The sequence below is a fragment of the Erigeron canadensis genome, chromosome 8 (assembly GCF_010389155.1).
Source record: "Erigeron canadensis isolate Cc75 chromosome 8, C_canadensis_v1, whole genome shotgun sequence".
Classification (NCBI taxonomy): domain Eukaryota; kingdom Viridiplantae; phylum Streptophyta; class Magnoliopsida; order Asterales; family Asteraceae; genus Erigeron; species Erigeron canadensis.
Genome location: NC_057768.1, coordinates 25,087,058 through 25,148,005, shown reverse-complemented (window position 1 = coordinate 25,148,005; position 60,948 = coordinate 25,087,058). Strand labels below are relative to the sequence as shown.

The following is a 60,948-nucleotide window of genomic DNA, read 5'->3' as shown; positions in this document are numbered from 1 at the left end:
AAACCCAACCATTGAAGTCACTTGATATACTATAGATCGTATATAACATTCAAAGTTGATTTCAACGTTAACATCAAAAGCTAACTAGATTATCGTACCGCGTATTACGCGGGTGAACATGTATTATCAATACAATGTTACTATATAATGAAAAACATACATTAAAACTTATATATACTACATGTTGAAAATAAATTAATATTATAATTATGACAACTCTTTTATTGATTATACGTACCCGCACGTTGCGGCGGTAATGGAGGTGTCGGGGTGGTGATGTAATGGCGGCGGCGGCAGTGGCGGTGATGGGGTGATCTACATGACAGGCTCCGCCTTCGAATTTGAAAATTCGTCAAAAGTATATCGAATGACCACTCTAATGGAAGAGCATGAAATTTTAAGAACACCCATATAGTTTTTATTATTTATCGATGTACGGTTTTTGAGAAAATTTTTTTTGAATAAATTAGAAGAATAAAATGATTTATAAAAGAAAAAAAAAAATATATTGGTTGAGATTTGAGTAAAAAGTAAAAGTATTAGATCATCTCATCACTGTGAAAATTGCATTGTTCGATCGCATATAGTGGGCTGGGCCCACTAAGATTCTTTCAAACACTCCCGACTTGTTTGGTTACCCGACTGATCGTTGGCTCTTTAATTTAATAATTAATAATATATTTCATATGTTCATGTTGCCAACTTGCCATATATACATTTTCATTATTATAATTATTTTCATTATTATTGTTATTACTTATTAATATTACCTGACCCGTAGTTATTAGTTTATTACTTATCCGTTGATATATTTATAAATCTTTATAAAAATTATCACACCTTCCATTTTTAAAAATAGTCACACAATAATTACATACAAAATTACTAAATTACCCTTAATAAACACCCATTATGAAAAGAGTTTTATAAAACACCAAATTTGCCCTTAATGAATTAAAGTACACCTTACACCTATATTTTAATAATTAATACCTTAAGCCTTTATCTTTTAAAAAAATTTCACTATCACAATTACGTCAACCTACACCCTTGGCATCGCCACCACCACCATTAGTACCATCACTGACACCACTAGACCCCCTTCCCTATCACCGTCGCAGCATTGCGCGAGTTCCATGCTCGTAGTTAATAGTGAAGATGACATTTTATAATTGTGACGGTAGTAGTTATTTCTTTGCTTTTATTTTGTATGACTAAGGGCCTGTTTGTTTTTTTAACCATTAAGTAACTAAATTGATAAAGTGACTGAATGGATAAATAATATCGTTATGAATTAAGTCAATAAAGTTATTTTTTTTTTATTAAGTCAAGAAACAAACACTTTGATTAAGTTATGACTTATTTATTAAGACATTTAACAAACACAACCTAAGACTATATACAGCCGTATATATGTTCTTCTTAAGATCATATTTGAAGTAAAAGAAATATTAACTATAAAAGATATTTTAATTAGTTTTAAATAAAAGAGTTATTATAAGATTTTTTTTTATTTATTAAAAGAGTAGTTTGGTAGCCGTTCAAAAAAAAAAAAGTTGTTTGGTTGGGTTGTTAATGGGAATGTGAAAGTTAGATATAGTTAATTTAGATAAATATAAGAGAGAGAAATTAGTTTTTTAATGAATAGTACCGGTGGGTTGGATTGTGAATGGTGATGGTCTTATAGTTATTTTAAGTAAATATAGAATAGATAAGAGAGACATTTTAGGGAAATACTTAAAATCAATATTGAAAATTTAAGTTCAATGTTAAAAATTTAAAAGAAATCTACTTTATATTATAGTATAGATAAAAGATAAACAACCATTAACTAAAGATTCAACCAATAATGTAGAATGTAATTTAGTATTTACTAATTTACAATTTATTATACTTAATAATTAGTATATTAATCTAAATGTGGTAGATGATTTAAGTAAAACAATCCAAAGGTTAAAATTCAACTTTGCTTTTCATTCAAAGGTTATGGTTTTTTCAAAAATGATTTTAGGATGCTCTTTCATTATTACTGGAAGATAAGTCATTATAAAATATACGTTAATATTTCTATAAAAATGGCCTAAATTGTCATTTACCCTAATAAAGTCTTACCATTTATTTACTTTCATAATGTTCTTAATATTTAGGCTTATCCCATTTTCAACATAATGTTGTTTTGTATAAAAAAGTGAAAATCAAACGAAAGCGTACCACTCATACGCTTTTATAGTAATCATCAAGTTGGTAGGACTAAAACTTGCATTAATGCGACTCAAATCAGTGCATTAGATTCTCATCCAAATTTCAATGTTCTAAAAATCAAATATATGATTGTAGTGACTAGTGAGTGGTGAGTGAGGAAATTGTTGTCATCAAAATATTAGAATGAGGGTGAGTGGGAGTGGATGAGGTGACATTAGGTAATTGGTTGAGAGAGAGGGATGAAAATATTATATAGGGTGGGATTCCAACACTCTTAATCGTGCGTGTTACGTCAACAATAACATTTTAGGGTAGTACTCATTATATTGTGCCTCCCATATCATTTATAACGAGATACGTTATCCGGGCGTTGCCCCCGGGAGACATTATATTTATTGTATTCCGTACTATGTAAAAATTATTACATGCTTTTAGAAATATTATACGGAGTATAGCTCAAAACCTGAGTTGATATTGATTTTTTAATAAGTAAGCAATTGTAAATTAGAAAAAAACGACAGTGTAACTTTATAACAGATTAATATATTATATAGATTCCAAAAGATAATAAGTATGAAAGTAGAATATTTAAAATAAAAAAACAAATTAATAATACAAACATAATTAAAGCTAATTTCCTAAATCATTGAAAATAGAAAGTGAAACAAAAATAATTCATAATAATAAAACATCAACCAAAATAACATTGAAACTAATAAGTATTGCAAACAAAATTTTCGGAGATGGTTAAGTGTATATGTTCTAAACATACACCATACTTTTGTGTGTATATATACTATGTAATAGTTCACTTCTAATAAGATTAGATAATCTTAAAAATGTTACAAACTTAAAAATAATAATATACAATTAAAATAAGTGATCTTTTGTAAACAAATTGGAAGCAATTTAAAAGATCAAAACATAATTTGTAATTAAGAATATAAGATGGGTCCAAAAGAAAATGAAGTGGCCCATTAAGAAAATGAAAACGGGCCCAAAGAAATAAATTGGCCCGTTACTATTATTTACACGTATTTCCGTACCTTTCTTTTTAATATATATATTATTAAGTGATCTTTTGTAAACAAATTGGAAGCAATTTAAAAGATCAAAACATAATTTGTAATTAAGAACATAAGATGGGTCCAAAAGAAAATGAAGTGACCCATTAAGAAAATGAAAACGGGCCCAAAGAAATAAATTGGCCCGTTACTATTATTTACACGCATTTCCGTACCTTTCTTTTTAATATATATATTAATACCAATTTAAGCTTTAACACGTGACTAAGTAGATCCTTGCAGTTTGCATACACAACTTTACGAATTGAGATCCTCTAAAGTTAAAGTGATCTTACTACTAAAGTTAGGAATTTTGATCATTCTATTAAAACTAAGGGTCAAGATTCAAAGATGATTTTAAAATTTCCACTCTTGATTTTAATTCAAGATGTCTCAAACTTTATTAATAAAGTTGAAAACAACTTTAAATGATCCTCATCCTAATTTTACCACGTACAAGTAATTGTGCAAAAGAAACAAAACGAATTGCATTATGACAAAAACAAACTCAAAAGTTTCCTTCTCTAACACGCCCCTCCCCCGATATATATATATATATATATATATATATAGACACACACACACATAGGACCCTTAATCCCACCATACTCGCTTGACACATAGGGGGTATTTGGCCTAGCTTTTTTTTTTGCAAGACTTTTAGTTTTTTTGCTTATTTTGAATAATAAAAGCCTTTTTAGTGTTTGGTTTGACTCATGAGCTTATGACTTTGGGGCTTATAAAAGTCATTTAGTCATCACCAGTTTTTTTTATCACTACAAAGTTAATCTCTTTTATGCCCCTCTTCCCACCTACCATTTGTTTCTCCAATTCGTCTTTTCCCTTCTTTTCTCAACAGGTAAATTTTTATTTATTTTATATAGAAATCCTCCAATTTCTTTTTTGAATTAAATATCAACAAACAAATCATGTTTTAAAATATCCATAAAAAAGTATTACTTTATTTGTATAATCAATCTTTTCACTAAACAAACGAATTATTATTATTATTATTATTATTATTATTATATATTTAAGTTTGTTATTGCATATATGAATTTTATTGCTTTTTATGTATATGAATTTTGTTGCTATATCTATCTATATGTATATATACTTAATGATTTGTTGTGCTTCATAGTAATCTTGGTTGGTTGATAATAAATATGTAGGTATAAGGAATCATAAATACTTTTAAGCTTTAAAAGGTAGATCAATGTTTCTGCAATCTTTTTATTGTAAGACAACAATGCCATAACTTGTATTAGAAATTAGAAAGCTTGAAAGGGTAATAACAATCTTAAATGTTTAGGCAACCACTATTTCAGATAACATAGGTCTATTGTTTGTATTTAAATAGACATTATTTTTGAATCATTCCACCATAACTTGGCTAATAGTTGCTTCTTATAATTTCAATTCACATGATAATAATGTTGTTGTAACGAAAACTAAGAAAAAAAAAAATCAAGACCACTATGGAGTGATACTACTCATATGACATTTCTTGAGTTATACTTGAATGAGATTGTGATTGGGAACAACCCAACTGGTTACTTCAACAAAATTGGGAAAAAGAACTCGGGAAAAACACATGAAAGAGCATATTGGGCTTACTATAGATCAAAAGCAAATTAATTGGGAAAGTATGAAGACACAATGGAAGTTATATGATCGTTCAATGAGAATTACATTTGGAATTAGTTGGGATCCTGTGAGAAAGACTATTGATGCATCGACTGACTAGTGGGATGAAAAAATAAAGGTAATATTTGATTTTTTACTTTACATCCGTACATGTTTGTTTTTCGATATCTTTTTAACTTACAAATTATACTCCCTCCGTCCCATATTAAGTGTCCTAGTTTGACTTTTTAAGTCTTTTTCTTTCAATTTGACCGTAAATATCTTTGTTTGTATTATATAACATTTAATATAACATATATGAATCGATTGAATTTTGAACGTACTTTTCATTGATATTTCATTAACTAATATATAACACAAACAAATATATTTACAGTCAAAGTCGGAAGAAAAAGACTTGACCAGTCAAAATAGGACAATTAAAATTGGACGGAGGGAGTATATATTTATTTGTATAGGGAGATAGGGACCTTGCTAAACTAAGGGGGCAAAAACTTAAAAATATATAAGATTTTTTACGAGCCTTTATTTCGAGATTGTGTTGCAATTGGAGGTAACACCAAGACTCCCTTTGAGTTTCAGAACACGGGCGATAAAGATGAAGGCCTCGTTCAGGGGAAAGGTGATAGTAACGAGATTAATGATGATATAAATGTCTCTAGTGATGGTCAAGAACATATCTTCCCCGAAAGTAGTTTTAAAGGTACAAAAGAAACAAGACGGATTGCATTATGACAAAAAAAAGAAACTTAAAATCTTCCCCCTCTAACCCCCCACCAAACCCGCCTCATTACAAGATACATATATAAATAAATATAAGGATATATATATATATATATATATATATATATGACCCATTAATCCCATCATACTAGCTTGACACATAATCTAGCATAATAAGGACCTAGCCTAGTTACACTTTAAAACCCCTATAACCTCCATATATGTATATATATGCCCCATATATATATATATATGTTAGTTATTGTAAAATAACTATTATTGTAAAACAACTAAGATAACATTACAACCTTTGGATCAAGTAGATCAAAGATTTTGATTAATTAATTCTTTTTAAATTAAAATATTAATGATTAAGGATATATTTGTCATTTACTTCTATTTTCTCTTTCCTTTCTTCCTGAACTTTTGACTTTCTTTAACTTTTATTTTTTGAAATTAACCCATGTAGACATGTAGTTGCAGATCAAATCATATCAGCATACACAAAATTTATTTTTCTCTATACATAAACTAGTTACATCAAATACAAGAAAGTTAATACAGTACAAAAAGTGAATAATTAGTGAGCTACTGACACTGATGAAGCATAACCGTAAAATAACAACACTTTTGATGCACAACCATTCACAGCCATGAATAAACAAAACTAGTCATCTATGATTAAGGAAAGTAGTGATGCACAACCGTAAAATAACAAAATCGTTGATGCACAACCTTTTATTAACCATTGATGCACAACACAACATTTTGATAACAATTGATGCACAACCTATCATCAGTAGAGAATGAGAGATTTCGGAAGTGAAAGAGGGTGGCGTGTGGCGGTAGCTTGCGGCTTGCAGGAGCAGTGATGTGTTGTGTCCGGAAAAGAAAGGCGGCAGTAGATGGTGGATAGAAAGGGAAAAAAAAGGTGGGTGGGGTTGGGTTATCGACAGGGAGTGGCGGTGGGTTTGGTATGTTGGATTATTTAGGGTTGGAATGTTGGATTGTTTTGGATGATAATTGTTTTAATATGGGCTGACTAAATATATGCACGATGTGTTATTGTGTTTACAAAATTATAGGAGTCAAATATGAAATTTATATAATGCCCAAAGTATCCTTCAAATTATAATTTATTTTTAAAAAATCTCATGCCACATGTCATTTATATATGGTGTCTTATATATATATACATATTGTCTTTCATCACTTTAGATCAAACAAAAACATACTTCACCCTTGTTTATCTCCATTCAAAACCGATTTTGGGACAAGTAAAAGAGGAAACAACGAACAATCAAGATTCTCAACAAATCACCTCGCTCCCAGCTAGCTAGGACTCCACTTCTTGCTTTCTTTTCTACACTTTGGGTCGTTTGGTACTAACTTAAAAGAGCTCGAATGGCAGGCAACGCCAAAAGCCTCATAACAAAATTTTTCAATTTCGTCTTTATTTCCAATAAACTCGGACGTAGGCCCAAAACTCTCACTCGATTTCCATCGGGCAACAATACTAGTACTTTCTGTCAATATACTCATAATAATGATTTATAATTATTGTTTGTCATTATTATGGGTATATAAACTGAAAGTAATAGTATTGTTGCCCGATGGTATCCGAGTTTATTGGAAACGGAAACGGAATTGAAAAATCTAGTTATGAGGCTTTTAGTAATGCCTGCCATTCGAGCTCATTCAAATTAGTGGCTAAACAACCAAAAGTGTAGAAAAGAAAATAAAAAGTAGAGTCCTAGTTAGCTGGGAGTGAGGTGATTTGTTGAAGAATCTTGTCTGTTCGTTGTTTCCTCTGTTACTTGACCCAAGATCGGTTTTGAATTGAGAGAAACAAGGTTGAAGTGTGTTCTTGTTTGATCTAAAATGATGAAAGACATATATATACACACACAAATATATGGAGGTTATATGTAGGGGTGTATAAAGTCTGATATCCGAAATTTCGGATAGTGGATTTCAATATCCGAACATATATCTGAAATTGGATATCCAAACTATCCGAAATATCCGAATTAAAAATATATATATATATATTTGGATATTTCAGATATTAACTATAAGTTTTTCGGATAATATCGCATATTTTCGGATAGTTTCAGATATTTTTGGATATAAAATAATAAAATTTTGAAATTTTTTTGAAAATTAAGGTTTCCAGATATTTCGGATATCCGAACTATCCAAAATTTTCAAAAATTAATATCCGAATCCGAAATTTCGAATATATGACTTTTCGGATAAAATCAGATCGGTTTTCGGATAACGAGTTCGGATACGGATAGTTTTGAACACCCCTAGTTATATGGGTTTTCATGTGTAGCTAGGCTAGGTCCTTAATAGGCTCTAGACTATGTGTCAAGCTAGTATGGTGGAATTAATGGGTCCTATATATATCTTTTATTTATTTATATATGTATCTTGTAATGAGGCTGGTTTGGTGAGGGTTAGAGAGGGAAGCTTTTGAGTTTTTTTTTTTTTTTTTTTTTTTTGTCACAATGCAATCTGTGTTGTTTCTTTTGCACAATTACTTGTACATTTTAAAGTAGTGGTAAAATTTGGATGAGGATTATCTAAAGTTGTTTTCAACTTTATTAGTAATTGGTGGCATCTTGACTCTTGAATTAATATCAATGGTCAAGATTCAAAGATCTTTGAATTTTGAACCTTGATTTTAATTCAATGGTCAAAATCATTAACTTTATTAGTAAAGTTAGCTTTAACTTTAGAAGATCTCAATCCGTAAAATTATATATGCAAGAACAAGGATCTACTTAGTCAAGTGTTAAAGCCTAAATTGTAGATAATAGCGAGATAGAAATTTGATATATTAATACTTGTTTAATTTATTTTTTTAACAATCATTAAGTATTCGACATTAGGGACACCTTACCTTACAATGATGAACCGTTGCACATATTCTAATCTACGAGATGTAGAGCATGAGTCGTTACAGGCTTAAACGTGATTCAATGAAAAACCCACAGACTTGTCATTACATAAAGTTTAACCTAAGACTTGTAGGTAAAATATTTTTCATTTATAAATATTGTTTAATAATTAATAATTTTTTGTAGCACCGAGATAGAATTGTAAAGGGACTTTTTTTTTCTTTTAAGAGTACCCTCAATGGTCACTTCCGATACTACCCAATACATGCCACATCAGCGCCACATCTAAAAAACCCTTTTCCAATATATTTTCCCTAATTCACACTCAATACCCAATATATTCAATACATTCCAACATATTTATTTTATAACTTTTAATTTAATAAAAACACAAATATAATTTATAAAATATAATATTATATAAAATCTTAAAAACATCATAACCATTATTTTATATATATATATGATAAAAGTATATATATATATACTTTTATCATATGACATAACCATTCTTTTTTTAGGTGAAATGTTACCCCTGTTAAACTAGCGTAACCATTCTTTAACATCTTTTATTTATGTTTGTGAAGTTACGATAGTATAAAAATTCAACATGACATTAAATCTATCTGTTTACCGACGTATTATACGAGATAATAATCTAGTTCTTATTATAGAAAAGGTAAATTAGGAAAGGTATACTTCCACCCTACCTTACCCGATAAGGATAAAAAAATAAATAAGTACTTTTAATGTGATTTTTAACGAGTTATGAGTCTTAACATTGTTTTTAACTGTTAAGACAATATTTATAATGGTAAAAAAAAAAAAAAAAAGGAAAACTTTTAACGGAGTAAGAACCCATGGGCCATGACCATGAAAAAAAAAAGAGTTGACAAGAAAATAAGAGAGAAATAATAACTAGGAAAATCGAGTATACAGTTGACTGCAAAATTCATAGATAGAATCACACATATATATCATATAAATGATTGATATATTACAAAATGATGAAGATATATACACCTAATTTATAGACCTTAAAATAGGCCTAATCTGTATATTATATTAAACTTGTTTTTCACTAATTCTCTTTCATTATCTTTATCTTTGATCTTGCTACATGATTTGCTAAATGATTTTGTTGGTGCATTTCCGGGTGACAACATCATTATAGAAGTTTGTCTTGAGTCTATTGAATATGTACTTGTAATAAACGTTATTTTATTTCATATAATAAAGTCAACCTCGAGTTGGTCAAGGTGTTGACTTGGTCGAGCTTGACCTACACGAGCTCGAATTGGTCAAACTTGTGTTGACTTGGTCGAGCTCGACCTACACGAGACGTCGGCCCGACCCGGTCCATGTTTAAGCCTATATATATAGATATAAGGTTTAGGTTTCAGGAAGAGAGAGGGAGAGAGAGTTTTAGTTGCAACTTGAGAATCTTCTAGTCATTGTATTTTCATGTTTAGGGACTTGGTATATACTTGTAATTGCATTTACCGAAGTAATATACAGTTCCAGTTTATTCATATTCGTGTTCGTATTGTTAATTGCTAGTGTATAAGATTTTCCACACTTATACATTAGATACTTAATCTCGTTAGATCTGGTGACAAAGGGACTTTCAAATTTGATCTCTTTTTAGGTCTATCTTTACTCTTTAGTCGTACAAAATAGACATAATAACATTTTCCATTACAAAAATATTTCCCTGATTTTTAAGGTAACTTTATAAAAAAATGGCGCGGTTAACTGCGTTCAATCTAAGCCCATAATAATATTTGGGGTTAATAGTAGAAAAAGAAAAAGTAGGTGGTCAAGATGAAAAAAAGGGAAAGTTAGTTCTGAAACATGTTTCATGTCTTCTTCTTTTTCTTCCTTTCTGATTCTTAAAGTTAAAAGTTAATTACCACATACAATCTTTATTACTACTGTATTATATTATTACTGTCGTCAGTGTATTTATAACAAATTCCATTCCCCTCTAAAACAATTCTTCAAGGAGCTAAATTCAATCCAACCCTAGGTAAAAAAAATCTGTCCAATTTAACTCTCTATTTTTCTTTTCTATAGAAACTATTTACTATTATTATTATTTACTACTGTGTATATATATATATATACATCTATTCTGTAATATCCATATTGTGTTTAGTTATTAAGCCTGTTCAAATATTTATCATAATTTTTATTTTATTTATAAAGTTGCCCTGAAAGTTGTAAATATCCAAGTTTTGTCTTGTTAAAAAGATTGAAAATTTATTTAGTGTTTTATGCTTACTTTGATGATGTTCAGGATGACACTAAGACTGAACTGGTAGTTGTTATATTATAGACGACAATGGAAAAAAGAGAGTCGATTTTTCGAGCTATTTTGTATGGTAATTGATCATTTATCTAAAAACAAATTTTGATTGTATATGTGAAATAAATACATGCTTTGACGTCTTAAAAAAAACTAGTGTGCATTGTGCAGGGATTGGTTTACAGCCGGTTTTTAACAGTCATATTGATTAAATGGTACTTCTTGTACAAACTCGTCTTCTTATCTTATCATATATATTATATATATATATATATATAATATATAGTAGCAACTGGTAACTATAAGGAATGCAAGTTAACCGTCTGCCCAGTCCCCAAATAAGAGTTCACGTATTACTCCTAACCAAAATTAGTACTTTATTAAAAAACTCAAAAAAGCATATGATAAAATGGTAAAGGGTAGAACTTTCATTTTTTTTTAGTAAAAAGTTAGCTGTAAATTTTGCATTTTTCTTAACCCATGTGTTGTTGTGTACTGACATTATTCTGAATCAGTGGGTAGAATTTGCTATAATATGGATTTTTGCATAGAAAGAACTTATTTTTGCTTATGTGACGTGGATTATATTTAAAAGTCCCTGTTAGTTTTAGTTTCTAGTTTCGTTATAGTTCAAATATCGTAGTACCTAAAAAAATTAATTGGAGTGTTTTATTTCTAGCAGATTGGCATGTATCTTCTAGGTTACATAGTACTAATTCTGAGTTCTGCTAAGACACGTAACTTATGTTAATAAAAAAGTTGAGAACTTGAGATGATTGAATAAATTTTCTTTGCAGTGCAAGCTGAGACTTCTTTCTGGATGATTATGCAGGTCAAGAACTATAATTTGTATACGGGTTGTAATTTGGTAGATTTAGTTTGTTAGATTTGAGCTGCATTTTACTATGTCTGCAACGAAAATCATAGCTATATGCCAGTCAGGTGGCGAGTTTCAAACCGATAGTGATGGTTCCATGTCGTATCATGGTGGAGAGGCATATGCTGTTGATCTTGATACCGACACGAAAGTTATTGATTTTAAACAAGACTTGGCAGACACGTTTGGATATAGCGTTGATAACATGTTGATCAAGTATTTTCTCCCTGGAAACCGAAAGACACCTATCATGATATCAAAAGACAAAGACCTTAAACGCATGATTAACTTCTTTTCTAATGCCGATCAAGTCGATGTCTTTGTCGTGCCTCAAGATGGCTGTCAGGGACTCATAAATGTCTCAAACGCGCCTGCTAGTAGGTAAGTCAACTGCCCCTTTGCTAGTTGGTTTCGTTCTTTATTTCTTTCTGCAATTTTGACTTCAAAACTTGTGTGTGTGTGTTTTGTTTTACTTTTAATGTGAAGTCAATCTGATATATGACATTCTCAAGTTCATATGTTGTGTTCAATGGGTGTCTGGATTTGTCATATGAAATTGATTATCTGAGTCTTAGTGTTTAGATAAAGTGAGTTTTGATTATGGGATTATATATACGGGTCAAAAACTTAGTTTTGGATAAATAGTATAATTAGTTTGATACCAACTGAAATTCTGCTATAGAACATGTCATTCTAGAAAGACCTTTTTTTCTACATTTCTCATATATATAATTGTGTTACATATAAATATATAATTGGGGTCAATTTGGATAGTTTTTTACATAAAAAGTTTATTAGAAATTTTTAATAGCTGAATTAACAAGTTATTATATTCCAAGCTCATATATACCTTACTGCCTTATGGTTAATTGTCTAAAATAACAGCTTACTTTTCAGTTTTCATATTGTTATTTTCTTTTACCATCTTAACTTTTGATGTCTCATGAAACAATTAATATTTTTATAATATGTCCCTTCTAACCAATGTAACCTGTCTACCACAGAAGATAATAAAATCGTGTTTACCTAGATATGACTGGCGTAGTTTAGCTTTGGAGGATGATATGACACAAGTTGGGTTCTCTAATGACTTGGGTTTCGATTGTTGAACACTATGCAATTGAGGCCATAGAGAATATTTGTATCACTCCCACAAACTTACAAGCTAAATCATATCCCGTCATATCTAGGTCAACAAGATTCTACTTCTTTTGTAGGTATCCAGGTTACACAATGGTTAAATAGTGATTAACTTTAAAAGTTTGGTGGTTTCCTAAGACATAGAAGGTAAACGGATAAGAAAAAAAAAGGGACTTGGTAAATAGTACCTTGTTGTTTTGGATGATTTCCATACCTTATTAAATATGAAAGAATGCTCGCTTATCATTTTAAGTACTGTACTACTTACTTCTATAATGGGATTAACATTCAAATAGTTAATCATCTGATTAGCCTCACTTTTAACAGCAGATATACACCAAAATACTATTTCTTTTGCAGTCTGGTGTATTACAACTTATAATTTTGCTCTGTGAGTACATAGCACACAATTAGTTTTAAATTACATTTCTAAATGCAGGTCGAATTGTGATTGCTTCTTATATTCTCCTGCACTCTAATTGTAGGTCAAGCAGGACAACAGTCTCTGATGCAATTGTTCATGTATCTAGCCCAACTGAAACAAGCCAAATAGATAACCACCTGGATGCAGATGAAACTAACGCCTTGGTTATAGATAAGCCGGTGTCACCCTTGCAATGTATACTTGATTCAAATTGGGAAAAACTACATAATAAAGCTGCAACACAGTGGCAGAATGCAATCACTGGTGTGGAGCAAAGATTTTCTAGTTTTGCTGATTTTCGTGAAGCTCTCCATAGATTTTCAATTGCTCATGCTTTCCGTTACAAATATAAAAAAAGCGATGATCACCGTGTTAGTGTTAAGTGCAAAGCAGAAGGGTGCCCGTGGCGGATATATGTTTCCAGATTACCCACTACCCACTTAATCCGCATCAAAAAAATGATCCCTGAGCATACATGTAATGGAATGGCTGCAAAGGCTGGTTATCGTGCTACAAAAGGATGGGTAGGAAATATTATAAAAGAAAAGTTAAAGAATTCTTCAAACTACCGACCAAAGGATATTGTTGCTGACATACAGCGGGAATATGGTGTTCAACTAAATTATTCACAAGCATGGCGTGCAAAAGGAATTGCTAAGGAGCAACTTCAAGGCTCATACAAAGAATCTTACTCCTTGCTCCCTTTATTCTGTAACAAAATAATGGAAACGAATCCTGGTAGTTTAGCTACATTTGCTACAAAAGAGGATTCAAGTTTCCATCGTGTTTTTGTCTCGTTTCATGCCTCTATATCTGGTTTTTTAAATGGATGTCGGCCTTTGATATTTTTGGATGATATTCCTTTAGATTCAAAGTACCAAGGGACTTTATTAATGGCCACTGCTGCTGATGGGGATGATGGTGTATTTCCATTGGCTTTTGCTGTTGTTGATGATGAAACCGATGATAATTGGCATTGGTTCTTATCCCAATTGAAAATTGCCGCTCCAATATCCCAACCGATTACAATCATTGCTAATTTTAATAACGGCCTAAAAGATGCCATAGTCAACGTATTTGGTGGAGACTGCTTTCATGCTTATTGTTTAAGATATGTCGCTGAGAAACTAAATAATGATTTGAAGGGGCGGTTCTCACATGAAGCCAGGCGCCTCATGGTCCAAGACCTCTATTCCGCTGCATCTGCACCAAAGGTTGAAGTTTTCGAGCGATATACTCTAGATATAAAAGCTATTTCACCCGAAGCATATGATTTTGTACTTGGCAGTGAGCCACAACACTGGGCGAATGTGTTCTTTGATGGAATGAGATATAATCATATGACATCTAATTTTGGACAGTTGTTTTATGATTGGGTAGAAGAAGCAGTTGAGTTGCCAATCACTCACATGATTGATGTCTTGCGAGGGAAATTAATGGAGTTGATTTATACACGAAGGGTTGATTCTAACAAATGGACTACAACACTGACACCTTCTATGGAAGAAAAGCTTAAGAATGAGGCTTCAAAAGCTCAATCATTTCAAGTGATGCCATCACATACTAGTGTGTTTGAGGTTCGTGGTGAATCTGTGGAGAAGGTTGACATTAGTCAATGGGATTGTAGCTGCAGAGGGTGGCAGCTGGCTGGACTGCCATGCTGTCATGCTATTTCTGTTATTGAGTGCATTGGTAGAAGTGTATATGACTATTGCTCTAGATATTTCATGGCTGAGAGCTACCGAAAAACATATGCAGATTCAATTTACCCGATACCTAATGTTGAGGGTCCGTTAGATGGTGAGGAATTATTGGTAAGTATTACACCTCCTCCTGTTAAACGCACTCCAGGAAAACCAGGTAGGCGGGCAAAGTTGAAGCAGGCTGGGTCGTTGGAGCTAATAAGAAGACAAATGCAGTGTAGTAAATGCAAGGGTTTGGGTCACAACAAAAAGACGTGCAAGTATGTTTTCTTTATGCATTTCTTTATTAGTATTGTATGTTTGCAATGCTATTTAATTTGTCTAGCTAGCTTTGGCCCAGTCTCTGTTTTGGGTAACAAACTTTTTTTAGGGTAGAACAAGCATCGGCAAAACGGATTTTTGATTCAAGGTAATTGATGGGGAACAAATTAACCAAGAAGGCGATTCACATGTAAAACTTTGGGAACATGGAAAACGGGTCTAATAATTGTGCTAGCTTACACTTTATAGCTAAATATAGTTTTTGTTATTGGATTCTCCGTTTTTATATTTCAAATAACTCTTGAATTTCACATTAAAAACTGGAAATTATGGCTTACTTATACAGTCTAGGCCACACTAAAAGCCATAATTTGTTTTGTTTGAAGAAAAAAAATCCGGTTATGACATTTTTTTCTACATTTAAGATTATTTGCTAGAAGCGTTATTGCTTCCATCTTTTGTAACATGCGAGGCTTGCAAAGCCCTCCTGTGTTAGTAGTTACAGACCAGTAGTCTGAAAGTAAGTCAACATGGTCAAAAGTTACCAACATTAGTACAACAGAAGTTGCACCAAAGCTGGTTACTTTATTTGATACAATTAGCCATATATTTTAAAGTTACAGTAATTGAAGTTAAATATAATGATACATTAACAAAAAGATATGACTTCTAAATAGATTGTGTTGTGTTGGACAGAGTGTTAGAGAATGCAGACGCATGAAGCATTATGAACTCCGGAAGCGCTGTGAGTTCAGGTGGATGCATTATATGGCTCTGTACATTCTTTTTAATTCTTGACTGAATATTGCTTTTTGTTCCTAAATTAATTTGAAAACTTTCTTTCGATGGCAGTTGGTTTCTTGTTAGGTTAATGACTGTCATGATTACACCGAAACAAACAATAGCTGGTTAGTCATTGTATATGTTCTGCAATTTTTGCTTCACATCTACTAGAAGTTGGAAAAAGTCAAATCTTTGTTACATTATGAGATCTCAATACTGTAGTCAAAATTTTCGGGATTCCTTAGGGCGTGAAAGCATTCCATCAGGCTTCCCGCTGAAGGATGTGTTCAAGTCGCTTCTTTTCTGCTTTCATCTGAGGCCAATAAAATCGAGCGCCAAGCAATGCCAAGCAATGCCATTGTTCGGTGCTGACTGGGATGTCCTGCCCAAGGGGCAAGTCCAGATTCCAGTTAAATTCAAATTTGTTGGTTCATCTAATTACATCCAATTGCACTCAGTGATGTTTGTGCCATGTTAAGAACTCTTCTGGATGTAGTGTTTTAAGTCGTGAGAGCATAGAGGGAGTGAGATGACACTGAATGAAGCCTATACACAACTTTTAGTCATTGTTTGGTTCAACTAGTGAAAAAGTGTGATTTGAAGATGATTTATAGAATTTCATGTGCCATTGTAGATCGAATCATTGTTGTCAAGGTGTCTTTTCTTTGGGAAAATTATAATATTAGCACACAGCAGCACAATTATTCACATGTTTGTTTCTGGTCAGAATTGAACAGACATCTTAAATGTTGATCATACCAGATACTGCTACACCAAAGACCTTTTTGTTTTTCTTGATTTCATAGATTGAGTTGGTTTCGATGGTTTTTGGTGGCTGTTCTTGGGTGTGCAATCAGTGCCGGAGCTACATGGAGGCCTAGGGTGGCCGAATCGTGGCAAAGCCGCAATGACCATAAAACTCTATATTGCTAATACTATGTTTATGTATTAGTGTAGTTTAAAGCTAATTGGACGTAACAAACATTTAGATACCCTTGCGTTCCCACATCTTAATTTAAAGTAACCGGTCTATTTTATTCACTTGTTATATCTTTGTAAACTGTTCGGGGTTATGTTAGTGTGTTAGGATGTGAAGCTTTATTTAGGTTATATTTGGATCGAGTTATTGGAAACTTTCAAAATAAAAATACACACAATTAAAACCGAACCATTAAACCAGTTCTTAGACGGTTTTGCCCAATACTTGGATCCAAATCCAATTAATCCAATACAAATAGGCCATATATAAAAACAATTAGATGAATAATGAACACCATTATACATATGTTTACATAGATTTGTTTTCATGTTTTAGGAAAAGTTTTATTCATTTCATATGAGAAATTGATGACTTGTATAAAATGTTGGGTTGCTACATTGTTCTTTTTAAACCTATGACACTTTAAACTTAAGATTGAACTAAAATCAGGATGTAGAATCAAAAGAAAACTAGGTTGGCTTAGGTATCAAGTCAACCAAACCCATCGTTAGATTAGATTGCTAACACGACATGGTCCAATGAACGAGGAACAGCAAGCCGTGGCACTTCATTTCTTCAAACGTGTCAACTCACAAACACCCTTTTTTGACACGTGTATCTTCCACCGCCAACTTCCCATTTTTCATTTATCTTTGTTCATATGCTTCACATTATGTATATATATCCTCTTCTCACGTCTTAAAAATACAATGCAAGTAAAACTGCCATCCATCCTAATTTGCACATTATTGAAACCGAAAAACAAACGAAAAAAACTCAACTTTTGTATTTATACTACTCGCAAATTAACAATCATGGGTTTTAGATTTAGTAAAAGTGCGGTAGTAACCATAGTGGTTATGATGTTGGTGCTTTCGGTCATTCGTGCGACTGTGACGAATGAAAACATCAAGTACGAAGATGCGAAAACGAAAGCGAAAAACATGGAAAACGAGGCCTATGAGGCCGCTAAAGACGCTAAAGAATCCGCAGAGTCTTGGACGGGTTGGGCCAGAGAAAAAATAACGGAAGGTTTAGGACTTCGGACCGAAGATGCCAAAGATGCTGGTCGTCGGGCCACTGATGCAACCCTTGACTCCGCCAAGTCCACCAAAGACAAGATTACTGGTTAGTTCGTTTTTTCGTATTTTAGGCCTCATGGTATAGAGTTTTATATTTTTTTGGTTGCGGTTTGTGAAACAAAATTAGAGGAATTCATGTGTCACAAGTTGTACGGATTAGACATATTTTTCCGTATATGTGTCACGACATTTTTCTATTAATCTAGAAATGTTACTGATTAGTATGAATATTTTGTAAATTTTTTCTGTTTTTACTCTAAAATAAAAAATGTATCTTCTGTTTTTACTCTAAAATAAAAAATGTATCTAAGGATGTATCTATCTAGCAAATTAACTATTTCAAAATATATGGTTAAGGTAATAAAGTCTCGTGTGATATGTTACATAACCAGCAACAGGAGAATATGCCGCAGACAAAGCAGGGCAAATGAAACAAAATGCGGGTCAGAAAACCGAGGAATTGAAAGACAAAGCATCGGAGACGGCAGAATCCGTAAAACACAAAGCAGGGCAACTGAAGCAAAATGCGGGTCAGAAAGCCGAGGAGTTGAAAGACAAAGCATCCGAGGCAGCAGAATCCGCAAAAGATACGGGCTACAAGGGTGTGCGAAAAGCGGAGCAAGGTACATACAAAGCGGCCCAAAAAACGAAAGACGCCACAGAGGATGTGAAAGACAGGGCAGGTAATGTGAAGGATGCGACTTTAGAGAAGGCACGGAGTGTAAAAGACGCTGCGGAGCACGTGATGGATGCGGCATACGAGACCGCAAAGGACGGTACGGGATATATTAAGGACTCTGCTTACAAGACCGCGGAAAGTGCGAAAGAAGGGGCTGGATATGTGAAAGATAAAGCGAAAGACAGTGCAGGGTACGTTAAGGATACGTCTTACGAAAAAGCGCAAGGCGCAAAAGAAGGGGCAGGGCATATGACCGAGACGGCTAAGGAGAAGACGAGACAGGCTGCCGAAGGTGCGAAAGAGGGGGCCGGGTATGTGACCGAGACGGCAAAGGAGAAGGCGAGACGGGCCGCTGAGAAGGCGAAAGAGGGAAGTGAGGATACGTTGGAGTGGGCTAAAGAGAAAGCGAAACAAGGGTTCGAAAAGGCGAAGAATGTGATGGGGAGCAAGTATGAAGAAGTAGCTGAACCGCAAAGGCAGAAAGCTAAGGATTTTAAAGATAATGTGATTCTAGGTAGTGGTTCCTATGATGAGGAGCTTTAAAAATGTGTAAAGAACATGTAAAAAGGACTAATGGTTGGGTTTTTGTATGTTGTATTTTGTTTATGTATAAGTTGTTAGTAAGAACTTTGTTATGTATTAAACAATCGGTTACATCACATATAATGGTATGGGCCTTTTCTTGACAAGTTAGAAAGTGTCTTGTATCTAAGCTTCAAACTGAAAGCATCCAGGTGATAATTTCATTAATCATTACCATGCTTTTAGTAAGTTAATGGATATGGGAAGATGAAATATTATGTATATGTTTCATGTTCGTTTCATTGTTTGTATGCAACGAAAACAAAATGCTGCAATTGAATGCAAAATATTTGACATATATATTGGAAACTCTGGAATCCAATTTTGCAATGTAATTTTGATAGTGCGAACACTCTGAATTTGGTCTTTATCGGCATCTTAACCAAATAATAATTGAACAAAAGGTATTTACATATGATCAAGTAAATAAAATTGATGATATTCAATACTACAGTACTAATCGTTATTACCTTATTATTGACGGAAACAAAAGAGTTAACATGACTGAAATAAAAGAGTTAACATGAATATGCATTTTTGGTTCTTGTGTATTACATCATTTGCAAGTTTAACAGCCCGTTTATTTTTCTTCGTTAGTGAGCCCATGTGCCACATACGTGATGGCCAATAGTATCATTTTTGCAAAGTAACTAAATTTTTTTTTGTTTCTTTGTTGATATATTTACCATCATCATCAAAAACAACATATTTATCTCCTTTAAAATTAACAACAGTTTTAAAATTATTTTATAAAATACAACTATGATATAAATTTGAAAAAAAAAAGTACATATCCATCTACAAAATCCAGCAAGAATATCGGCCAGGGAAGCTCCAGTGAAAAAAGTCCGGCTAAGAAAACTGACCACAAAGCCAATAATAAGATTCGGCTACAAACTCAATAAAAAGGTTCTTTGGGTATCAAGAATGGGTTGTGGAAGATTCAAACGTGGCGGTAGTGGTGGACCTCAAGGGTGACCACAGATCTCAAGGGTGGTGGCGGTGGTGGATACGAAGGGAGACGGTGGTGGTGACGGCTGATATGAAGGGCGTCGGCGAAGACATCGGTGGATCTGAAGGATCACTCACGATAGAGCGCTTGATTGAAGATTAATAATAATTTGGATTTTGACAGATTGAAGTAAGAAATTGAAGTGATCAATTGATGGGGAAGGAGGAGATTGATTATTCATATACTTAGAAATGAAGGGAGATTTAATAGATTAAATAATGGATTGAAGTAAGAAATTGAAGTGATCAATTGACGAGGAAGGAGGAGATAGATTATCAATATACAGTCTGTCAGGAATGAAGGTTGATTTAACAGATTAAATAATGTATTTTTATTTTTGTGTAATTTTATATTTGATATAAAACTGAGTTTTTTTTTAAGAAGTGATATTAAACTAAGGTCGCGTTTGGTTCACAGAATGTGATGGAATTGGAATTGAAATCCATTCCTTAGTGTGTTTGGTTGGTTAAAGATGGAGGAATCACATTCCGTTGGAATGTTAACATTCCATCATTTGATGGAATCTCCGCTCCTTGGGGATTTCATTCCGTCCCTCACTTGAATCTTTAAAAAATCAAAAACATTCCTTCAGATTCCATTCTTTCAGATTCCAATTCCTTTAAAAGATTACATTCCTTCCAAAAACATTATGTGAACCAAACGCGCCCTAAGTATTAATAGAGTTAGTTTGCAAGAATGGTCCTTGTTTGTATTAAAAGACACTGTTGGTCATCATGTGCGTGGCACATGGGCTCACTATCCGGAAAAAATAAATGGCCCTTTAGTATTGCACCAAGGTTGCAACTAGTGTGATACCACAGGGACCACGAACACCCCCTTGCACACATCTGTATAAAACTTGCAAATGATGTAATACCATAGAGATCAAAAATGCAATTCGTTCTTACCTTATTATTTATTGATTGAAATAAAAGAGTTAACATGAATATTCATCTATATATCTTAACATCCTTGTTTAAATACTAATTAACACTCTAATCTAACAAGAAGTTAAGCATGCATTAAAACACTTGTAGTCGACTCATTATTGAAGTGTGAGCTTTAAGACTGTTTAACTTTTTGCATTAGAGTAAATGCTTTTTGTATATGTATAATGAAGAGTTAAATGGAAATGGAAAATAAAAGTCATTTATATAAATGTCAGGGAAGGAGAATCATGAAAGAAAGGGAAGGTGAATCATGATATAAAGTGGTTAGAGTTTGTCATGGTAAGGCCACATATTGTTTTTAGATAAAGACGATTATGACAATCAAGGTTACATCAATTGGCTGAAGTTTATCCTTGATTTTATTTTAGGTCATAGGTTTGACTCTCTCTCTAGAGTGACATATTCTGAAGGGTTTTTTTTTTAAATCACCTGTAACGACTTATGGTTTACATCTCGTAATTTAGAGTACGTGCTGGGTTTTGCCATTATACGATATATCCTCTTATTTCGAATATTGACTGACTGCTAAAAAAAATTAAGACTAATATATACCTTTTAGTCATATAGGTTTTAACTATATATATACAAGGGGAAGGGAATATGAGGCTGTTAGGATCTAAGTTGGGTGAAAAACCTTTCACATACCTGTCATTAAACCATAAAAATCATGGGAGACCAAACATTTATTCAAAATTTTAAAATATTGGTATGTTAAAGATTTTTCATCTAAGTTGGGTGCATAACCACCACATACTCACTTTTCTTTATATATAAACTTCATTTTATCAAAAATCTGATAAAATCAATATAAATCATCATTCTGAAAAAGTCAAAGATCAGTAAAAGTTTGTTTATTTTGTTTAAGAAATATACGAGATATTGCATGAACTTCATTTATTTCTTTTATAGGGTATTTAATTTTTAAAAACTCAGTGTTATTACAGTTCTCTTATGAGAGTTTTCGGTCTGAAGAAACCCAAAGTCTTTAAGGACAAAATTTACTTCTATTAATCGTCGTGTTGTTTGACGGATTAATAAGAGGTCTTTTTTTCCTCCTGGTCACCTGAAAATTCAATGACAACCTACCCAAAGAAGGTGCCAATAAATACGACGAACAAGCTCCACCATTCGAACGTTAAAAAAAAAAGATATTTATGGCCTGTTTGGTTGTAGAAAATGTTTTCTAGTTTTCATTTCTAATTTTATAGAAAATGAAAGAGGTTTTTACTTTCTAGAAAACTTAGAAAATTTAAAAACATGTTTGAGATGTGAGAGAATTGGGGGGGGGGGGGGGGGATGGAAAATGGAAAAGAACAAAAAGAGGTTTTTAAGTTTTTTATTAAAATGTGTGGAAAACATTTTTTTTTTTTTTAAGAAAACTTTCTTAGAAAATTATGATTAAAACACGTTTTCTGTTTTTCATTTTTGTTTTCACGTTTTCTTGAAAAACAATGGTGTTTTCAACAACTAAATGCTCTTTTATATATATATACTAGGTCTTTTTTCCAGCGCGATGCGCGACTTTTTAAGAATATAATGGAATTAAGTGTTAAAAGCTTATAGTGTTAGGCCCCGTTCTCCTTTTTTTTTTTAGAATTAATAATTAAGAAATTAATGCATTCAGTTAAATTTTATGTTCTTTTGTTGACTTAATAAACAAAAATAACCGTTAATTACTTACTTTTTAGTTTTTATTTAATACATTCGGACATTATTTATACATTCAGTCACTTAATATAGTTAACATTTAATAACTAAAAAAGAACGGGCCTATTGGCGCCTTTGATTAAAGAATGTTCTCCGCCTTTTTCCTCCACCTACCGGGCAGATAGAAGTCGGACTAAAACCCGGAATTTAGGTATTTGAGATCCCTGAAGTTTCCATCTGTGTAGAAGAAATATAAACTTCTTTTGAAAAACTTCTTTTGATGAATACAATTGTTTGCAAAAGGAATGACCAAGGTAGCTCTGGTCCATGTGAAGAATCTGCTGCCAAGAAATTTTGTTATCAACTCCAATTCAATTCTTTTATATTCGGTGATGATAGTATTAATTCAAGTTTAATAATAACTTATATGTTAGACATAAATGATGTACAAATAACCTGTTAGTAACGCCAGCAATATGAATACAAAATATCATCAGAAACAACTTCTGTGCGTAAAAATAACACTTACATTCACAATGCAGAAAACAAATCAAACCAAATTGATGAATAATAGATATATGATTAGTATGTAAAAACTAATAATCAATAGTTACAGAATTGTTCATAACACAAATAAAACTAATGAAAAGTATTAATCGAAAAATAAAAAATAAAACCTCATGTAAGATCAATAATACCTGACATCTAATTAGAAGGAAGCCAAAATAGAAGGACAGATAAAGATTAAACAAACCTGAAAATATAAATCAATAAAATAGCATAATTAATAAGTTCTGATTCATGTTCAACCTTAATTGTGCATTAGTATGTATGTGTCGAGCGACAAAGAGAAAAGAGTAGGTTAAGGTTTTATGGAAGAACATAAATACGGGGAGAAAATATAATCGGGTCTTGGATTTTTGGATCCGGGCGTTTTAACTATTATTTTTATTTACTAATAATGATAATTTATATGGAGATGCCACATAGGATTATATCCTACGTGACCATATTATAAGATAGGTTTGAGTTTTTAGAATCCTTAAAATCGTTCGGATTCCTACTGATTCCTACTGTTTTAATATATATATATATATATATATATAGGGGAGCCATCCAATAAGAACCAAATTGAAATAAGAACAAGTGAGAACCAATCATGAATGGCCACATCATTAGCATTTTAAGAGGAGAATATTGGAATTTACAATTGACAGTTTTTTTCTAATAATAAAACGGTTATAGAACAAGCTTTTTATTCTATCAAAATTAATTTAATCAAACTTTCCGTACAGTGCATGTTGCTAAAAGATATTTACATATTCATTGTGAAGAAATTGACTTGATACTTCATACTTTATATATGTCAGATGAAGAATAGCGACAATCAATAAGGTAGTAAATTTTTTGTTTTTGTTTTTGGATGCACAAATACAACATCAATTAATTTAGGATGCACAATTATATCAGATGGAGAATAGCGGCAAACAAAAAACTAGTAATTTTATTTTTGTTTACATTAACTGATTTAGGATGCATAATTATATCTAAGGATGCATAATCGAATATTAATTTGGATGCAAATGTCGGAAACATGATGCACACGTAGACTAACCAACCATTAATTTTGAAAACTTCCACATAAAATGAAACTGCCATGTACGTGTGTTATGTTTAAGTATTTTCTTTTTCTTTTTGGATTTTTTAATTACCATATTGTCCTTAAACATTACATGCAAATAGACAATTTTGCCATTAATTAAAAGTCTTCTTACAAAAATGCCACTCATCATCTTAGACGTTCATTTTTTTATCTGAAGGATCAAAATTGTTCTCACCGTTCTTATTTTAAATCTGTTCTCACTGGAAAGTTACCCTATATATATATATATATATATGAGAAAAGTGAGTATGGGGCTGTTTTTCACCCAACTTGGGTGAAAAACCCCTCACATACCAATATTTTAATATTTTAAATAAATGCTTGGCCCCCCATGATTTTTATGGTTTAAAAAAAAGTATGTGAGGGGTTTTTCACCCAACTTAGATGTCTAACAGCCTCATATTCCCTTCCCCCTATATATATATATATATATATGTTTATTTAAGATATTTTTAGAAATATCGATCTCTCATATTGCACATACCGGTGGGTGGCGATATCATAGACTTTTTTAATACAAAACGTCCCCACTGCATGATATCAAGACTAACCAAAATATATATGTCGATAACTTTGGCTGCTAGCTAAGTCGAGGATACACGTACAATTTATATACTTATTTTTTATTAATTAAAAGTATAAAGTGTCATCAATATATCGACAACTTATAACACACTTCCTTATTTATACTACTCGCTAACATTATCTAGCGATAAATAACTATAGCGATTGATCATGGGTTTTAATTTTCATAAAATTGCAGTTCTAACCATGGTGGTTATGACGTTGGTATTGTTCTCGGTTATTTATGCAACCGTGACCGACGAAAACATTAAGCAGGACGATACAAATATTGATTCCGCTAAGTCCACCAAAGACAAGATTACTGGTTAGATTTTTATTTCGTATCTTAATTAAGCCTTCTAGTGGCATAAAGTTTTATGATGTTTTTGTTGCACATCAAGTTCAAGTTGACGGTTATGTAACATTTAGAAATGTTGCTGACTATATATGATTATTTGTAAATTCTTTCTAAGATAAAGATATATGGCGCAAAAATCTTGAATTTTTATTGACTCCGGTGTCACGGGAACGGCTGCACATTAGATGTTTGAATTTTATTAGCAATGTTTTGAAGTAACGTACGTATTTATGAATTTTTTAACAACTTAATTGGTTGTCCAAGACATTTAGAATTAATCTATCTAGCAAATTGGAATAATGAACTGTGAAAAATCAAGCTACTTGATCCTCTTCTTGCACTTTTTGAGAGTGAATTTGGAGATGCAGATTTGGTGTAAGAAGGAATATTGATCAAGCATTGTGAATGAATTTTTTGAAGACTGGTTTGTTAGTGGGTCTTACTGGACGCAATTTTTTTTAAATATGTTTTTAGGTTGGAAGCAGATTTAGTGTAGATGATGATCTTTTAAAGTTCCACTAAAGTTATTAATCAAAATCAGAGGTTGAGATTCTAAACTGATTTATAAATCATAAACCTTAATTTTAATTCAAGGGTTAAAATCTCTTTCAGTTTTACTATTCAACCTGAGAAATTAAATCTCAATCCATTTGGTGCATGCTGATTGCTATAGTTATATAGAATTAGAAGATGTCCAAATGTCTTGATGTTATTGTAAATATTTTGATCATTAATATAGTTCACATTTTAAGGTAAAAAAAAAAATTATCTAGCAAATTAACAAGTATTTCAAAAGTTGATGATTCAAACGAATTAGTAAAGTATCGTCGGTGATGTTATATTAATAGGAACTGGAGAATATGTCGCAGATAAAGCATCCATGGGAGCTGAATCCGCAAAAGATACGTCATACGAGAGTGCAAAAATGGCCAAAAACGGTGTAGAGTACGTGATGGATGCGGCACACGAAGCTTCAAAGGACAGTGTGGGATATGTTCAGGACTCTGCTTACAAGACTGCGGAAAGTGCAAAAGGAGGGGCAGAATATGTGAAAGACAAAGCGAATGACGGTGCAGGGTATGTTAAGGATGCGACTTATGGAAAAACGCAACTAGGTGCAAAAAAAGAGGGGGCTGCGGAGAAGGGGAAAGAGGGAGGTGATGAGGATACATTGGAGTGGGCTAAAGAGAAAGCGAAACAAGGGTACGAGAAGGCGAAGAATGTGATTCTAGGTAGTGGTTCGTATAATGAAGAACTTTAAAAAACGGTATAGAATGAGCAAAGGACAAATGCGTGGTATTGTATGTTGTATTTTTTTTCTATGGGATTTAGATCCTCTAAGATAATTAATGTTGACTTTACTAATAAAGTTGATCTTCTCATTGAATTAAAATCATAGGTCAAAATTCAAATATGATTTTTGATCAATCTTGGCCCCGATTTTAATTCAAGGTCAAAAAGCCTTCAACTTTACTAGTAAGTTTAAACCAATGTTATAGAATCTTCATCTATGTCTATATAAGTATATACGAGAGTATATTGTTTGTAAGAACTTTGTAATGCATCGGCCACATCACATGTTATGTCATGGGCCTTTTTTCTGAGAGTTGGGAAATGGATTCATCGTGCATTATGTAAATATGGGTAAGTAAAATAAGTGATGATTTTCAATGCTATTCGCTATTTTACTGAATAAAAGAGTTTACAAGAGTATATATTGGTGAATAATCAAGTAAGAAGTGATCTAAGTACTATATATTGGTTAATGATCAGATAGTTATTTATGTTCAGATGGTTTATAACGTACTACTATCAAGGTATTTTAGTTGTCAAGCGTCTTCATGTTTTCAAAGTGGTTTCAATTTTTTAGGTAAACATTTTTGAGGTAACTATGGAAAAGAGTATTGAAACGATAAAAACATTACACACTCGAGTCAAAAACTTGTTCTTCTTGTATAACTTAGTTGTTTAGAAAACAAAAGAAACATAAATACATTTTTCGTTGGACGATATATGATAATATGAAGACTATAAAACCATTCACACAATGTTCAGTTTGCCACAAAAAAAAATGAATAAGAAAGGGACGTCATGAATAATGAATACAAAAATTGACTTGTTAACTTTAATGAGACACAATGTTCATCAGTTTGGCTATAAAGAAGAACAAAGAGATGTCATGAAATATTGAATAAAAAAAATATAAAAGTTACCTACACTTCCAGATACTTAACTATGTATAAATTTGAATATTAACTTTTTAAAAAATCTATTTTTACATCTCTCTCATTTCTCTACTTGCAAATACACTTTGTATTTTGTAATATTAAACGTTCCCTCGATGTCGACAGTGGCCATATGTCGATGCTTTGACTGCTAGATAATTAAGTTGAGGATGCTTCCCATACAGATATTTTAGTCTATAATTACTTTCATTAATTAAAGTATATATATAAAGTGTCATCAATATATCGACATCCTACACAGTACTTATGTGACCGAAAAACAAGTCACTTTTTTTTTATACTACTCGCTAACATTAATATCTAGCAATTGATCGATCATGGGTTTTAGATTTAGTAAAAGTGCGGTTGTAACCATGGTGGTTATGATGTTGGTGTTTTCGGTCATTCATGTGACTGGGACGAACGAAGGTTTAGGACTTCGGGCTGAAGAAGCCAAAGATGCTGCTCATCGGGCCACTGATGCCACTGTTGATTCCGCTAAATCCACTAAAGACAAGATAACTGGTTAGTTCGCTTTTTCATATATTAGGCCAACTACTAGTACTATACAGTTTTTTATGATGTTTTGGTTATGGTTCGAGTTTGAACTCGTAGTTTAACCAAATCTTGTTACGGGCCGCTTGGCCGGTCTTAGAATAAGTGATAGATTGGCACATCAAGTGTCGTTTTTTTTTTTAAAAAAAAATGTTTTTTGAAAACGAAATGATATATATGAAAAAGTTTGCGGCTAAAAGATTTGTTTTTGTTAGCACATCAAGGTGAAAGGGTATGAAACAAATATAGTGAAATCTACGTGATACACGATGTATGAATTAGCCATATTTTTAAGGGAAAATATCACCAGCCATTTTCTTTTATTTAGAAGTGTTTAATGTTTATATGAAAAAGTTTGCGGCTAAATTGTTTCTGTATTCTAAATTAACAATTGGCACAAACAACGATATCATGGAAACTACACTAGACAAACAACGATATAATTTTGAATTTTATTAGAAATTGTTTACGATATGGCGCAAAGGGCAAAAGACGGTGCAGATCATGTGATGGATGCAGCGTACGAGACCTCAAAGAACACTGCGGGATATGTTAATGACTCTGCTAACAAGACTGCGGAAAGTGCAAAAGACGGAGCAGGATATGTGAAAGACAAAGCCAAAGACGGTGCAGGGTATGTTAAAGATGTGACTTATGGAAAAACGCAACTAGGTGCGAAAGAGGGAGGTGAGGATACATTGGAGTGGGCTAAAGAGAAAGCGAAACAAGGGTTTGAAAAGGTGAAAAATGTGATGGGGATTAAGTATGAAGAGGAGGCTGAACCGCAGAAGCAGCAGGGTTCGTTTGATGAGGAGCTCTAAAAAGGTGTAAAGCATGTGCGGTTTTATGTATGTTGTATTTTGTTTCTATATGAGTACTTTTTTTTTTGTTAAAACTTTGTTGTGTATGAAACGATCGGTAACGTCACAATGTCATTGTCTCATGTGATCATGGGCCTTTTTTGAGAGTTTGGAAATGGGTTCAGTGTGCGATCACAATAGGCCCAATAGAGATGGGTGTGTGTATTTCGAAGCCCATGGGCTGGCCAAATGTTGTATAACTAATAAATCTACAATGGAGATTGGAGATAGCTTGGACAATGTGATCTGTTCTCCATCCTTGAAAAAAAAAAAACCTACTTGAAAGGTAGATAGGTGTGACCTGTGAGATGGGTATAATTTATATGCAAAATGTTATAGATATTTTTAGACATATCTTTCATTTTCTACTTGCAAATATGAGTGGGACGGAGACTGGATTTGGATGACCTTCTATCACAAGACGATATAGCACAAGCGGCAAAAGTCGGTGCAGAGTATGTGATGGATGTAGCATACCTACAAACCTCAAAGGACAGAGCGGGATATGTTAAGGACTCTGGTTACAAGACTTTGGAAAGTGTAAAAGACGGGGCAAGGTATGTTAAGGACAAAGCAAAGGGTACGTTCACTGCTAGCTCAACCTGTATGAACACCATTCATAAAATAAAACTTTATTGATAAACTATTCAAATTACAACAAGAAAGTACATAATACAAGAACCTAAATTACATTAAACAAAAATAAAAACATCAAGAAACAGGGCACTATGGTTGAGGATATAGTTAAACCAAGGCCCCTTAAAACTGATTTCCGGTCACCCAAGTAAACTCGTTAGTTTCCTAAGGTACAACAGCCTAAGCAGTTTGTACTGTCGGAGTAATCATAACACCCAAAATTATACCTTGAATAAGAGAATGGAGGGAGGATAAAGAAAGAAAAGAATTATGTTGATGATCGAGAATTCTAAATGTGTGTGTTCATGGAGTTTGGTTTTTCATATTGCAAGTGTTGTTGTGGTTGTTGCTGCATGAAACTTCTATGTAATATAATCTGTTTGTGTTAAACTAAGAGCAACAGCCACTAAAACGCCACACTATGCCCCATCGCCCACGACCCAACCCCGGTCCCAGGCGCAAGCGCGTCGGGTGCTTTGCACCCTTCTTGTCAACTTGGGTGTAGCCCCTTATAAGGAATTATTATTCCTCCAACACTCATTTTTATAAAACAAACTTAATGTTTATATACTACTTGGACAAACCCACATTATTAAACATTAAATAATACACATTTTAAACCTTTCAATATTAGATAGCTATTCATTTTGATCAATTTATGTTTAATTAAAGTGTATATTTTAACATATGAAATACATTTAACATAAATTTTCCAACACAACCTTCTTAAATTTTGATGGCTTTTTTTAATTGTCTAACATAAACCCTCCTTTTTTTGGGCCAAAGAAAGGCAAATTAATTATAAATAGTTTTATAAAGTGGAATTAAAAATTTTCTACTTTCTGTATATATAAACGTTTAAAATCTTTAAAATAAAAAAGTCTCCCTTCTTGAATGCGGTATTTTGTTTCTATATACGTTGCTTCTTGTGGTTACGTTGTTTTATGTATCAAAGGATCAGCACAGATTCACATGATCACATATTCACATCATGGGCCTTTTTCTGAGAGTTTGGAAATGTGTTCAGCGTGTGTTTAAAGCAGGCCCAATATAGATATACTTTCGATGTCCATGGGATGTGTCCAGCAAAGGTCAATCCATTATTCTATTTTCTTTTGTTTTCTTTTTTTAGGGTGGATTTTCTTTGTGTGGATATCAAGAAAGGAAGACATACATGATACATCTAAGCTCTAAATTATTACATATTACGTGGCGTTGTTCGGCAGATCGATGTGCAACCCAAGGCGAATCGATGCAAGGTGTGCTCAAGGGCTTCCAATTATATACACCAAGGGTGGATCCGTAAACTGTTATATATTTAACTAACTGATTATCAAGGTCGAACTTTTTTAAAAAAATTAGTGACTTGTGAAACTTTTATAACAAGTTGAAATTTTTCATAACTTTAATTATCAACCAAGTTTGGTTAGTAGTCAGTCACGTTAAGGGTAACAACAATATATATGTTGAATTTTGGGTTGAGATGGCAACTCTGTTGTACTATATGCTACGTCCTAACGTTCATTGTATAGAAAATAGAATTAGGCAATTATTAAACGAATGACCCGGTTGACCCAATCCAGCAGGTTGAACTGCACCATGACAATCGAAAGTGGGTCAGTTTGGTAACAGCTCCAAAGGAATGAAGAGCCCATTTACAAGACCCACCTTCAAGTAGTTGCAAGAAATTATCAATTTCTGCATTTTATTCAAGGAATAACTAATCTTATATACGAGTATCATATAAAAAATTATAAATGAAGTTTAATTCTAGTCTGCTAACTATTTTAATTTTTAAAGATACAAATTAAATAATCCACCATTTACTTTTGGAAGCTAGCTATATATCTAAGTTAAATACTACTAAAAATGTATAGGTTACTCGTATTACTTTTTATTCTTTCTCTTGTAGCAACGAGCTACTAAGTAGTCACTGTGTTGAAGCTTCAAACTTAGGGCTCGCGACGACTTCGAGCAAACCCAACCCATTTGAGGTGATTGCTACTGCTTTCGATGCCAAAGACACAACAGTCGGTACTGCTAGGAACTCCTTTTTGACACCGGGATAGGGTGGCTCAAAGCGAGTTCTATCATTATTATTATTTTACACGTAAAAGTTATTTTCTTTTACTTGATTAAGTAACGCAGTGATTTATATTTCCCTAATATTGTGCAACGTGGTTTTTAGTTTAATAAATGTGCCATAAAGTGGATGTAATTAATTATCATATTCGTCACTTTCGTACTTTTTTCTTTCATAGTATGTCTTATCAGTGAAAAAAAAATAGCAATTGATCGATGTTTGGACTTGTAATTATATTAAAATGACTTGTAAAAAATTGAAGAAATAATATCTAGCTACTAGTAGTTCTTTTACCAAACAATAATTTTCCGCTCATTTTTTAGACTAATTAATTTCTTTAGCATTACCAAATATTCCTCACTAGTAGTTCTTTTCATTTCTTTATAATTCAATTTTTTGGTTCATTTCACTTAGAGTTTAAAACTTGTTCCTCTCGTACGTATAACTTGAACTCTTGAACTATTATATTAAATATTATCCACGTCTACGTTTCTATATCTGTTCAATTTGTTTACATAACAAAAGAATCATGAAGATATAAACTTCTCATTGGACGATACATGAAGCCTCTATAAAACCATTTAAATAATATTTGATTTGGCTAAATAAGCTAGAGAAGCAAATGTCATAAAATGACTTTTGAATACGAAATTGACTTGTTAACTTCAATAGGACGGAATGTCCAGTTTGGCGTAAGAGAAGAAGAAAGAGATGTCATAAAATGACCTGAATGAGGAAGCTAGCTAGGTAGGAAAACGTTGGAGACTTGGAGATGTATTTTGTCCTCGCTCGTCTAGAATTAATATTTTCAAGAGTAATGTTATATAGACTTCAAATTTATGAGATTAAAATATAAGGAATATATACACCTAACCTCAAAAGGGTGTGACATATGTGTTTCTATAAAAACTGAAAGACCGGAACTAAATTCATTTCACAATAATTTGGCTTTATAGATTATTCTCATAAATATAGACCTAAATATAATTAACTCATTTTTTATATATGAACTTCACTATTTATTTTAACTTTATATGCATCCTCAATCTTGGCATGTGTATTTTTTAAACTTATTTAATGTTTAAGAGATGGTACATTTTATCCACTTGCAAATACCAGTGGGGATCCTGGATATGATGACCTTGTGTTACAAAACGTCCCATTGACATCAACAGTAACCAGATGTCGATGCTTTGGAAACATATAGCATGACTTTGTATTACAAAACGACGTCGCCTCGATATCAACAGTGACCAAATGACGTCGATGCATATTTGGCTGCTAGCTACGTACAAGAAAAATGGTTTTTTGCCACAAACTTTTTTGCAACGGAAAATTTTTGTTGCAAAAAACACACTAAATGACAAAAAACTTTTACTTTTTGACTTTTTTAGTCAAATTTCTTTTTTGCAACGAAAATTCGTTGCAAAAAAGAAAATAAAAAAATATTTTTTATTTTCTTTTATTGAAATCTTTTTTGCAACAAAAAGGTTTCGTTGCAAAATTTTTCCAGAATTTTTTTTTGCGTTTTTTATTCCCGTCAACGTGAAATAATTTTCCCGCCATCTTTTTTGCAACGAATTTTCGTTGCAGACAAAAAATTTCGGCTTCATCCTTTTCCCTCTAAATAATTCGTTTTCTCGCTAATCTTTTTTGCACGAATTTTCGTTGCATAACAAAAAATTTGTTTTTCACATTTTCCCTCTATAAATTCTGTATTCCCATTAACTTTTTTGCAACGAAATTTCGTTGCAAATTTTTTTTTTCTTTATACATTTTTATATTGTAAATTATAATTAAATTTAGAATTTATATAAAAAAGTTATTAACTTGTAACACTTTAATTAAATGATAGATTGAAAAATAAAATTATGATAATCATATACACAAATGAATGATTATAAACGAGTTATGTACAACGAATGATTATACGAACGCTATAAACGAAGATTCTCGTAGTTTTGAAAAACATATATCGGGCCCATTAGTCTCAATGCTTTATGTTTGACCCAATAAACCAAATACATGAGTTATATACAAAATGAATGATTAAGCAGTGTATTGGGCTTATTAGGCCCAATAATTAGAATAGATGGATGTCATAAACGAAACTTTTCGAATTTAGAAAAGACAGATATCTAGTCATACATGCATACATATACACACATACACACTTATATTTGACCCAATAGATCAAATACATGAGTTATATACAAAACGAATGATTAAAAAGTGTATCGAGCTTATTGGGCTGAATGATTAGACGAACACCATATACGAAACTTCTCGAAGTTACGAAAGACAGATATCCAATCATACATGCATACATACACACACATACACACTTATATACGAGCCAATAGATCAAATACACGAGTCATATACAACGAATGGTTAAGAAGTGTATCGGGCCTATTAGGCCCAATGATTATACGAACACCATAAGCGAAGCTTCTCAAAGTTACGAAAGACATATATCGGCACCATTAGGCTCAATGCTTTATCTTTGACCCAATAAACCAAATAGATCAGTTATATGCACCATGAATGATTAAACAACGTATTGGACTTATAATTAGGCCCAATGATTAGACTAAACGGATACCATACACGAAACTTCTCGAAGTTAGGAAAGACATATATCCAATGATACATGCATACATATACACACATACACACTTATATTTGACCCAATAGATTAAATACATGAGTTATATACAAAACGAATGATTAAAAAGTGTATCGAACTTATTTGGCTCAATGATTAGACGAACACCATACATGAAACTTCTCGAAGCTACGAATATCCAATCATACATGCATACATATACACACTTATATACGAGCCAATAGATCAAATACACGAGTTATATAAAACGAATAGTTAAGAAGTGTATTAGGCCTATAGGCCCAATGATTATACGAACACCATAAGCGAAGCTTCTCAAAGTTACGAAAGACATATATCGGCACCATGGCTCAATGCTTTATGTTTGACCCAATAAACCAAATAGATCAGTTATATACAACATGAATGATTAAACAACATATTGGACTTATAATTAGGCCCAATGATTAGACTAAACGGATACCATACACGAAACTTCTCGAAGTTAGGAAAGACATATATCCAATGATACATGCATACATATACACACATACACACTTATATTTGACCTAATAGATCAAATACATGAGTTATATACAAAACGAATAATTAAGAGGTGTATCGGGCTCAATGGTTAGACGAACACCATAAACGAAACTTTTCGAAGTTACGAAAGACAGATATCCATTCATACATAAATACATGAGAAACAATTTCTTCAACCCGTTAACGACTGATCTTATAAAGTATATATTCAATATGTATCTCGTGCGATCGTACGAATATTTAAACGAGTACAATAAATATATAAATATGTATGCATATAATAAAATAAATAATAATATATTAAAATCAAAATAATAATATATTAAAATAAATATATAATAAAATTAATAATAATGGTGTATATAATAATATAATAAAATTAATCAATAATATTCGTTGCAAAAAATATTTTGCGACTAAATTTCGTTGCAAAAAATAAAATAAAATAAAATAAATAATAGTTGTATAAAAAATAAAAATAATTATTATTATTCGTTGCAAAAAACAATTTGCAACGAATTTTCGTTGCAAAAGAAAAAAGGAAAAATATATCGGGAGATCTAGATCTATTCTTTTCATTCCCACTCAAAGCCTAAAAAAAACGCACACACATCTCGGTCGGATTCTCTCGCTGGAAAAGGGTAGGTAACCACTATTCAAATCTTTTCTCTACTTTTCAACCATCTTTATGGTGAATCTATGTAATGTTGTTATGGATTATGGTTTTGTAGCGTTTTGAAGACCACCGAACCCTCGCCGCTGCCTGAACCGCCGTTGCTGCCGTCCGCTCCTGCCATCACATCCTCTTTCTTCTCTTTTTGCTGTCGGGACCACCCCTTTGGCGGAACCGCCGTTGCTGCGGGTTTTTTTCTTTTCTTTTCTTTTCTCTTCCTTTTTCTTCTCCTTTTTCGTTTTCTTTCTTTTCCCCTCTTTCTTCTCTTTTTGCTTCTGGTTAACCTCTTTTTTTTTTTGTTGACAGATTCTCTGCCGCCGTCCACCACCACTTCTGCCGCCGTCCACCCACTAATTCTGCCGGCATCCACCACCACAATGATTACTTGGTAGCTAGTTCTTTTGTAAATATAATATTTAAGGTTTATTTTGGAACTGTCATCTACTTCAGATTTATATCTATATGTGACGTATGTATGTTTTGCGTGATAGATTGTTGTTTGCTGTGGGCGTTCGCGATTTCTTTCTTCTTTCTCTCTATCTTAGTTTTCTCTCTTTCTATATCGGTAAGTTTTCTTTGTTCGTCTTTAATGTAATGTATGTATATATGCAATATATGTCTGTAATGTAATCCTCGTTTTGGTTTTGCAATATATTTGTTCGTCTTTGTTCGTCTTTATACCATAGGTCACCCGTCTGAAATTAAATTAATAGAATTTAATTTCAGACAGTCCCCGTTTTGGGATTGCTTTTTGAATGTTTTGTCTCATTTAGGATATGGACGTGTCTAACTGATTTACTATTTAAGAAATATTCGACAAGCATTTTTCCTTTGCTCTTACAAATATGTGTTTAATACCCATATTTGGGGAGCTAAGGGGAAATGCTGTCGAATTTTTCTTAAATAGTAAATCAGTTATACTCGTTCATATATGAGACAAAACATTCAAAAAGTGGGTTAGGATGCCACCTTGCTACAAACCGGTGCCTATATATCCATTCGTATTTCCTTAGTATTGATTGTATGTAATGTATGCTAAATAGAATTTGTTGAGTTAAATTCCACTGTTTTAATGTGATGATAATATTGTTTGTAGACTCAGTTAGGACGATCGATAAGAGTTGGACAACTTTAACCAATAAGTTTTCTAAAGAGTATTTAATTGGTCTTAAGAGATTCATGGAAAGGTGTAAGAATCATATGAATAGGGAAAATAAAGCTCGATGTCCGTGTAATCGTTGTAATAATGGTCATTGGTTTCCTCTTAGAACAATTGAAAGCCACATACATAATTATGGTTTTTCCACACGTTACGAAATGTGGAAGTATCACGGTGAATTAGTTGTTAAGTCACCAGTAGTTCCAGTCATACCTCAAACGACAGACTCCATGCATGATTTCATCGCCGATGTTCGTCAGGAGAATGTTCGTCAGGAGAATGTCCCCCAAGAGGACAACTCTAACGATGAGCCAATGGACACAACAGATGCACCTAGTTCTTCACATGCGCCTAATGTTGCAAATGATGAACTTGCCAAACTACTAAAACTTGCCGAGACCGACCTACACCCTGGTTATGAAGGGATGAACGCGTTAGATTTCTTGGCGCAACTGAGTCATGTGAAGGCAATCAATAAATGGACCGATACGTCACTCGATCAATTGCTAGAATTGCTTAAAGGTGCATTTCCGCTTGCTAGACTCCCACCTTCAACCTATGAAACCAAGAAGATAATGAAAAGGTTGGGCTAGGATACGAATCGATTCATGTTTGTAAGAACGATTGTTGTTTATTTTGGGGGAAAGATAACCAAGATCTGCAACATTGTCCCGAATGTAAAGCAAGTAGATGGAAGGATGCAAACACTAAGGGGAAGAAAGTTGCCAACAAGGTTATGCGTTACTTTCCATTAATTCCCAGACTAAAGCATATTTATAGCTCAAGATACACTGCAAAAGATATGACATGGCATGCCACAGGGCGTTGCACGGAAGATGGTAAGCTACGTCACCCAGTGGATGGTACATCATGGAAAGACTTCGATTCAATGTATCCTGCTTTTGCTGCTGAACCTCGAAATGTTAGATTAGGGTTAGCAGCCGACGGTTTCAATCCATTTGGCAACATGAGTACTTCTTATAGCATGTGGCCAGTCATATTGACAACATACAATACGCCGCCTTGGTTATGTATGAAAGAGACTTCATTCATGTTGACATTGTTGATTCCCGGTCCTAAATCACCTAGGACAAATATTGATGTGTTTTTGAGGCCATTGGTTGATGAATTGAAAACTCTTTGGTCGGATGGAGTCGTAACAAAAGACGTTGTCACTAACAGTTTCTTCACAATGCGTGCAATGCTTTTATGGACCATCAATGATTTCCCTGCTCGTAGTAGTTTGTCTGGTTGGAGTGGCCAAGGTTACATGGCATGCCCAACATGTAATAAAGACACTCCATCTGAACCTGTCATTGGAAAAATTGCATATGTTGGTCATAGGATATATTTAGACAAGAATCATAAATGGAGGAAGGACAAGTCATTTAATGGTAAGTGGGAGACTAAAGATCCTCCTGGAAGAATAACCAATGATCAACTATGGGAACAACTTAGTAATTTGCCTCCCCGTATTCCTGGTAAACATGTTGGTAAGAAGAGAAAACGTGACCCAAAGGTTGAATTTAATTGGTCCAAACGCTCTATTTTCTTCGAGCTTGAATATTGGTCTTCTGTTCAACTAAAACATAATTTGGATGTCATGCATATCGAAAAAAATGTCTGCGAGAGTTTGTTGAATACGATGATGATGCACAAGGATAAATCCAAAGACACCGATAAGGCTAGAAGGGTGTTACAAAAACGGAACATTCGGCCTGAGTTATCGCTTGTAGATAACGGTCGTGGTAAACTCTCAAAGCCTCATCCCAAGTTTTCTTTCACAAATGCCGACAGAAGTCTTTTTTGTCAATTCATTAAGGGAGTAAAACTACCTAATGGTTTTGGCTCAAACTTTAAGCATAAGGTAACTGATAATGATACCCAAATAACGGGGATGAAGTCTCATGATCATCATAAATGATGCAGCGATTGCTTCCGATTGGTGCACGTGCGTACTTGGATAAAAACATTTCAACACCAATAATTGAGTTGTGCCAATTTTTTAAGCAACTTTGTGCTCGGAACTTGATGTCGTCCGACATGGAAGATGCAAAGGATAAGTTGATTAAAATCTTGTGTGCTCTCGAGCAAATATTTCCTCCGTCATTTTTTGACATAATGATTCATTTGGTTATGCATTTGCCCGAGGAAGCCATTCAAGGTGGTCCTATTTACATGAGGTGGATGTATCCATTTGAAAGATACATGAAAAAGCTAAAGAATTATGTCAGAAATAAGGCTAGGCCTGAGGGTTCTATCGCGGAGGGGTATGTTGCAGAGGAAGCCGTAACTTTTGTTTCAAGGTATCTTAAAGGTGTACCGACAAGGTTTAATCGACCAGACAGAAACCAGGATGCCCCAATTCCAACACGAGAGTTTTATGTCTTTCAATCACTATGCACACCGATCAGCAAGGGGGTTGATAGAAAGTTAGATCATGAGCTTTGGACAAATCTTAATTGGTATATCCTTAACAATAGCTCCGAGATCGAAGGATACAAGGAGTAAGTATTTTTCCATTTCGGGTTGTCATTTTATAAGTTTATCTTTTCAATGATTATATCTAATGCAAGTAACATTATATATAGTGAATTTACCACTCAAATGCTGCCTGGGACTGACTTGCAAACAAATTTTCCTAACTGGTTTAAACAAAAGGTAAATTCATTTTTATGTAAAACGACTATGTAAACTAATAATATCATAATATCATAACCATTTTAATTTTCTCTTATTTCATATAGATCAACCGTCAACGAGCATATGATGAATCTAGTGTAAGTAATGAGTTACTTGCTTTGGCCAATGGACCACGACATGCAAACTCTTACACCGCTTATATAGTTAACGGTGTGAGATTTGTGGTTCTTAGCCGAGATTCACATCGTACAACTCAATATAGCGGCGTCTCAAAAACTGGGCCCGACGACACAAAGTATTACGGTCAGTTGGAAGATATTCTGGAGCTAGGTTATCTTGATTGTTACAAGGTTGTCTTATTTCGATGTAAATGGTTCAAAACTAATAACATCAAACTTTGTGTCACTAAGAATAACATAACCAGTATTTCTACTCAAACCGAATGGTTTACAAATGACCAATACATACTTGCAACCCAAGCAGAGCAAGTCTTTTATCTTGACGAACCCTCTAAAGGGGGACAAAGAGGTCAATCAAACAACTATTGGAAGGTCGTCCAAGAGGTGAATCATCGGAAGATTTGGGACCGAGATATTGTCATGGAAAATAACGATAATGATTTAATACATGGCAACACTTCGTCTGATTTTTCATTGTCTGCTGACTTGGAGAATTTGTCTTATGGCGGTTTAAGTATAGAAAAACCAACGGAAGTTGATGAAATGGATAACGAGGCATGCGAAGAAGATACAGAAGATAGTGAAGACAACGATGAAGAGAACGTGATGGATACTAGTGATGATGATGATGATGACGATTTACTCGAACCTAACAATGAAAGTGGAGTGGCGACTTATCAGACTGATGAAGATGATTGATCTTAATTTGTAATTTGTTAACGTTATGTAGTTAGAATTATTATGTATGGACTATTATGTTTATTGAATTGTTTTATTATTTATGTGTGTTAAGTGAATGATTCAAAATATTGTAAAATGTCTAATGCTATTTGTTGTATCGTATACTTGTATAATCTTTTGTTACAGACGGCAGACGTTCTTGCACGAAGTCATGGTGGTGATACCTCTGGTTCCGGTGGAGGCGGTGGTCCTCCTGATGGAGATCGACCCCGTCAGCTTCCTAGCCAGTGCGAGTCCGAGGAAGGCAGCGGCAGCGGCAGCATGAGAGGTATGACTAACTTTTCTAATTTATGTTATAATTCTGTCTAGTTTTTGTAATTTTTGTAAATATGTATATGTTACTTGTGAAATATATTTGCTCACTTGAAATTGCAGGCCAAGGAGAACGAGGTAAAACAACGATGTTGGGGGTGCGCAAGAGACATGCCCCCGGAGAATTGTTGACCATTGAGTTTGAGGAGGGTGCATATAACACACAAAAGCCCGTAGGTCCAAATTCAGCCCAATTTGCTTCACTCGTTGGCACCATCATTAATGAATTTCCCCAATTTCACGCAACATGGGGAAAACTACCACAAGAATTTAAGGCGACCATCTGGCCCGGGCTAAGGGTTAAGTATTTGATAATTCAATTTAATATTGTAAAGTTGTTTAAGTATATACAATGTAAACTAACCTAACTACTTTCATAATTTGCAGAGTTATTTCAAGATGGACGAGCACGAGCATCTCAGACCAGGTATCATGAGATATGCTGGGACTTTGTATCGAGGCCACAAGCACCGATTCAAGCAGAAGTTCTTTACCAAGAAAGGTGGGGAAGAACGGCCTGATATATTAGATGTTGTGCTACGGCACTTGAGTGAATCAAAATGGGATGATCATGTGAAATACTACACTTCTGCTAAGGCCAAGGCCCAGTCAGCCACAAACACAACCAACAAAAGCAAGCACAAGTTCATGGGCCACAAGGGGCGGACATCTCTAGCTCAGTGTCGTTTCAAGTTTGTAAGTTGTTTTAATATTTAAAGTATAAGTTTCACTTTGTAAAGCATACCCGCCTTTTTTTCACACTTAATAATTATGTAATTATATATCTATCTAATGTGTTTACAGCGGACAGATCCGTTTAGTGCCATATTAGGGTTTAAGGACTACTATACTGATGATAAAGGCAGTTTCTATGAGCCCGAAGTTGTTGCAGCCTATGTAAGTAGTGTAAACTTATTTTACTTGAACATATAAAATAAATTATAATATCTATGTAACAACCGTCTTAGAAATGTTTTTATTAAGTTCTTAAAAACGTACATTTGCCATTAGAACGGCCAGACAGTTCAATTTATCTAAGTTCTTGACGTGCTTTAGATCTCAATTATGTGCTTATATGAAGGTCAATTTGATTTTAAATCTTGATTGATATGACGAGTTCATAATTATGTACAATGAAATATTAAAGTTCGGTTCATAAACGTTCATGTTCATTAAAGTTCTAGTTCAAAATATTCGCAAATGGTCCTTGCATTTATTGGGTTCATTAAATATGGGAAATGTATATATTGAAAAGATGAGAACCTTAGAGAGAGAAAACTATCACTATTCATCTTCTTCTTCTCTCTTTTTTCTCACTCTAAAACACATAGTGCAGCCACATTTTTACACACTAAATTCAATCTTTGATTTTGTGTTGTTAAACCAAAATCATTTGTACTTTTAGCATCCTTGTGATAATCAAAACGTGTTTCTGGAATCAAATCTCAGGTAACAACAACAAATTAGGAGTTTTTGATCAAATTAAAAATGAACTTTTCCAACTTTATGTTCTTGATGATTTGGTCCAATTTTGATATGAAATCGTGTTAATGTTTAATGGGTTTGTGTCTAAATGAGTTTGATAACATATATGTGAACAAATTTGGGTCGTAACATGCTTTAATCTTCAAAACCCATTTTTGAAAGTTAAGGAAAACTTGTTGTTGATGTGCCACACCTATTTCATGCTATAGATGATCTTGCAATCGTTAAAAGTGCTAATGGTTAGTGTTTATGTGCATATATGTGCAAGTTTCATGTTCTAACTTGTCCCGGATTCGATCTAGATCCTTGTGATATGTTCTTGTTCGTGTTCAGCTCATTGGGATGATCCTGTGAGACGATCTTGAGCCCAAGATCGTCTTGACAGCCCTCTTGGTTCATAAGTTCTTGCTCGATTCGATCTTGTGTGGTGTTGTGTGTTGTTGGTACGTTTAATGGGTAACCGATCCTTTGGATTGGTTTTGCTCAAACACTTGATCATGTCCTTGGAATGGGACGATCTTGTGCTAAGTCCAGTAGGATGATCTTGTTCAAGTCTTATAAAACGATCTTGAGTTCTTGTCATATAAAACGATCTTGACCTTGGGTGAACCTAAGGCGACCTTGAGTTAACTTTGAAATGATCTTGATGTACCTAGTTACTAAAATGATCTTAACCTATGAACTTGAAACGATCTTGGTCCCTTGTCAATGGGACGATCTTGTGAAACGATCCTAGCTAGAAATAGGACGATATTGGCATTGAAACCCTAAAACGATCTTATGTTCACCTTATAACAACACGTACTTGTTCTATATCATACTACATTTGATCCTTAAACACCAAATCAGGTCTTAACATCATCATTACTTGATTAAACACCGCAAAGGCTGATCATTTACACTTAAGCTAGATCATGGTTCGATCTAAGACGACGTACAAAGTGCAAACCCTAATTAAGTACAATTAAAACATGTTCTATCTTGATTATCAAAGTACGAGTTCTATGATCAATTAAAATGAGTTCTAAAGACTAAAAGTTCATCATTAAAGACATGTCCAACTCATTAACACGATAAGTACTTAATTGTGAGTTCAAAGACGTCCAGTTCGAGTCTAGTTCATGTACTTAAAGTTCATTTAAAACTCTTTTGAGTCAAAACGTTCAAAGATCTTCAAAGGACCAAATCATCAGTTCATCAAGGACATTTCAGTGATGGAATAATCACATGAACTAATATACGTACTTATTTATGATCTATGATATGTACTTAGGCATCCATCAAGACGTGCTTGGATTGCGATAGATATACTTATCTATCTTTGTGCTTGTTCACTGTGCTAATACTACTTGTGCTTGTACCAGATCACTGTGAGTTCACTAATCCCCCTTTCGTACATTTGTTCAAAGTTCTTTATCGGGGACTGAAAAGCATGAAAACTATTTTCGTACTTGTACATATGTTCGTGAACTATTTTACGTACTATATTATGAGATTGATCTTGAACTACTTATGAAATGATTCTTAAACTGTTTAAAGGAGTATTTAAGTCTTGAATGGGCAGGATCTTAAATACATTTATACTACTGTACTTGATCCTTATTATGTTCTAGTTCGTACATGTACTTGTTCAGTTCTTGTTCACTGTTATCAATTCATATCCCACAGTTCAGGGAATGAACCGTAGGTAATTATGGACAGCGCTGTTTAGGGTAGGCCCACCCTCATTCTCCACAGTTCAGGAAGATGCATATTACTTGTTCTTATACATGTCATCTGTTTTGACATAGATCTTAAATGAAGTACTAGAGCTATATGAGCATACCATTACACTAAAGTTCAATTCTGGCCAATCGGTTTAGCAGTGACAACTTATACCAAAAGTTCATTATATGTTCTTGTTCAGTTCATGCTATTATAAAGTGCTTATGTTCAAAGTACAGTTCTTGACCTAGTTCTGATTATTATAAAGTACTGATGTTCACAATGCAGATCTTGATCTAGTTCTGATTATTACAAAGTACATTGGTTCGACGTACAAAACTTATGATCTTGTTCTTACTATACATATATACGTATATGTAAACTAAAAGTACATTATGTGAATCTCACCAACTACTTTTGTAGTTGACCTTTTGAACTTCCATGCTTTTCAGGCTAGGTTAAGGTAGATCTTGTAGCATAGGAGTCTTCCTCTCTTAAGCTCATCCTTTGGCGATTGTCCGAGCATCCAAGATCGGGATTTGTGAAGATCTTTTCTTTGCTGTTCAGTTGAAGTACTGGTTCTTAGAGACAATTGTTCTGTCTTTGTGCATTGACTGAATTTGAGTACTTCTTATGTTCTGTAATAACTATCGTACTTCTGATCTTTGACTAATCTCAATGGCTGTGTTGGAACTTGTACCATGTGCAATTGTGCTTATCTGTGCATCCCGTATATTCCGCTTTAGCGGGGTGTTACAATCTACCTATATAAGTAGTGTACACTTGTTTTACTTAAACATATATAAAGTAAATTATAATATCCACCTATATATTACATTGATTATGATTTTTGTAAACTATATAGGATGAAATGAAAAGGCTTCAAGGCGAACAACCTGATCTATCAGAGAGGCAAATCATGCGACAGGCTTTGGGGGAGACCCCAACTTGGGAACGTGGCATCGGGCCAGATCCTACGTTGGCTTCACAATATGTAGCCCCACCCCCACCCCCACCCCCACCTCCAAATCAGGATAACATGGTTTCACAGGCTGAAGTTGAAAAGATTGTGGCAACAAGAATTGCAGCTGAGCGATCACAATGGGAAGAAGAAGTGATGACTAGAATGATGTCTCAGATGCAGTCACAGATGCAGTCACAGATGCAATCTCAAATCCAATCTCAGGTTCAAGATGCCTTAAAGAAAGCCAATGCCTCGCAACAGAATGATGCTAGTACCTCCAAAGATAGTGATGATAATGAAGGTGGGTCATCTAACCCGTAGATTTGGTGCTTGTTGGTATTTGAACACTTTTAATTTATATTTTGTTGGAAGGATTTGTAAACTTTGCTATTGTAAGATGGTAACTTAGGATTCCTATTGTCGTTGAACTTATACATTAGTTGTAGATGTAGGTGTAGTTTTAGTTGTATGAGATGTTAACTTTAGATTGGTATCTTAGTTCTAGCTTTTGATTAGTGTTGTGATGTTTGTTGGCGTTAGCGATGTTGATATGCAAAGTGTAAACAGCAGGTTTTGACAGGTTTTTGATATGTAAATTGCTAGGAAAATCTAGGTGGTTTTCTGGAAAAACAGCAAAAATAAAATAAATTGCAACGAATTTTCGTTGCAAATTTTTTTGATTTTCTTTTCTATTTTCTTTAAAAAGGTGGGACCCACAAAGTTTTCGTCGCAAATTCTTTTTTATTACCACTTATTTAAAACGAATTTTTTCGTCGCAAATTTCGTTGCAAAAAACAATTAGCAACGAAAATGAACTTTTTGGCAACGAAAAAATTCGTTGCAAAAGGTGATTTTTCTTGTAGCGCGTTCAGGATGCTCCAGTCGATTTCTGATACATACATATTTTACATAACACAATATATATATATATATACTTTCCCATCCTTTCTATTATTTGTTACGTTATTGTTAATCATTAAAACAGTTGATTCTTTACTTGTCAAAAGTGTTACATTATTAAATGTTAATGATTGATGCATAATATATATATATATATGACCTCTTTTTAGAACACGTCTAAGCAAGTGATTGCCCCTAGCTCCCAAGTAAGGTTGCTTCAGTTATAGACTAAACATATAATGACATGACATATATAAATATGGTTGATAATATAAATAATGCTCTTAGGATAGAGATCAAATGAGAATGTACTTTAAACAAAGAAGGGAGAGAAAGTTCGTTTTTTTTAGTTTGTTTTTTTTAATTTTTAAATTTTTTTCACTTTTTTCATTCTCTTTTTAATTCATTAATTCTATATAAAAATTTTAAAAAGATTTTAAAAATATATTTTTTCAAAGGGCGTAGCTCGTAAGTTATAGGCGTATTAGGCGAAGCCTCTCAATCTATGGCGGAGCCATGATGGCTAAGGGTGAATCCCGTTAGCTAGATCACATCATCACCGATCACCCCATATGACATATCACTCCCACCAGCTACCTCTTATTAATATCCTTAAAGGCGAAGCCCGTACCGTACTCTTATATGTATAACTTACTAACTTGGATTGGAAAATTTGTTTTTCTTTTATTTTTTAAATTTTTTTTTATGGATTGAGCTAATTAAAAAAGGAATAAAGATGGTGAAAAAATAAAAAAAAAATCAAAGAAACAAGCTAAAAATAATTAATAGAAAACGGATATTCTCTCCCTTCTTTTCTTAAGAAACTTCTCTTTAGATCTCTACTCAATGCCTATATATATTTTAAGTAATTACATTTGCAAAAAGGTAAATATAAAATATTATGGATGTAGTAATTAACAAATCGGCTTTTGTTGAAGCCGACTTATATATTGTATCTTGGGATGATTCATTTGATTCCAATTACCATTATACATATTTATGGGATCGATTAATATATATGAGATTGTTTGATAGTTTTGAGTTTCATATCAGTAATTTATCTTATATTTAAGAGTTAGAATATAATAGTATTTCATTCATAAATAATATATCATATAAGGATCATAAATATATTATACTGTACAATAATTTAAAATATGTTAGATAGTATGCATTATGCAACTAAAAGATAATGGGTATGAACCATATCACTACCTTTTGTCGACTATTTATAAGATAGACGGATCTATCTCTTTTTTTTTTTTTTTTTTGGGAAGGAAGGTATATAGCCTAGCTAGCTAGAAGGTCCATATCGATTTGGCCATGAAAGACTCCATGCTTTGGGTCCAATAAGGATGTCTAGAGAAAAAAAAGAATAATTAGTTAATACTAATGTAACGAATTCACTTCGCACTCACACATAATAATTAACGTTTTGTTCAATATATGCATATATACTAGAAACATAATAGTAATTAAAAAACATATTAGTCGATCATGTTATGCTAAAAGCAAATGATGACAAGTTGATCAACAAAATAAAAAGCTAGTACGTTATTAGGATGTCGTTAATCTTTGGCCCCTCAAGAACTGGTTTTATATTGTGAAGTATAGACTACAACATATATATGTTGACGTACACTATCTATGGTATTTAATTTTTTATGAGGCAACTAAACTAATATATGCACCTTGCGGAAATAGTGTTTTTCTTTTTTTCCTACAATCGGTAATTAAGTGAACCATATCCGCCATGCATATATATATACATAGTCTTCAATTAAGTTGAAGTCAATAAGTATTATATTATTATATCTATGCATGTTAAGAGAATCTAGTAGTAAACTATCGAGTCATAAATTAGTGTGTAAATAGATAATGTTACAAAAATAAAGAAAAAGAATGTGATGACAAATTTAGAGATGTGGGGAAAGGAATATGCATGGTACCTCTCGCATGGAGGCATATGAAAATAATAATAATAGTGTAATAATAATGGACAGCACATGAGAGATCGAGTGTGTGATGGGGTGGCGTAACTTCCAAACAATGCATGTGATGTTGGACGTTTTCGGGGAAGGTTTAAAAAAATTTATAAAAAAAAAAGGTTAACAAGACTGCTTGAGCAGTTGAGCTAGCTACAAGAATAACAACACGTACGGAATTAATGGACCTAGCTTGAAGGAGGTATAGTATAGGCAATTGCTCAGCTCTCAAACCAATTTTGATGTAATAATGTAAGCTCTTTTACTTTAGAAAATATGTGGATTTTGTACCGTAATAAATTTTTTAGCTCCGTCCCTACTCCTACGAAGTTATAACCAAACTAGAGGTGGTAGGAAGACACGAAAGGTGATATAGTGGTTGTGGTTCACCAATATAATGGAAAAGCTAAATGACTAGCTTCTAATAATTACAACGTGGTTGGTTGGAGACGATGGACCCAAACTACAACCATATCCGAGCCCACATGTGATTGGTTGTCTAGTGTTGATGTAGAGGTGCGGCTCAATGCAAGACCACAATTCTCCGCGTCAATTATGCATTTGCATTTTTCACTGCAAGACTCGCGTAACATGTACATCTTGTGTTCAACATTTTCCTCTCTTCTTATTAATTAGACCACCTAGCCGATCTTTGACCTGTCCACTAGCAGAAACCAAAAGTTACGGGAACCAAAAATAAAATTAAAAAAAATCATTATAGGGACAGAAAGTTACGAGGACAAATAATTACTATCAGAAATATATAATTTCAAACAAATTGCTGATAAAACCAAGGTTGGGAAGCTCATGATCCGGAATTGGATCGGCGAGGGGGGAGTCACAAGTTTTTAAAAACTCGGATCTGAATCGGGGAGAACCCAGATCGGGTTTTTGTATAAAAAATTTAGAGTTAATTGCATTTTCGGCACGTAATTTGTACCAAATTTGCAAAAGGGTTCCAAAATAGGGACTAAAAATGCATTGAAACTTGAAAAAATCTTGAAACGGCCAAAACCTACAAACCATAGGGGACAAAAATGCAATTAACTCAAAATTTTATAATTTTTGAAAAGGGTTAAAGTAACCATAATGTAATGTACATTTAAAAAAAATTCATTTTATATAATACTCTTTTTTGTTCTTTTAGGTCATTGTACTCGTGAAACTGGTTACAATAATCACTCCTACAATCAAACTGCATAGATTCTATAGTCAAGGAAACCACAATTGTTTGGGCTTTTTGTGAATTGAAAATTTTGCCCTATTGTAGTTATGTATGCTCGTAAACATTTGGCAATTTAGGTCTTTTGGTTACGAATGTCACTTTTGTTGGGTCAATTGTGTAAGAATGTCTGAATGTCATGGTGTGGTATGGCTCTTTTGGTTTTTGTCAATTAATCCCACTATATGAGATATTAAAGTTTAGAACTTTCAGTTATTGTCATTCATAAATTGCAGGTTATTGTCATTCATTCATACATTTCAAAGATGGTTTACTCTGTGTTCTTAAGTTTTTTTTAGAAAAAAAAGTAAAGGATACAAATAATTTCAAAACAATGTGTTCTTGAGTTTTTTTTTTAACAGAAAGAAATGAAATGAAATGATATGGATGAATTTTTTAGTTGATTTTGTTTCCTAAATTTTCTTCTCAAATATGGGATGATTTGAGATGAATACTTCTCTTCCATTCTCATCTCCTCCATTCATTTCATTTCTTTTAAATCAAAACTTGAATACACGGCATTAATGTTTAAGCTTCTGCGAGTATGCCAACAAATGAAATTGAATGATTTTATGGGCACTAAAAAAATATTTCTTATATGCCAAGCAACCACTAGTACCCAAAAAACATTGTATTGTGAAAAAATTATATGAGGTGGATGTTGTTAGCATTAATGTTTAAGCTTCTGCGAGTATGCCAATAGATGAAATTGAATGATTTTATGGGCACTAAAAAAATATTTCTTATATGCCAAGCAACCACTAGTACCCAAAAAACATTGTATTGTGAAAAAAATATATGAGGTGGATGTTGTTAGATAGGTAACTTACAATTCCAGTAGCAGAAACCGGAGTGTTATTATTAGATGTAATTAGAATTTTGAAGTGCATTCTTCAATTTATAAGTGTGAGTACAGTGACCTAAATGAACAAAAAAAGAGTACATTATATAAAATGAACTTTTTTCAAAAGTATATTACATTATGGTGACTTTAACCCTTTTTCAAATTATATGTAATAAACTTCAAACATAATTGCTTAGAAACTTTCAAAGTTCAAACTTCATTCATTAAAAACATAAAAGTAAACTAATTTAGGGGGAAAATTTTTTTTTTTTTAAATTGACCAAAGTTGACCCAAGTTTTGACCCGATTCTTGACCGATCTAGGCGAGTTTGACCGAGTTTTAAACGCGACCAAGTTGTTGACCGAGCTTTCACCCGATTATCGCCAACTCGACCCGTTTACCACCGATTCCGATTTTGAGTTCCCGACTGAGTCAGCTAAGTTTTACAACCCTTGATAAAACTACACTACTGAACGAAAAAACGGAGAGAGTCAGGACCCTTAAGCCCTTTAAAAGATCCATCCATGTACATAGCAGGGGCGGAGCTATCAATTTTTTTTTCAACGAGTTCAAAGCTAAAACCAATGAAAATTGCATAGCGGGTTTGCTTCTTTAGCATACTTTTCTGCCCCTGACAACTAGTCGTAGTTTATATAGTCACGTGTATTTAATTGTAAGGTATTTTTAGTTAATTTAGAGGGGAAACAGGTGATTTATCTCCGGGTTATCAGCATGATCACAAAGTCTATTTTTAATTGCTAGACTTTTCTATATATAACATCATCAATACAGAATTTAATATTTGTCTTAATGACTGATTATGAATTTGAGATACGAGCACCACTTAATATTTCAAGTATAAATTGACTACATACGATATTACCACCAAGTTTTTTCTGACCTTTGATATAATCCAGCAAATGACACAAATTAATCAAAACTTATTAGAGATATCATTTATGCTTCCAATTGCCTTTGTTTTACATCAGGGCAAATCGATTAATTGGTCCAGTTGAGATTATTGAGTCTATAAATATGAGCTCGAATATAATGTTTAATAACGATGGGTAAGTTTGTTTCAACCGCTTGAAAAAAAACAAAGGAACCACATGTCATTAAGCTGTAGGATAGTAAGGGATCCATCAATAATATTATATGCTGTCATGAATGTATCCCCACATTTAGGATGTGTTCGATTTCAAGTGAATTCTGGATGAAAAAGTCAAGTTAAGTTTACACAAAGGAATGGGAAGTGAATAGAGTGAGTTACTTTTTGTTCTGTCTTCTCAAGTTGGAATTGAATGAAAGGGAGATTTCAGCTACCTAAATAATACAGTATGTTTTTAAAAAAAATTTAGAATACTGTTACATGATTATGCTTAATATTTACTTGAGTTAATTACAGAAATTGTCCCTGTCGTGGTACCCAGTTTGTAGGTTTCATCCCTAACTTTCAAAAATTATCAGTTTTAGTCCAAAAAACTTTGTTCCGTCAACAGTTTTAGTCCTGGCCATAAACGTCCATTTAAAACCAAGTCACGTGATTTACACATGATGGGTAATCTCATAAATTAGCTTAATAATACCCAGAGTTAATTACAGAAATCGTCCCTGCTTTAGACGGTCACTTGCAACTTTCATCCCTAACTTTAAAAAAATTACAGTTTTGGTCCAAAATTTTTATTCTCAATCTATATGAAAAGAAACATTTACACACACACACACACACAAAAAAAAAAAAATCCTAATTATCCAACTTCTTCTATTTCTATCAGATATAGATTCACAAACAATCTTAACTCACACCCTACTTTCTTTTTGAAAATTAGAAATTCAGACTTTCTTGGATTTAAGTGTTTATGGGTTTTAAGTAATTGATATTTTTTTTTTTACTTAGTTTTATTTTTTTTTTGAGAACTTATAAAAACAGAGGAAAAGCTAAGAATAATAAAGATGGTGAGATTTTTATAAGATTTTTTTGTTTATGAGTTAATTGTATATAATGAATAGATCTAATATATATAATTATATATTAGGTTTGTATACAGATCATGTATTGATATGAAAGTAATAAGATTTGGAGTTTCATTAAATTTTGGATTAAATTTGTGTTTGATTTTGGATCTAGGATTTTATCTGTGACATATGTTATGCATTAGAATTCCAAATGATTTTGTGTTTAATTTTATTTTGGATTTTGGACCAAAACTGTAATTTTTTGAAAGTTAGGGATGAAAGTTGTAAGTAACCGCCCATAACATGGACGATTTCTGTAATTAACTCTGGGTATTATTAAGTCAATTTACGAGATTACCCATCACGTGCGAATTACGTGACCTGATTTTAAACGGATATTTATGGTCAGGACTAAAATTGTTGACGGAGCAAAGTTTTTTGGACTAAAACTGTAATTTTTGAAATTTAGGGATGAAACCTGCAAGTTAGGTACCACGACAGGGACGATTTTTGTAATTAACTCTATTTACTTTAATTGTGTTATTACAACCCAACCGAATTCCAATTGATGATCTTAACCCGCTAGAAATAGTTAAGCAGTTTAGACTACTTATTAAACTTTTATAGGGCTGGAATTCTCTTCGACTTGTCTAGTTTGGTTGACTTGTGTTGTGCTCAATGTTTTAGTATTTACCAGTATTTACCGAAAGATAATCCGGTATTTTAAGTCCGGTATTTTGACGGTATTTTTACTATTCAATACCGGCCGATATTTCGGTATTCTCAGTATTTTTCGGTATTACCGTTCCAGTATTTTCGGTATTTTTAAAAAATATATTTAATTTTTTTAAAATTTTTTTTATGATACTTTAATGTTATTTTTTGTTATTTGTGAACTTTAAAACTTATACTTTGTTATGAAATACCTATTTGGTATTATTTTTTAGTGGATTATAATTGTATGTTAACTACTTTCGTTAAATTGTAACAAGTTTTGTAGTATTTTTATTAAAATAAATTAAGAATAGTCATATTAGCCGGTATTTTCGGTAATACCGATAAAACCGGTAATACCGGAAAGTTTTTTCACACCGGTATGATTAAAATACCTGTTTTTAAAACATTGGTTGTGCTTTTACATCTTAAGAGAAGCCCATTAGTAGTTTCAGCGCAACAAAATTTCAATAAACAGCCCGAACTGCTTAACTATTTCTAGCCGATTTGAACTATTAATTGGACTTAGGGCATTGGAATTTGTTGCGATAAAAGAGCGCTAAAGGACTTAGCCACGCGGTAACACCGCTGCCAACACTGTATGGTGCGGCGTGACAAAGTTTACCTCACCGTAAACATTTTGTTTTCTTGTGGGTATTTTATGTCCTGTAGTGAGGTTTTTTATATATGAGAGATGGGTTGCCAAGGAAATAATGTAATCTACTAATGTGGTATGACATAGGTAAAAATGATGTGGTATATAATGATTGATTGGGAGTAAAGTAATGAAGAAAAAGAGTACCAATGATGACAACCCTTATGATTGGGTTGTAAAGAAAGTACTAACCAAAATTTGTAACACTCTCATAAGTAAGTATGAATTCCACTTAATGCTTGATGGATTTAAGGTCTTCATTTGACATACCAGATTGTATTTTAATCCTTTAATAACTAAAAGGTTTTAAAATTAAAAAATGGCTAATGAAATAATTGTTCCTATAGATGCATTCTCTGACTCGAACTCACAACAAATGCTTCCTAGTGTATCTTCGGCTTCTGATTCATCATGTAACGTGTGTCCCCCATAACATGTTATAAATGAGTAAGGTATTGAATTTTATTAAAAACATATGGAAGTAATTTGGAGCTAAATTTTCTCAAAAATGGGTTATCTAAACTTGAATTTTCCAGTTTTTGCCCCGGACTTAACCTGAAAATGTGGTAGACTTATGAACTGAGAACTGAACCATTATCTTTGGACCAGGCCTAGCCGGGTCTCAACCAGGTCTCGGGTTTTGGTGCATTAGGCTTGGTGAGGTACGTCTCAATTGGGTCTCGATCGGATTTGGGTGCATTTAGGCTTATCCCTAGGTTATAATAGGTTATAATACTGTAAGATTTAATTGTGTATAGTTGCAAGTCATTGTTTAACATTACTAAAGAGAATGGAGAATATCAACCATTTTTGTTTTTAGCGTTGTATTAGCAAGAAAATGGTACTCGTATAAGTTAACCAAAAGTCAACCCCGACCCTCGGCAATTTAGATATAAAAGAAATCAGTCACTTCATTTTTCATTAAGCCTTGCCAAGATATTTGTATTTGTTTTGTTATCATATCATCATACTACTACATATATAAAGAGTATGTATTTATATTTATTTATTAGACTGAAAATGAGATAATGTAACGTTCTTCAATAATATCCCTGAGCATTAATTGGTTGGTGAAAGCTAAACCGAAAGCAACACATATTTTGTGAGGCAAATGTTCGTTCATGGGGCAGTCTCACATTCCCCACTGTTTAATTCAATATTTAATGTAAACATTTTCACACCACATTTTCATAGATATGTCCTATCAATTTTAATATATTTTTTGAACATTATTATATGGCCCATTAATTGATCTGGTAATTCGATATATTGATCACATGCATGTTTAATGTTTATTATTGGCAGTATTTTTCAGGCTAAGTGTGGCCGGTGCTTAATTCAACATATTGGAGCATTCAAACCATGCCTAAATTTGTATAGTTGTTACAAAAATATAATAAAACACAAGTGATTGATAATTAAAAAAAGAATGTACAAATATGTAAACACACGAGTAATTGATTTTAAGCAATGAATGAACTTGTTTGTAAAAAGCAGATATATATGAGATATGAGAAACATGTTATGCTCCCGCATATGATTTAACTCAGGCCACATAAATTTGCTTATCTATGTCTATCTATATCTATATACTCCTTTATAAACCCAGTTTGAATGTTAAAAAAAAAAAACTCCTTATAAACCAAACTTCTTTCCCCCATCCTTAATTTTAAGAACATGAAATAACACATTTACCCTCCATCTTAATACATCTTTATTTCTATTTTATAGACTATGACTAAAATGCTCTTAAAAAAAATTCAATCTCTATTTCTTCCTCACGCAGAAACACATTGCAAAACCTTAACTCAAAATTCGTACCCCGCCTCCCCCTTTTCATGTCTCACGCAACAATTTAATCACATCTCCGACTGCAATGAAATTACTTTTACATTAATAACCACATCATCACTGTCGCCGTTATCGCCACTACATTGCGCAGACACCAATTTAGTCTATTATCAATTAAGCCAATTTTAATTTAATTTTTTGAGTAAAAACATATCTAGTCTAAGCTGTATTTATATCTGGATCACCATCTTCTTCGATTCAGGTTTTCATTCTTGATCATATATGTATTAATTTTAGGAATTTGCTAAACGAAACCTAAGAGCTTTCGTTAAGGTACATTAAATAGTTTTACACTTATCATACATGATTAAAGGTACAATTTTTTTAAAATATCAAATAAAGACCTTAAGTCTTCATTTAGCATTTTCCTAACATTTATATTTATGCATTTATATTTATGCGTCACATATTCAATTTATACCTCGCATAAATTTTAACATAAACAGTAGATTCTTGACCGGATACTATGCATATCAACAATTAATTATGGCGCCTGGTATCCCGACCAGACTTTTGATAATTCAACCACACTATTTGCAGCGATTAGTGTTTTGTCCATATCCAACTATTTGCAGCGATTACTGACAGGGGATCCGCTATTACTTTGCCAGATTTGCCATTGCACACAGGGGGCCTACACTATTTGCAGCGACTATCGCTGCAAATAGTAATTGTGGTCGAAATACCAAAAAACAATGGTGGAGATACAGGCTGCGTTAATTATATATATGTATGTACTTTTAAAGAGTTAGGGCCATATAAATCATACGGAGTAGTATATAATATTCTCATACATGCATGTTGGTACATTTGTGTAAATAGAGAGGGGATTCTTTCAAGTTACCTTTAATACAGGAAAATCTTGATCTTTAGATGAAAATCAAAGGCCAAGATTCAAAGATGATTTTTGGCTTTTGATTTTCATTTAAAGGTAACTTGAGTGAATCATCTGCCGTGTACAATGACGGTTCCACCTCACTAGTAGGGGGTTAATCGACCCTCTTTGAAAACTAAAAATTTATAAACAATCCATATAAATATAAATATGAACACCCTTAAATTTTATCATGGAACCCTCTTAAACTTGGTTTATGCATTTGACATAGTAAAAAAATCCATGTTTAACTTATTGTTGTAGACTTGTACGCTTGTATCTCATGTAGTGGAATGTTCTGTCATGTCTTTGCAATTCATTACTCTATTCGTTGTTGTAAGTTTCTATATATTTGTATTGTATGCTACTTTAGGTTTTTAGTTCTTATGGATTGATTATTAAGTGAAACATTGAAATATTTTGTTATTGTTTAAATACTAGATAGATTATTAAGATTTAAATATTTACTTTTAGATGCTTATCAAGAATTGCTCATTTTAGGTTTTTAGTTCTTATAATGACTTTGACTAGATAATATAAAGATCAAGTTTATGTTTGCATGTTTAGACTTGTGACCCATTTGGTTGACCCGACCCGTTATTTTCTACCACTAACTTATCGAGTTAAAGTCTTATACACCCCTATGACTTGAAATCTTAGATCCGTCATTGCGTGTAAATAAGGGTAAAGCCAAGAATTTTTTGGGTAAAATTTATGTTCCATTCTAAGATAAAACTCTCGACATGTGTTTATTCAAATAGTATGAAAGTATTATAATTAATTGAATAAGAAAAAATAACTTTTTAATAGACAGAAAAAAACTTATATCAAAGAACAAATTGAAATTTGGTAATTCAACTCTCAAAGTCTTCTATCAACCACAAACTCTAATCATTATGTCCTGAACTAACCGCGTTAATATGAAAATATATAAGCATAGTGAGCTCATCAATATTCACATAAACATAAACTAAGCCATTTATATGTTAACTACATATAGCTTGGTTTTCTTTCTTATATATTCCGAGTTGAAATTATCTATTATTTGAAGCTTGGTTTTCTTGCGAATAAAATTTCTTAATTCCGTCAGTGACATATATATGCAAATACAAATCTTATTGAAGTGCGCATTGGCGTATGGTATCACTGTAAATGTGGTGAAGCTTGCGTTTTATATTTAGAAGTTCAAAAATCTTTTCAAAAAAACAATCAAAAGACATTTAAAAAATAGTCATTTTGATCTCGGTTTCCTCTTCTCCCTAGACAATGTTCTCTCTACTTCTGAGATCGGGAGATCTCAGTTTTCCTATTTAGTTTTGGCTTCATCTTTTCATCAAGAAATTTTTTCTTTCAAGGGTAAATCTTTAGGTCGGATGTCATACTAGAAGCAGCCTATTTATACCTTTTTTGGTAGAGATGAGATGGTGAACATCATATATACCTTCCCCATACTTCGGTTTTGCTGTCACTATGGTTGTTGTCGCCTATATATTTATACTTTTATACTATACTAGGATTTTTTTATCCGCACGATGTGCGGCTACTTTAAAAAGGTGCTCAATAAAGTGAGATTTGAGTTAAACTTACTTAAAAAAATATTTAATGAAATGCTTAATATGTGAACAAATGAGTAATAGAATGGATCAATAATGATCGTAAAAAAAATATATAGACGAACAATTTATTTAATTTCACTTAATTAAATTAGCAATAACGTATTCATTATCCAATCATTAAACTAATTGTTATATACACTTGTTTTGACCTAATTATTCGTCTAACATCATAATATTTTTCTCATCATCACAATGAAAAATTGTATTGTTAAAAAATAAAAGAAAAAAGAGATTATATTAACCATTATCATAAAATGATAAAAATAATAAAAGAATTAAACCAAAAATTGTACATAATTTCCATGGTGATATGAACGAAAGAATTTACATAACTCTTTCAGAAAGTTATGATATTATATAAAGCTCTTAACTCATATAAGATGAATATAATTTAGTGGTGATAAAAAAAGCTTATAAACTTTAAATATTACCACTAATGATTAATGCGATGAGAGTTCCAACTAACCAACGGCCTGAGCAAACTTTCATATAATCGCCATAAAAAAAACAAAAGGAGCCTCATATAAATGTTGAATAAAAAAGATAATGAAATATCATTAGGTATAGACGTGATTTTTTAAACTAAAGAGAAGATATCATTTTATCTAATGAGAAGATCTTGGATTTTTACAATATATATATTTATTTATTTTAACATATATACGTATATTTGTTTTCTAAATATATAGTTTATTTTAAAAAAAATATGGAGTTGATACATAGGATAAAATCTTATGTGGCAATTTTTAAATTAGTTTTATATTGCAAGAGGGCTTTAAAATGTTTGGTTAACTATTGTTTTATAAGAGTTATAGACTAATTCTAATAACCGTACGATGTATGGATTAGTTATATATATATAAATTGCTAGATTTGATATTCATATAAAAAAATTTTGATCACAATTCATCACATACATTTGGTCTTTCAGTAATAACCTAGTAGTAAAAGACATGAATCATAACATATTTACCAAGATCTATTATTACTTTTGATATTGATAAAGATATCATCTAATTTAAAGTCATGAAAGTAAAACTTGGTCTGTATCGTTTTATAATTGTCAACCTTGTTTCATTCTATCAGTAGATGAAAATAATTAAATAATAAAAATATATTGTTCCTTTCATCTTATATTAAATGTCTAATTTTGACTTGTCAAGTCTTTTACTTACAAATTTGACGAAAAATATTTCTTTTCATATTATACGGTAGTTAGATGAAAGTTATCACAATGAAGAGTGTATTTAAAACTCAATCCGTCCATATATATTTTATATAAAGCGTTATATAATACAATCAAAAATTTTTATAATCAAAGTTGAAAACAGATGACTTGTCAAATCAAATTTTACATTTAATATGAGACGGAGGAACTAATTTATAAGTTAAAACAAAGATATAGAATTATTCTCTACTAATTAATTTAATATCTACCAATATCTTTTAAGCTAATAAAACAAAATTATATTTTTCTAAAAATATATATCAAGTCACAAATATATATAAAGATTAAATAAGTAATTCGAAAAGGATAAACACCATTTATTAGTAAGTAACTAGATTTTAGACCCGTGTTCAACACTGGACACGAGATTTACGATATTAACAATATTAGATCTTCATACATTTAAGTCACAAAAGCTTACAATTTTAAAAAAACACGGTTTTAAGTGTTATATTTTGCAAGTTGTAGTACAATAATCATAGGTTCCTCACTGTCATTATTAGGCTAAACATATTGATGGAATTGTTTGTCGTAGTCATTTCACAAGTCACATGCTATATATAATAATTTCTCCATTATAATATATTTTGAAACAGATGTGGACACTTAAATTGGGACGGATGGAGTAGTAAATAAGGAAGTCATTCTTTATAGATATGTTAAATGTATTATATATTTAAATAGTTTTCATAGGTTAAATTTTTAATAAATATGACTATAAAGGACACTTGTTGTTTTAAGACAACGTACCATGTGTAATTTAATTAAGGTTGCAATCTTGTTTTAGTTTATTGTTATATTATAAAGCTAATAGGGTTTTAAGTTTCAACTTTCAACAATACATCTACTAATGCATAATTTACAATATATCTATAGGCCTCAAAATACCCTTAGAAAAAATCTCAACCACTCATTTTTTTCTCTCTATTTAAATCTCAACCATTCATTTTTTTCTCTTCTCCATAAATCATTTTATTACTCTAATTCATTCAAAATATTTTATGTCAAAAACTGTACATCGATAAATTAAAAATTATATGGGTATTTTTAAAATTTCATGCTATTTCATTAGAGATGTTATTCGATATACTTTCGACGAATTTTTAATTCCGAGGACGGAGCTCATACATCTAAAGCATTTGGCTATCGCACTCTATGACATATCACCTCCTATGACCTATCATACTCTATGACCTATCACCCTCACTATCTCACCACCACAACGCGCGGATACTTTGTCTCATATATATATATATATATATATATATACTTTTTTCGAATTATAAACTGGGAGGGAAAGAGGCCCCCATTAAACTTCACCAATGCATGTGTCCCTTCACTTTACTAACTAGACACATGAGACGAGGCCTGTCGTTTTTTTATTTTGATTGGGGTGTGATTAACTTCATTTGTTGCAACATGGTCGTTTTAATTCCTGTATTACTAGTGACATATAATTTGATTTTGATGAAATTACTATAATATTAGTTTTATAGAAACTAAATTAGTTAAATTATACTCCGTATATACAATTTGACAAATAGATCGACCTTGCGTGTTATCAAAACGTACCAGATATGTGGGGCAAAAACTTTAATTAGTTTTCCTTTCCTTTTTAATATAACAATACATATATAAATTATGCAAGTTGTGTTTTTTGTGTCTTATGTTGTATGTGAAAAGACAAAAGAAACTTTAATTACTTGTAAAGTTGAGACGACGAGTTTAATATAAGTATAGATTGTTAATGATGAGAGAAGAACCAAATCAAGCTTAAGTTAAATATGATGATAAGCCACTTTTTGGTCTGAACACTAGCTTATCTAATTCACTGTCCATAATTCGTGGTTGGTATATTGCTCCCATCCTTATTGCTTTAGAATTTTACAATATTATGAATTATCTATTCTTAACACTACCCAAGACATTAATGTATTTTAATCATGATCGAATTAAAAACAAACTATTAAATTCACATACTATTAATTATTATTACCACATCAAAGAATACTCATTGCCATATACAAACGGGCAAACGGCAAATCATCTAAGTTTTAAGAAACTAAGAAGTATGCACACGTGATGCGGCGTTAATGATGTTAATGATGGCGGTGTGGTGGCAGTGACGACGGGTAATAATGACGATGGTGGTGGTGTCAGAGCTAGCGAGAAAGA

The 60,948-nt window shown here is 32.6% G+C and overlaps 4 protein-coding genes across 5 annotated transcripts; all 4 read left to right on the top strand.

Moving 5' to 3' along the window:
• The first annotated feature begins 10,545 nt into the window (after positions 1–10,545).
• On the top strand, positions 10,546–16,746 carry LOC122580681. Of its 2 annotated transcripts, XR_006320838.1 has the most exons (6): positions 10,546–10,571; positions 11,648–12,108; positions 13,353–15,254; positions 15,952–16,010; positions 16,108–16,163; positions 16,284–16,746. XR_006320838.1 is itself a non-coding variant. In XM_043752946.1 (5 exons), exons 2-4 carry the CDS (start codon positions 11,756–11,758, stop codon positions 15,974–15,976), a joined length of 2,280 nt encoding a protein of 759 aa, XP_043608881.1. In that variant the 5' UTR covers positions 10,546–10,571; positions 11,648–11,755; the 3' UTR covers positions 15,977–16,010; positions 16,108–16,746. The 2 variants fall into 2 exon arrangements, 1 of the variants encoding a protein (XP_043608881.1); XM_043752946.1 differs by having other exon boundaries at positions 16,108–16,746.
• Positions 16,747–17,832: 1,086 nt separating this feature from the next.
• LOC122610487 (late embryogenesis abundant protein D-29) lies at positions 17,833–19,321 on the top strand. The gene is made up of 2 exons (XM_043783473.1): positions 17,833–18,145; positions 18,492–19,321. Exons 1-2 carry the CDS (start codon positions 17,833–17,835, stop codon positions 19,319–19,321), a joined length of 1,143 nt encoding a protein of 380 aa, XP_043639408.1.
• A 5,961-nt stretch (positions 19,322–25,282) lies between these two features.
• On the top strand, positions 25,283–26,947 carry LOC122579893 (late embryogenesis abundant protein D-29-like). The gene is made up of 2 exons (XM_043752151.1): positions 25,283–25,521; positions 26,403–26,947. The coding sequence occupies exons 1-2, from the start codon at positions 25,368–25,370 to the stop codon at positions 26,813–26,815; spliced, it is 567 nt and encodes a 188-aa protein (XP_043608086.1). The 5' UTR covers positions 25,283–25,367; the 3' UTR covers positions 26,816–26,947.
• A 1,081-nt stretch (positions 26,948–28,028) lies between these two features.
• On the top strand, positions 28,029–29,301 carry LOC122579894 (late embryogenesis abundant protein D-29-like). The gene is made up of 2 exons (XM_043752152.1): positions 28,029–28,304; positions 28,794–29,301. Exons 1-2 carry the CDS (start codon positions 28,118–28,120, stop codon positions 29,153–29,155), a joined length of 549 nt encoding a protein of 182 aa, XP_043608087.1. The 5' UTR covers positions 28,029–28,117; the 3' UTR covers positions 29,156–29,301.
• The last annotated feature ends 31,647 nt before the right edge of the window (positions 29,302–60,948 follow it).

Bases quoted from the DNA above. Each gene is read 5' to 3' on its own strand.
- LOC122580681 (XM_043752946.1), top strand. From the start codon at position 11,756: ATGTCTGCAACGAAAATCATAGCTATATGCCAGTCAGGTGGCGAGTTT. The intron at 12,109-13,352 runs GTAAGTCAACTG...CTCTAATTGTAG, and splicing joins TCAAACGCGCCTGCTAGTAG to GTCAAGCAGGACAACAGTCT. The intron at 15,255-15,951 runs GTATGTTTTCTT...TGTGTTGGACAG, and splicing joins CACAACAAAAAGACGTGCAA to AGTGTTAGAGAATGCAGACG.
- LOC122610487 (XM_043783473.1), top strand. From the start codon at position 17,833: ATGGGTTTTAGATTTAGTAAAAGTGCGGTAGTAACCATAGTGGTTATG. The intron at 18,146-18,491 runs GTTAGTTCGTTT...TTACATAACCAG, and splicing joins CACCAAAGACAAGATTACTG to CAACAGGAGAATATGCCGCA.
- LOC122579893 (XM_043752151.1), top strand. From the start codon at position 25,368: ATGGGTTTTAATTTTCATAAAATTGCAGTTCTAACCATGGTGGTTATG. The intron at 25,522-26,402 runs GTTAGATTTTTA...TTATATTAATAG, and splicing joins CACCAAAGACAAGATTACTG to GAACTGGAGAATATGTCGCA.
- LOC122579894 (XM_043752152.1), top strand. From the start codon at position 28,118: ATGGGTTTTAGATTTAGTAAAAGTGCGGTTGTAACCATGGTGGTTATG. The intron at 28,305-28,793 runs GTTAGTTCGCTT...GAATTTTATTAG, and splicing joins CACTAAAGACAAGATAACTG to AAATTGTTTACGATATGGCG.